General features: G+C 40.8%; 1 protein-coding gene across 1 annotated transcript; it reads left to right on the forward strand.

The window, feature by feature from the left end:
* The first annotated feature begins 32,979 nt into the window (after positions 1 to 32,979).
* Positions 32,980 to 36,470, forward strand: LOC107773887 (putative inactive disease susceptibility protein LOV1). Its single transcript, XM_075229890.1, has 3 exons — positions 32,980 to 33,103; positions 33,268 to 34,332; positions 34,480 to 36,470. Exons 2-3 carry the CDS (start codon positions 33,324 to 33,326, stop codon positions 36,129 to 36,131), a joined length of 2,661 nt encoding a protein of 886 aa, XP_075085991.1. The 5' UTR covers positions 32,980 to 33,103; positions 33,268 to 33,323; the 3' UTR covers positions 36,132 to 36,470.
* The last annotated feature ends 35,619 nt before the right edge of the window (positions 36,471 to 72,089 follow it).

Below are 72,089 nucleotides of genomic sequence, written 5' to 3' on the forward strand. Positions count from 1 at the left end.
GCGTGTTACAATGTGTTTAATGAATTATCAGACCCCCCTTTATATAGTAGAGGAATCCTACTTTAGGTACAATTCTATAAAAGGTAAAAGTCCCTTGATTTGCTGATTGTCGGTTTTTTACTGATACGCGTCGAGATTTCCGCCGCAATATTTATCCGGTTACAGATATTTTGATCTTTTGTTGTTTACGCTAACAATGTTTCTTAGAGCTCGTTCGGGGCTAGGGTCGACTCGCCCAGCGAGAAAGGCCCTGACCCTGCCAACCAAGTATCAAAAAGAAAGAAGAGAAAGAAAGGAGAAGAGAACTTCGTATTTTGGTAACTCTCTAGGAGTCATCTTTAACCTTGACCTTCGATCTCTCTCTCTCCATAATTGATATGGAAGTTGGAAAAAATCAACCACTCAAAGCTGACCTCAAAATGTTCCAAACACGCATAAGTGTGAAGATTGAAGACCTTCTTTTCTATATTTCATATAGTTGATTAGTACAAATGCAATTGCCGGAAAGACTAGGCCTACTAACGGCACAAAAATAGATGGAAGGTTCAAATTTGTCATAGAAGGGGACGAAGTTCCTTACCTTAGCTGGATCTCGCTGGTGCCACCTAAACGGTAGGTAGGCGGCGGATGTGTGACGTTTGGAGTTGTCGTTCGTGCACCTGTCCCCAATGGAAGAATGAGTTATCTGTTCCCCTGCGGATCATGGCCTTACCACTCGGTCCCCGATGGCCAGCGGGGGATTCGGTATAGCAGCTCAGGTTCTGGCACTCCACTCGCCGCCAATGCGGAAGGATGCCGTCGAAAAGAATGGAACACTGTTTCGCTCTGTTGGATGCGTCGGATCCCGTATAACAAGCGAGCTCTTTACCCTCAAATTCAAACATGTGGGCGCAAAATGCTAGTGCCTTTAGCGAATGCGTTCACGAGGCCGGTCCCCGGTGGCTAAGAAGCTTGATCACTTTGTTGAATAAAGCAAGTTGACTCTGGAGTCTCAGACTCAATATTCTCGAAGGCAGGTATCCTGATCCCAGGTTCTAGCCCAGTGTGACTCAGGGCCGATCTTTAGTCTTGCATTGTGATGTTCCGAGCCTGTCCTTTCATGTCGTAGGCAAAATCGATCTCGACCATATACAGATAGTCCCCTCGTTTATCGGAGAGTAGACGACGAGAAATGACATGAGTTTCCGATTCTTTCTTCGACACAACACGACATAAACGACAAAACAGTCGAAACGTCTCGTCAGTCAAGTCTTAATGACATTAAATATTTGTCAGTTGGTGGTCGGCTACTCCTGGATGCGAACCGTCGTTGAAAAATTATAAATACCCCCTCATTTGCTCATTCAAACTTTCAGTCCCCGTACCTTAGCAATCTTAATATTTTCAGGCATTTATATTTCGGTTATTTGAGATCTTTTTATAAGAACTTTTGTTCCGTATTTATCCCAAACCATCTAGTGTACTCTTTTAACTTCTTCTATTTCCTCCTTTTCCCTTCATTTTTAAAGAAATGGCAAAGACTTCAAAAATTATTCCCCAAAAAGAAACTTCTGCTACCTCGCGGCCGACTACCGAAGAGACCGTTTCGCGTACTGCTGTCGAGGAACCAGAACCGGAACCTCATATAAAAATGTTCATCCTGGGGGGGTTCCTGGTCAATGCTGATTTTAAGGTCAAAAATCCATCCTCCCTACCAGGACGGTGCGAGGATGGCTCGAGGTATATATGCTCGATCACCGAGGATATTCTCTCCGAAGTCAAAAAAGATTGTAACTGGGTTGACAAATTTGTGGTGGTTCCCGAACCTGATGAAGCCATCACCATCCACGTCGAGGAATTTTTAAGTGTTTACACTTATCCCTTCACTCAGGGCCCCTTGGACCCGGTTATCATTGACTTTTGCAAAAGATACGAGGTAACCCTCGGTGAAATTTACCCTTCTATCTGGAGGATCGTAATCTTCCTCCGTTTCTTTGTAAGCAAGATCGAAGGGTGCCCTTTCCCTATCGACCACCTCATGCATTTATACAGTCCCCTACTCTACCGGGGGGGACTGATCAAGCTCGCCCATCGAGCCAGTAAAGCCTTATTCTCGAGTATCGATGAAGATAGGGATCAAAGTTGGGTAGGCCATTTTGTCAGAGTGAGGACCTCGGACTTGATCCCGGACGAGCACATGTCGTTCCCTGAGAAGTGGAACATGTCATGTAAGTATAATTTTGCTTCCAAAATTTAATTTATCGTTTTTTTCTTTCCCTCTTATCAATATTCTGTGGTGGTGCAGCTGTTGCTCAAGTCCCGAATACAGTTCCTCGACTTAAGGAGTGGATCGAGGGCATCGTATTACAAAGGTGTTATTCTGAACGTTCGTAGCGCGAGCTTTCAAAGGGCCGATGGGAAGCTCATTCACACGATGAGATCTCTTTCATGAGTAATATTTGGTTTCCTTTTTGCATAATTAAGTCCTCACTTCTTTTATTTTCTTTTGCAGGTTTATCCAAGGATATCAAAATGAGGCTTCCATACGGTAGCGATGATTTTCCCACCGAGTCCCCTGCTCCGAGATAGGGTGAAGAGAAGAAAAGAAATGCTCAGAGAAGAAGAAGCCAAGGGGAAGGCTGGTGCGTAAATCCAAAGAAAGCACCAGCACTCGAGCACCATCTTCGGATTCTCCCTATAGGCTGAGAGATGAATCCGGAGAAGAACAAGAAGAAGAAGTCTTCAATCTGGTGGCCCGAGTGTCGTCACGACTCGAAGGGCAAGGGGCATCCGAACCTGAGAGAGATAAGGTTGATCTGCCTCAAGTTAGGGAGGCCGACGAGGAGGTCGTGGATGAAGGTTCTCAGTATATGGGAGACGCCCTAAAGGAAGCACACGGTGTGATCGACATCACTGAGTCGCCTTCGTTCACTAAGTCCATGTACAACGAGGCTCAGACGGTGAAGGAACGTCCCAACGAGGGGGTCCTTGGAGCGGACGACCCCTTCCGCGGCTTTTTTGATGGCATGGATTCTACCGCCACGGAAGATTTCACCGGGTTGGGTGACTTGGAGGTGCCGAAAAAAAGTCCGTCTTCGGGAACAAGCGGGCCTTCTTCAAGCTTGAAGCTAGTCAACCGGTTTCCAGCTCTGAGTGTGGATCCCTACCGGAAATGGTCGATCTTCATCGCCGTTCCAGAGGATGCCCGTATCCTTTCCGCCCCCGTAGGGGTGGCCAACTATCTTCGATGCTTGGTGACCGAGGAGGAACAAGATAAGATAAATGAGGTAGGCGTGCCCTGCCTGTTCAATGAAACACAACATGCGCTAAACCGGGTAACTTCAAATATCTCTTGATGATTTCAATTAATATTTAGACTAATTTGTAGATAATCTTAATATTTTTCTTTGTGTTTGCAGGCCTCAGTTCTTCATCATGAGACCTTTCTCACATATCGGGATGAGCTAAACCATCTTGAGGCCGAGATCCGAGGGCTCACGGAGAAGAGATATTCATACAAACTTCTCAGCGAGCAGCGTGAGGGGGAGGCTAAGAGCCACCGAGCTGAGCTGGAGGTGGCTCGGAAGGAGCATGCCTATTTGGTCAAGCAAGTAAAAATATTTGAGGTTAGAGACGATGAGCTAGGCTCGATGACTAACGGTCAAAATCCGCAGGTCGAACAAAAAATTGATCGGATCGATCAACTGCGAGCTGAGATGGACGTTGTCAAGGCCGTGACCGATGAATGGAGCGGCAGGATGGACCACCTGGCCTCGGAAAAGGATACTGCTCAGGCGCAACTGGCTTCAGCTCAGGCCCAGCTTTTGTAACGACCCGGCAGGTCATTTTGAGTATTACAGCCCCATTCCCCCATCTGCTCAATTTGTGCTTTATAGTTGTTATGAGACTTACGAGGTTATTGGTTCGGCTTCGGTGAGGTTTTGAAATGAATTGAGTAGGGATGGCAAATGGGGCAGTGTGGGTATAAGGTAATGCGGGGTGGTGCAGGTGCGGGGAGGGTTGAAGCAATTTTTTTTTAAACTGATGTGGGGCGGGACAGGGCGAGGCGCGGGTCTATGCGGGTTTACGCGGGTTTAAACAAATTTTCTTGGTTGATCTATTTGATATTCTGTAAATTATCTGCTAAGTGCTAACCATTTCCATTTTTGCATTACTAGAATCGCCATTAACATTCCAGGAACTTTTTGCGTATAAATAAATACAATCTATTTGTAAAATGTTTATAACATTAATTTGAAAAGTTAGAGCGGAACAAGATAAGAGTCCATGTAATTTTTATTAAACTTGACTTGGCATCGACTAATACCAAATAGTTTTCTACTGATTTTTTATTTATATTACGATTATTTTTTGGGTTTGTATCGAGTGAAACAAAATCGATATGTAAGGGTTAACAAAATGGGAAATAAGGACGAAGGACTTTTTTTTTTTGCATTTTGCACACATTTTCCAGGTATTACCCTTCTTGTTCCTTTGGCTATTAGAACTCTATTTGGTTCTTAGCAAAAAAACAACCCCCCATAAATTTCACAATTTAATATCATAACAAAAAAAAATAACAAATTTAAAAAAACATATAATAAAATATAATCACTGTGCATGCTAAAGAAACTACTTCGTATATAAACAATAATATGTGTGAGTAGCCTAACTGGAAAGTTTTAAATTAGTTGGAGGAATATATTTTATGGTCTCTCTTTTTCATGATTTAGGAATATTATTGGATCGTCAAAGAAAAACATTTAATATCAGAATTTTTACTCATTAAAAATGAAAAAATCCTTTTTGTTAGGCGGGGGCAGGTTGAAAATAATAAATTTTGCTATGTGGTTCAGGGTGGGGTGGGTTAAATATTTGCAGGTTAAGATTTAACCCGCATCGCAACCGCCTCACCTCGCCCCGCCCCGCCCCATTGCTATCCCTAGAATTGAGACATTTAGTCTCCAAAATAAAAAATTTAAGTTAAAAAGGTTGACCAGATGTTGGCTTATGTGTAAACGACCCCGTAATAGAATTTTGATGACTCTAATAGCTTCATATGTTGATTCTGGACTTAGGAGCGTGTCCGAAAAATTATTTGGGAGTCAATAGTTAAATTAGGTATGAAATGGCTAAAATAGAAATTTAAATTTGGATGTTTAACCGGGGAGTTAACTTTTGATATCGGGGTCGGAATCCGATTCTTAATATTGGAATAGGTTTGTTGTGTCATTTGTGACTTGTGCATAAAATTTGGAGTCAATCGAACTTGATTTGATAGGTTTCGGTATCGAATGTAGAAGTTAAAATTTCGTTAGTTTTCGTTAAGCATGAATTGGGGTGTGATTCGTGTATTTAACGTTGTTGGATGTGACTTGAAGGCTCGACTAAGATCGCATGATATTTTAGGACTTGTGGGTGTATTTGATTGTCGTCCCGGTGGCCTCGGGTGAGTTTCGGATGGTTAACGGATCGAAACTTTGGACTTAGAAAAATCTGGAATTTTTGCTTCTAGTGTAACCGCACCTGCGAAGCTTTGATCGCAGGAGTGACACCACAGGTGCGCAAGAACCGTCGTAGAAGCGGCTAGGAGTCAAGGGCAGGCAGGTTGCGCAAGTGCGATGATTTTTCCGCACATGCGAGGTCGCAAATGCGGCTGTTTGACCGCAAAAGCGGAAAGGGAGCAATTTTGACTCGTCGCAGAAGCGGACAACCTCTTCACAGAAGCGAGTTTGTAGAAGCGGACTTCTGTCCGCAGGTGCGAAAGCACTTGGCAGTGTACAAAACAGAGTAGTTCCGACATTTGTGTCATTTTTGACATTTCCATCATGGGGTTAGGCGATTTTTGAGCGAGAATTCACGGGAAATCTTGAGGTAAATCACTTGTCGTCATTGTTAGTCAGTAATATTGAATTATCATCGATTATTCCCACTATATTACGTGTTTTTGAGGTGAAATTAGAGGATTTGGGCCTAGGGATATCAAAATAAGAATTTAAGATTTGGAGGTCGAGTTGATGTCGGAATTTGGTAAATTTGGTATGGTTGGACTCGTGGTTGAATGGTCGTTCATATTTTGTAACTTTTGGTGGGTTTCGAGATGTGGGCCGTATGTGCGATTTTGGGTGCAATTTCGAATTTTTGTTGGAAAATTAGTATTTTCATATGGAATTAATTCCTATAATTTGTATTGACTGAATTGAATTAATTATGACTAGATTCGAGGCATTTGGAGACCGATTTGCGAGGCAAAGGTATAACAGAGTAAAGAATTACACGGTTTGAGGTAAGTAACAGTTCTAAATTTGGTCCTGAGGGTATGAAACTCCGGATTATGTGTTATGTGATTCGTTTTGAGGTGATGCACATGCTAGGTGATGAGGAATTTTTGGCGTGCACCATAGGAATTGTGACTTGGTCAATTCAATAAAACTGTGTAGTTGAATAATCTGTTGAGGTCCGTACATTTCTACGTATTAGAGAAATTGATTTATAAATCATGTTTAAACTATGTATTGACACTATTGGAACCCATAGAGGCCGTGTACATGTTGAATTATCTGCTAAATTGTTATTTCATGCTCAGTCACGATTCTACTTGCATATTACATCTCAATCTCTATTGCTTATTATTGATGCATCATATCATTAATGTTGGGCTGTGTTATCATGATTTCTTAGATCCCAAGAAACTGGAGAGGTTGATGACTGAGTGAGGCCGAGGGCCTAATTGTGAGAATATTCATGGGGTCGAGCTGCACGTCGTTCATTGATTTATGCAATAATTGGCTTGTTATGCGCTTGGGCTGAAGGAGCCCCTCCGGAGTCTGTACACAACCTCAGTGAGCACAGGTACCTACTGACTTCGAGTGCTGAGTGACTAAGAGGAATGAGTAACTGTGAGGAAAGAGTGATTGTGAGGTTGGAGTGAAAGGGAGGAATGAGTGATTGTTGCTCCAAGATGATGCATTGATTTCATTATTACTGCACTTCAGTTGTCATATATCACTGTTTTGGAAATTTGTGAAAGACATTATCTTCTGTTTCAGTCGAATTTGATATGAAATTACTGTTTGAGTTTTAAATGTTGAACTTGAAAGCATGCCTACCTTCTTATGTTGGAAATTACTGTAATTGGACTTAGCTATGAAGCTCGTCGCTATCTTCAGTTCTTTATTTAGTATTGTTACTTACTAATCTGGTTGTACTCACACTACACCTTACACTTCGTGTACAGATCCAGGTGCTCCCGGACAAAGTGGGTGTTGGTTCCTTCACACAGTTAATTTTCCAGAGATTCTGATGTAGTTAGCATGTTTCGCAGACGTTGTCTCTCCTTCTCTATCTTCTTGTTTATTGTATTTGGTTTCAGACTATTATACACCATGTTTTCCAGACTTGTGATGTATAAATGCTCATGTACTCTGTGACCCCGATAGTTGAGAAAATTTGTGTTATGTTTTGGGTTTTCTATCTCGTTTATGAGAACTTTGCTATTAAATCTATTTTTAATTCATTCTTGTTAAAGGTGTTGGAAATTATTTATGAGGAGTTGGCTTTCCTAGTACCGCGTTAGGCGCCATCACGACAAGTTAGGATTTTGGGTCGTGACAAGTTAGTATCAGAGCCTAGGTTACGTAGGTCTCGTGAGTCATCAACAAGTTTAGTATAATCTTGCAGATCGGTACGGAGCTGTCTATACTTATCTTCGAGAGGCCGCTGAACCCTTAGGAAAATTTTACTTTCTTGTATTCTATCGTGCGAATGTGTTGACTTCGGAAACTAAATTTATGTTATTCTATTCTCTCAAAGATGGTGAGGACATGTACTACCGGATCGGATGATCAACCACCAATGCCACCAGTTAGGGCCGCGAGAGGCCGAGGTAGAGATTGAGGTGTATCTCGTACAGCAGATGGAGCAACACCTATAGCACCAAAGTTGCTCCAGTTCAGGAGCAGATTCCACATATAGTTTTGCCTGCGAGACCAGCTCAGGCACTAGCTGTGCCCATTGTGATTCCAGGTCTTCAAGAGGCTTTGGTCCAGATAGTGACAGTTTGCACTGGCCTTGGGCAGGTGGTTTTGGCATAGGCCGTACCAGCTACATCTAAGGCCGGGGGAGGTACTCATACCCCTGTTGCCCATACTCCAGAGTAGGAAGTGCAGGGACTTCAGATACAGGGGCACTACCAGCTCAGCCAGCTGCAGCTGCTAAGGCCCCGGTAGTCCCCATTATGGCAGATGATGAGCAGAGGAGACTTGAGAGATTTGGGATACTTTAACTTCCATCATGTAGCGGTGCTGAGACAGAGGATGCTCATGGTTTTCTGGATAAGTGCCAGTGGATGCTTCGGACAACGGGTATTCTAGAGACCAGTGGGGTCTCGTTCACTACCTTTCAGTTTTCTAGGACTGCCTTCAGATGGTGGGATGCTTATGAGAGGCGCAGGTCGGTCGATGCAGCACCATTTACATGGCAGGAGTTCTCTGTTCTCTTTTTAGAGAAGTTCGTGCCACAGTCTCGCCAGGAGGAGCTACGTAAACAGTTTGAGCAGCTTCGGCAGGATGGCATGTCTGTGACCCAGACGAAATGAGATTTTCTGAGTTGGCTTGTCACGCAGTTTGGTTGGTTCCCATGGATAGGGAGAGGATTAGGAGGTTCATTGATGGCCTCACATACCAACTACGGTTACTTATGACTCGGGAACGGGTATCTGGTGCTACTTTTGACTAGGTGGTTGACATTGCTCGGTAGATAGAGATGGTCCGTAGCCAGGAGCAAGGACAGAGAGAGGCCAAGAGGCCTTGTGGATCGAATGGTTTCAACGGTGTTCCTTCAGGGGGTCAGTATTACCATGGCAGGGGTGGGTCATCCTTACATGCATGCTCAGAGCGGGTCGTCCAGTTCACCATGATGCTTCACCCAGCCATGGTTCATACAGTTTTCATCAGGCTCAGTCATCTCTTTTGTGCCCTTCCATCCCAGAGTTCATCCCGTGCTCCTTCAATTCAGGATTCATTTGCACCGGGTGCTTCTAGCGGTTATTCTGGTTCTCAGGGCCCGATTCAGTCCTTACCACCACTATTACCGGGGAGTTTGGGTATATGTGTAGGCATTGTCCTCGTCGCCCGAGAAATCCAGTGCAGCAGATGAGTCAGACTACGACTTCAACACCAGTTAATTCGCCACTCGCCCAGCTAGCTTGCAGTGGGGCTCAGTTAGCTAGGGGTCGACTAAGAGGGGGATGCCGATCAAGTGGCGGTCAAACCTAATTCTATGATTTTCCTGCCAGACCAGATGTTGTTGCTTCAGATGCAGTGATCACAGGTATTGTCTCAGTGTGCCACAGGGAAGCTTCTATATTATTTGACCCTGGTTCCACTTATTCGTATGTATCATCGTACTTTAATCATTATTTGGATATGCTCCGTGAGTACTTAGTTTCACATGTTCGTGTATCTATGCCGGTGGGAGACACTATTATCATGGACCGTGTGTGGTAACTATTGGGGGATTGGAGACTGGAGTTGATCTTTTATTTCTCAGTGTGGTTGATTTCAATGTAATCTTGGGTATTGATTGGTTGTCTCTATGTCATGCTATTCTGGATTGTCATGCAAAAACGGTGACACTGGCGATGCCGGGGTTGCCGAAGGTCGAATGGAGAGGTTCTCTAGATTATATTCCCAGAAGGGTAATTTCTTATTTGAAGGCCCAGCGTATGGTTGAGAAGGGGTGTTTGTCATATTTGGCCTTTATAAGAGATGTTAATGCAGATACTCCTACTATTGATTCAGTATCGGTAGTGCAAGACTTTTCGGATGTATTTCCTGCAGACTTGTCGGGTTTGTGATCCGTCAGGGATATTAATTTTGATATTAACTTGGTGTCGGGCACTCATCCCATTTCTATTCCTCCATATCGTATGGCACCAACTGAATTGAAAGAGCAACTTCAGGAACTTCTTGATAAGGGGTTTTTTAGGCCTAGTGTGTCACCTTGGGGTGCATCGGTTCTGTTTGTGAAAAATAAAGATGGTACTATGCAGATGTGCATCGGTTACATGCAGTTGAACAAAGTTACAATCAAGAACAAGTATCCTTTGTCGCATATTGATAATTTATTTGACCAGCTTCACGGAGCGAGGGTATTCTCCAAAATTGATTTGAGATCAGGGTATCACTAGTTAAAAATTCGGGATTTGGATATTCTAAAGATGACATTCAGGACTAGTTATGGTCATTATAAATTTCTCGTTATGTCGTTTGGGCTGACCAATACCCCAGCAACATTTATGCACTTGATGAATATCATATTTCAGCCATATCTTGATTCATTTGTCATGGTGTTTATTGATGATACCATGGTGTACTCATGTAGTCAAGAGGAACATGCACAACACTTGGGTATTGTGTTATAGAGGCTGAAAGAGGAGAGACTTTATGCAAAATTCTCTAAGTGTGAGTTATGGCTTAGTTCGGTGGCATTCTTGGGGCACATAGTGTATAGTGAAGGAATTAAGGTGGATTCGAAGAAGATAGAGGCAGTTCAGAGTTGGCCCATAACATCTTCAGCTATTGAGGTTCGGAATTGTTTTGGCTTGGCCGGTTATTATCATCTCTTTGTGGAGGGCTTCTTGTCTGTTGCATCGCCTTTAACTAAATTGACCCAGAAAGGTGCTCCATTCAGGTGGTTGGATGAGTGTAAAGAGAGCTTTTAGAAGCTCAAGACTGCCTTGACCACAACTCTAGTTCTAGTTTTGCCTTCAGCTTCAGGTCTTATACAGTGTATTGTGACGCTTCTCGAATTAGTATTGGGTGTGTCTTAATGCAGGAGGGTAGAGTGGTTGTTTATGCTTCGCATCAGTTGAAGCCACATGAGAAGAACTACCATGTTCATGATTTGGAGTTGGCAGCTATTGTTCATGCATTGAAGATTTGGAGGCATTATCTCTATGGTGTGTATTGTGAGGTGTTTATAGATCATCGGAGTCTCCAACACTTGTTCAAACAGAAGGATCTAAATTTGAGGTAGCGGAGATGGTTGGAGCTGCTAAAGAACTATGATATCACTATTCTGTATCATCTCGGGAAGGCCAATGTGGTGGATGATGCCTTGAGTATGATGGAGGTAAGTATGGGTAGCCTTGCATTCATTCTTGTTAGTGAGAGGCCTTTAACCTTGGATGTGCAGGCCTTGGCCAACCAGTTTGTCAGATTGGATATTTTCGAGTCGAGTCGAGTTTTGGTTTGTGTGATTTCTCAGGCTTCTTTTTATGATCGTATCAGAGAACGTCAGTATGATGACCCTCATCTTCTTGTCCTTAAGGACACGGTTCAGCACGGTGATGCCAAGGAAGTCATTATTGGGGATGACAGTGTATTACGGATGCAGGGCAGGGTGTATGTGCCTAATGTAGATGGTTTGCATGAGTTGATTCTCCAAGAGGCTCAGGGTTCGCAGTACTCCATTCATCCTGTATCAGGATTTGAGGTAGCATTATTGGTAGAGGAGAATGAAGAAAGATGTAGTTGGGTTTGTAGCTCGGTGTTTAAATTGTCAACGGGTGAAGTACGAGCATCAGAGACCGGTCGGACTACTTTAGAGACTTGAAATTCCGGAGTGGAAGTGGGAGCGTATTACCATGGAGTTTGTAGTTGGGCTCCCGTGGACAATAAGGAAGTTTGATGTTGTTTGGGTTATTGTAGATCAGTTAACCATGTCCGCGCATTTTATTCCAGTTGGTACTACTTATTCTTTGGAGCGGTTGGCTGAGATTTATATTCGCGAGATTGTTCGCCTGCATGGGGTGCCAGTGTCTATCATTTTGGATCGGGGAACGCAGTTTACATCACAATTTTGGAGAGTAGAGGAGCGAGAATTAGGTACACGGGTTCAGTTGAGTACAACATTTCACCCAAAGACATACGGACAGTCTGAACGCACTATTCAGATATTGGAGGATATGCTACGCGCTTGTGTCATTGATTTGTGGGTTCTTGGGATCAGTTTCTGCCACTCGCTGAGTTTGCTTACAACAACAGTTACCAATCGAGCATTCAGATGGCTCCGTATGATGCTGTATATGGGATACGGTGTCGGTCTCTGCTGAGTTGATTTGAGCCGAGTGAGGCTATGTTATTGGGTACTGATTTGGTTCAGGATGCTTTTGAGAAGGTTAAATTGATTCAGGAGCGGCTTTGCACGGCGCAGTCTAGACAGAAGAGTTATGCCGACAGGAAGGTCCGTGAGGTTGTATACGTGGTTGGGGAGAAGAGTCTGCTCAATATTTTACCCATGAAGGATGTGTTGAGTTTCGAAAAGAAGGACAAGTTGAGCCCTCGGTATATTGGGTCTATCGGGTGTTCATCTAGTGTTTCATGTATCTATGCTCCGAAAGTATGCCGTAGTTCCGTCTCATATTTTGGAATTCAGTACAGTACCATTGGAAGGTAATTTGACGTATGAGGTGGAGCCGGTGACCATTTTAGACCGGCAGGTTCAAAAGCTGATACCAAAAAACATAGCTTCAGTGAAAGTTCAGTGGAGAGGCTAGCCAGTCGAAGAAGCTACGTGAGAGATTGAGCGGGAGATGCGGAGCAACTATCCACACCTATTTGAGGCTCTAGGTATGATTCTAAACCCGTTCGAGGATAAATGCTTGTTTAAGAGGGGAAAAATATAATGACTCGACTGTTAGTTTTGAGTATTACAGCCTCGTTCTCCTATTTACTGCTCAATTTGTGCTTTACAGTTGTTATGAGATTTTCCAGGGTAATTGGTTCGGGTCCGGTGACGTTTTGAAATGAATTGAGACATTAGTCTCCAAAATAAAAACTTAACTTGAAAAGGTTGACTGGATGTTGGCTTATATGTAAACGACCCCGGAAAAAAATGTTGATGACTCTAATAGCTCCGTATGTTGATTTTGGACTTAGAAGCGTGTCCAGAAAATTATTTGGAAGTCCGTAGTTAAATTAGGCTTGAAATGGATAAAATAAAATGTAAAGTTTGGAAGTTTGACCGGGGAGTTGACTTTTGATATTGGGGTCGGAATCTGATTCTGAAAATTGAAATATGTCTGTTGTGTTATTTGTGACTTGTGCACAAAATTTGAGGTCAATCGGACTTGATTTGATAGGTGTCGGCAGCGAATGTATAAGTTGGAATTCGTTAGTTTTCGTTAAGCTTGAATTGGGGTGTGATTCGTGTTTTTAACATTGTTGGATGTGATTTGAAGGCTTGAATAAGTTTGTATGATGTTTTAGGACTTGTTGGTGTATTTGGTTGCAGTCCTAGGGGCCTTGCGTGAGTTTCGGATGGTTAACGAATCGAAAATTTGGACTTAGGAAAATATGGAAATTTTGCTTCTGGTGTAACCGCACCTGCGAAGCTTTGATCGCAGGTGCGACACCGCAGGTGTGCAAGGACCATCGCAGAAGCGACGAGGAGTGAAGGGTAGGGCATGTTGCGTAGGTGCGAAGATATTGCCGCACCTACGATGTCGCAGATGCGACTGATTGACCGCAGAAGTAGAAAGGGAGCAGTTTGGACTCGTCGCAGAAGCGGATAGCTTCTTCGTAGAAGCGAGTCCGCAGAAGCGGATTTCTTTCCGCAGGTGCGAAAGCACTAGGCAGTGTACAAAACCGAGGAGTTCCGACATTTTTGTCATTTTTGACATTTCTAACACGGGTTGAGGCTATCTTTTAGCACGAATTCACGGGAAATCTTGTGGTAAGTCACTTTTGATCATTGTTATTCAATAATATTGAATTATCATTGATTATTCCAATTAGATTACGTATTTTTGAGGTGAAATTAGAGGATTTGGGCCTAGGAATTTCAAAATAAGAATTTAAGATTTGGAAGTGAAGTTGATGTCGGAAGTTTGTAAATTTGGTATGGTGGTTGGACTCATGTTTGAATGGGAGTTCATATTTTAAAACTTTTGTCGGGTTCTGAGACGTGGGCCCCACAAGCAATTTTGGGTGCAATTTCGAATTTTTGTTGGAAAATTAGTATTTTCATATGGAATTAATTCCTATAATTTGTGTTGACTGAATCGAATTAATTATGACTAGATTCAAGGCGTTTAGAGACCGATTTGCGAGGAAAAGACATAGCAGAGTAAGGAATTACATAGTTTGAGGTAAGTAACAGTTCTAAATTTGGTCCTAAGGGTATGAAACCCCGTATTATGTGTTATGTGATTGGTTTTGAGGTGACGCACATGCTAGGTGATGGGCGTGTGGGCATGCACTGTAGGAATTGTGATTTGGTCAATTCCATAGAACTGTGTAGTTGAATAATCTATTGATATCCGTACATTTTCCACATATTAGAGAAATTGATCTATAAATCATGTTAAACAATGTGTTGACACTGTTGGGACCCACAAAGGTCGTGTACATATTGAATTATCTGCTAAATTGTTTTTTTATACTCAGTCACGATTCTACTTGCATATTACATCTCAGTCTCTATTGCTCATTATTGCTACATCATATCATTGTTGTTGGGTTGTTTATCATGATTTCTGAGAGCCCGAGAGACTGGAGAGGTTAATGACTAAGTGAGGCTGAGGGCCTACTTGTGAGGATATTCATGGGATCGAGCCGCATGCCGCAACATGTTTCATTAATTTATGCCATGATTGGCTTGTTATAGTGCTTCGGATGAAAGAGCCCCTTCGGAGTCTGTACACACCCTCAGTGAGCGTAGGTACCGACTGAGTGCGTGTGCCGAATGCCGAGTGCTGAGTGGCTGATAGGAATGAGTGACTGTAAGGAATGAGTGATTCTGAGGTTGGAGTGAAAGGGAGGAGTGAGTGACTGTTGCTCTAAGAGGATGCATTGATTTCATTATTGTTGCACTTCAGTTGTTATATATCACTGTTTTAGAAATTTTTGAAAGACATTATCTTTTGTTTCAGTCGGATTTGATATGAAATTACTGTTTGAGTTTTAAATGTTGAACTTGAAAGCATGCCTACCTTCTTATGTTGGAAATTACTATAATTGGACTTAGTTGTGAAGCTCGTCACTATCTTCAGTTCTTTATTTAGTATTGCTACTTACTGAGTTAGTTGTACTCATACTACACCCTGCACTTCGTGTGCAGATTTAGGTGCTCCCGGACACAGTGGGTGTTGATTCCTTTGCACAGTAGATTTTCCATAGATCCCGAGGTAGCTACCATGTTTCGCAGACCTTGTCTCTCCTTCCCTATCTTCTTGTTTACTATATTTGGTCTCAGAATCTTATCGACTGTGTTTTCCATACTTGTGATGTATATATGCTCATGTACTCTGTGACACCATGATAGTTGGGAAATTCTGTGTTATGTTTTGGGTTTTCTATCCCATTTATGAGAACTTTTATATTAAATCTGTTTTTAATTCATTCTTGTTAAAGGTGTTGGAAATTATTTGTGAGGAGTTGGCTTTCCTAGTACCACATTAGGCTCCATCATGACATGTTAGGATTTTGGGTCATGACAGCTTCGAGCAGCAAAAGAAAAGTCTTAGGTGGAGGCCAAAAGGGTTTGGGAACTCTAGTCTCAGCTAAGAGTAGCCATTTCCGATCAAGGAAATCTTTCCAAGGAGCTAGAAACGACCAAGTCTATGGTCGTTATTGTTAAAGTCGATGCAGACGAAATGGTGGCCCAATATAAGGTCGATGCTGAGGCGGCCCAGGTCCGAACGAAAGATATTGTCGAGCATGCGAAGGGAGGCTCTATAGGAGATTAATGCTCAGGGTTTCGACTTGTCGGCCGAAATCGAGAGTGCTAAGGGGATTGAAGCCGAGGCCAAGAGGTTGGATTATCCATAGGAAGACTCCGAGGGTTCGAGCGGATCCGAGGGTGGGGGAGACTCCGAAGACCCTGTCGACAAGGCGGGCACCAGTGAAGACCAGGCCGTTTAAGTGTCTTGTACATTTTTTGTATTTGTGTACTTTTATACTTTTTGTCAAGGCCGTTTGGCCTTTGTAAAGACTTTACGTATATATAATATAAAGCTTGTTTTTCCCTTCGGCAATCTCTGAGTTTTGTTGTGTACTTTGCTTTATTATTAATATTTGCAAAGATCGAAATGCCTTAGCATGAGATAGTTAGGTCATGTTCGGAGATTCGAATAGGCTTTGCATTCGACATTATTTTGTTTAAGTCATCATGGGGGTTTGGTATGACTGGAAACTTTTTCCCCAAAGTACTTATAATATATATATATATATATATATATATATATATATATATATATATATATATATTATAGTTTGCCGAGGGTAGCCTTTAGAACCTGTTTTGAAATTTTTCAAGGCCTTGTTTTTTATTACAGGTCATGGACGTCTCCGAGTTGTTTTAATATGCTGTAGCCTTCTTATTTTGAGTATTTCCCAGTGGGCTTGTCAGCTCGAGTTATCCAGGCTTGCCTAAGATAATAGTCCTCGAATGGGGATGGCCGTAGCCTTTAAGGTTCGGGCACTGCCAAATAGGTCTTGTGCCCCCGAGCTCCGATAGCCCGAGTCGTCCAAGTTTGTTTTTGGACGGCAGTCCCCGATTGGGAGTGATTGTTTGAACCTGGATAAGGCAGCCCTTCGGCTCGATACCTTTAGGGGATCGTATGTAGGAAATTCCTTAAGAAAGAAGAGAATTGTTTAAGGGACAAGATATTTATCCGCAAGGTAGAGACTTCTTTTTATTCTTGTGTGTAATAGTTACACATGTGTACAAGCTTTGTGTCAGGGCTCGAGAAATCTATGCGGACATAGTTCATTTGACCGTTTGGCCCTTACAATAAATCATATCGATCGAGCCTAGACAATTCAATCATAAAGTTTCTTTCCTTGCTAAAATCGTTATCCCATGGTAATTCCCCCACAGTTCGGGGCCGAATGTATATAGGCCTCGAATACTGTTATTGTGATCTTCAATTTGTAACTAGCCTTCAATTCTAATTTAGCACGTTTTACTATTGCCTCATTAAAACCCTTGCCAGAAAACCCATTTGGGACAAAACTGGTTCAATGGAAAAAGAGTGCAATGCGTGCTTTCAGTCCTAAAGATTGTATCGTACGTTGATAATTTCCTACAAGTGTTAGTTAGAAATGTAAATAAATAAAAGGAAATGAATAAAGTCGTACCTTAACAGTAGTATCGCTTCAAGTAAGCTATGTTCCAATTGTTCGGTAGTTGCTCACCGTTCATTGTTCCGCGTTTGTATGATCCTTTACCGGTGATGTCGATAATTTGATAAGGGCCTTCCCTGTTTGGTCCCAACTTCTCTTCATTCTGGTTCTGGGTATTTAGCGTGGCCTTTTTTAACACCAAGTCCCCGATATTGAAATGTCGTAGGTTGGCCTTTCGATTGTAATATCTCTCAATCCGCTGTTGTTGGGAGGCCAACTAGACAAGGGTTGCTTCGCGCCTTTCATCTAATAGATCTAGGCTCGTATTCATAGCCTTGTCGTTTGATTCCTTGGTTGCATATCGGAACCTGAGAATGCATTCTCTGACTTCTACCGGTATTAGAGCTTCGGTGCTGTAAACCAGTGAGAATGGGGTGGCCTCGGTACTGGACTTCGATGTCGTACGGTATGCCCATGAGACTTCGGGCAAGATTTTCTTCCATTTTCCTTCGGCGTCGGTCAACCTCTTTTTGAGGTTTTGGAGTATTGTTTTGTTGGTCGATTCTTCTTGTCTGTTCCCACTAGGGTGGTAGGGTGTGAATAGGATCCTTTTGATCTTGTGATCTTCGAGAATCTTGCTTACTTTGCTGCCGATGAATTATTTCCCATTGTCGCATACGATCTCGGCCGGCATCCCAAACCGGCATATGATGTGGTCCCAAATGAAATCGATGACTTCTTTCTCCTTGACCTTTTCGTACGACTGGGCTTCCACCCACTTGAAAAAATAGTCAGCCATAAACAATATAAATTAAGCCTTACCGGGTGCCCACAAAAGTGGGCCAACGTTATCCATTCGCTACTTCATGAACGGCCATGGTGACAAAACCGAATGCAGCAGCTCCCCGGACTGATGAATCATCAGAGCGTGTCTTCGAAATTCATCACATTTTCGTACTAACTCCTTCCTGTCCTTTTCCATATCGGTCCAGTAGTAGACGGATCTGATTATTTTTCGAACCAATGATTCGGTGCCTGAATGATTTACATAGGCGCCTTCGTGGATTTCCCTCAAAACATACTCGGTATCCCTCGGTCCTGGACATATCGTGAGGGGGTCATCAAATGTTTTTCTGAATAGGGTTTCGGCTTCGGTTAGGCTAAACCGGGTTGCCTCCGAATTAAACTCGGTGCCCTCGACCGAATCCTAAGTTAGCCAGGGCATCGGCCTCACTGTTTTGATCCCGAGGTACGTGTTGCAAAGTCCATTCTTTGAACCGATGTAATGTTACCTGCAACTTATCCAAGTACCTTTGCATTCGTTCTTCTCTGACCTCGAACATCCCATTAACTTGGTTTACCACGAGGAGGGAGTCGCACTTGGCTTCGATCACCTCTGCCCCCAAGCTTTTGGCTAGTTTGAGACCTGCAATCATGGCCTCGTATTCGGTCTCGTTGTTAGTCAATTTCACAGTTCTAATAGATTGTCTAACTACATTGCCTGTTGGTGGCTTCAATATGATACCAAGTCTGGACCCTTTTGCATTTGAGGCGCCATCCATAAAGAGGGTCCAGATCCCCGAGGAGGTTCCTGAGTTGATTAATAACTCTCTTTTAACCTCGGGTATTAGGGCCGGTGTAAAGTCGGCCACAAATTATGCCAAAATTTGAGATTTAATGGCGGTCCAGGGTTGATATTCAATATCGTACCAACTAATTTCCACGGCCCATTTGGCCAACCGGCCCGAGAGCTCGGGCTTATGCATAACATTCCTCAACGGGTAAGTAGTCACGACACATATGGGGTAACACTAGAAGTATGGTTTTAGCTTTCTAGAGGCGCTTAGAAAAGCGAGCGGCAGCCTTTCTAAGTGAGGGTACCTAGTTTCGGCCTCACCTAGGGTCCTACTAACATATTAAATTGGAAATTGCGTACCTTGCTCTTCCCGGACCAGGACTCCACTTACTACTATCTCCGATACTACCAAGTACAAGTATAGTTGGTCATCTGTCTTCAACGTGTGAAGCAGCGGTGGGCTCGATATATACCGTTTGAGCTCCTCTAAGGCCCGTTGGAACTCTGGGATCCATGAGAAGTTATTCTTTTTCTTCAATAGTATGAAGAACCGGTGGCTCTTGTCGGAGGACCTCAAAATGAATCACCCCAGGGTGGTTATGCACCCGGTTAATCTTTGCACGGCCTTCACATTGTCCACAACCGTGATATCTTTGATGGCTTTGATCTTGTCGGGGTTGATCTCGATTCCTCAGTTGGATACCATGAACCCGAGGAATTTACCTGATCAAACTCCAAACGCACATTTCTCCGGGTTTAGCTTCATATTGTATTTCTTCAATATGCTGAAGGTTTACTACAAATGTTTTAAATGGTCCTCTGATCTCTAGGACTTTACCAACATATCGCCAATGTAAACCTTCATTGATTTTCCTATTTGTTCCTCGAACATACAGTTTACTAGGTGTTGGTAAGTGGCACCGGCATTTTTTAATCCGAATAGCATCACGTTATAGCAGTATGTGTCGTACTTAATTATGAAGGACATTGTTTCCTGATCATCCGGGTTCATCCGTATTTGGTTGCACCCGAAGTAGGCATCGAAAAAACTAAGGATATCGTGGCTGGCCGTGGGATCAATCATGTAATCGATGCTGGGCAAAGGGAAGGAGTCATTGGGACATTCTATATTCAAATCCTTATAGTCTACACACATTTTTAATTTATTCACTTTATTAGGAACTACCACTACATTTTCTAACCAATCCGGGTATTTGACCTCCCGAATGGACCCTATTTTAAGGAGTTTATATACCTCGTCCTTGATGAAAGCATGTTTGAACTCGGACCGGGGTCTCCTCTTTTGCTTGACCAGATGGAACTTCGGGTGCAGTCTCAGTTTGTAAGTGGTTATCACCGACGGGATCCCTGTCATATTAAGGTGGGACCAAGCGAAACAATCTTCATTAGTTATAATAAATTGAATGAGTTTTTTCCTAAGCACGGGGCTTAACCCTATGCCCAGGTATACTTTCGATCGGGAAAATGTTCACTCAATGCGACTTGTTCCAGTTCCTCGACCGTAGCTTTTATATCGTCGGAGTCATCAGAGGCTATAAAATATTTGGGGACCCTGTAATCATCGTGTTCATCAGTCCCCTATTTCTCCGATTGAGTTGGGGCTGGTGTCGGTAATTGCTATTTAGCTTCTTGATTTGCGACCGAACCTGGCCCCTTTGTCGTTTCAAGCGCGGATATCGAAATTGCCATTTTGATCGCAAACATCTCCTTTGCGGCTGGCTGTTCTCCGTAGATTGTTTTAATCTCGCCTGGTGTTGGGAATTTTAACACTTGGTTCAGGTTCGAGGGAACTGCCCTCGTGTTGTGGATCCATAGCCTCCCGAACAAAGCGTTGTACCTCATGTCTCCTTCGATCACATAAAACTTAGCTTCCTGGATGGTCCCGGCGGTGTTCACCAATAATGTTATCTCCCCCTTAGTACTCGGACTGCATGCACGATTTGATCTTGTAGACCGAGCTGCTCCACAACCCTCAATCGGATGATGTTGGCCGAGCTACTTGGATAAATTAACACACGCTTAACTCAAAATTTATTTACGAGTATAGATATTACCAAAGCAACATTGTGGGATTGCACGATCCCTTCCGCGTCCTCGTCGCTGAAAGACAACGTTCCTTCCGGTATGTAATCTTGAGTTCGTTTTCCCCTCGTGATGGACACTTTGGTGCGCTTCAACATCGGTCCCTGAGGGACATCGACCCCATCGATGTTCATGTTAATGACGTGTTGAGGTTCTTCTTGTTTGGTCTGTTTGTTAGAATCCCTATTCCTGAAATGATTCTTGGCTCGGTCACTCAGGAATTCTCGAATATGGCCGTTATTGAATAGCCGGGCTACTTCCTCTCTCAACTGTCGGCAATCCTCCGTTCTGTGGCCATGAGTGCCGTGATATTTACACATCTGGTTAGGATCCCTTTAGGTTGGATCATATTGTAGAGGTCGAGGCCATTTGGTATCTTTGATGCGTCTTATAGCTGAAACAATGACGGCAGCATCGACATTAAAGTTGTATTCCGATAACCTCGGTGCTTCTTTAAGCCTGATGCGCTTGTCGAAGCTTTTTTTGCTCATGAGTCCCCTGTTGCTCTGACCTCGATCACTTCTCGTTTCACTTGGCATAGATTTTCGCCCAAACCCACTGCTTCTTTGGTCTCCATTATACGGTTGATACCGATCCCTGTTTAATCTCGGTTCATGATCGATGTCTCTCTTGACTCTGTCGATGATTCTGACGGGATAAACAGACACCTAAGGGGCCCCGAGTTTATCATCTTCGACTCTGATTTTCAATTGATACCGTTTATGCACGTCAGTCCAAGTAACGGCCAGATATTCTATCAGGTTTTGTTTCAACTACTATGAAGCCACCGAGCTTTGAACATTAAGCCCTTGGGTGAAAGCCTGAACAGCCCAATCATCAGGGACCGGTGGCAGGTCCATTCGTTCCATTTGAAACCGGTACACGAACTCTCTGAGCATTTCGTTATCCTTCTTTTTTACTTTGAAAACGTCTAATTTACTGGTTTCGACCTTAATGGCCCTGGCGTGTGCTTTCACGAAAGAATCCGCAAGCATAGTAAATAAGTAAATAGAATTAGGAGGTAAGTTGTGATACCATATCATAACTCCTTTTGACAAGGTCTCTCTGAACTTCTTCAACAGGACAGACTCGATCTCATCACCCTCCAAGTAGTTCCCTTTGATGGCACATATGTAAGAGGTTACATGCTCATTTGGGTCGGTCGGTCCTTTATACTTAGTAATCTCGGGCATGCGGAATTTCTTAGGGATCGTCTTTGGAGCCGCGCTCGGAGGAAAAGGTTTTTGCACGAACTTCTTGGAATCGAGGACTTTCAATATCGGCGGTGCTCATGGAATTTGGTCTACCCTCGAATTTTAGGTTTCCACCTTTTTGTCATTACCTTCGATTCTACCCGTTTTGTCAGTTCTTCGAGCATCTTTATGATCTCGGGGTTATCCCCCGATTCATTTTTGTTTGACCTTTCTGTGATCGGTTCATCCTTGCAGGTGACTTCCCGGGGAGGATCGGGTTCAACTATACTCGGTGCACTACTTTGGTTTTGTAACTGAGCTATTGCCGCCTATTGAGCCTGCATTATTTCGAAGATCACCCTTAAACTGATCTCGTCTCCTCCAATATTTTGTGTATTTTGAGCTGCCGATCGGGCTCCACCACAGACGCTATTCTCGGGTCGGTAGGAAGGTTTGTATTGATAGCCATATGTGAATTAGCGTCAATCGGGTCCGCGACTGGAATTCTGATGGGATCAACGGGCGGTACCTGGTCACCGGGCGCTATGTTGTTAATTTAACCATGATAACCGGACTCATTGTCAACATGTAGGGGTGCTGATTGGGAGTTCGACATTTTGAGTTTTAACCTGCAATTAGAGGAACTTCAAAGAACAATTGTAAAGTAGTGTGTGTTATGGAAATTTGTATCAAATAATCACTATTATCCTTAGCCCCACGGCGGGCGCCAAACTGTTTACCCTCAAAATCGGATAACAATTAAATTTGTAAGTGGTTTTAAGGATATGTGGACTAACTTGACACAAAATGATAAATTAGATTGCAACTGAAATAAATAATGGTAAAGTAAGTGCAAACCACACGAATTGAACAGTCTTAGCCTTGGAAGGTTAATCACCTCCGAGCCAGGTACGCTTCGATCGGTGTCAGGACACAGAAGAACAAGAGGTTAAAGAGAAATAATAATGATGTATTGCTTTGGAATGCATGTTACAATGTGTTCAATGAATTATCATACCCCCTTTATATAGTAGAGGAGTCCTACTTTAGGTACAATTGTATAAAAGGTAAAAGTCCCTTGATTTGCTTATTGCCGGTTCCTTACTGATACGCGCCGAGATTCCCGCAGCAACATATGTCCGGTTACGAATATCTCAGTTTTTTGTTGGTTATGCTAACAATATTTCTTAAAGCTCGTTCGGGGCTAGGGTCGACTCCGGGTCTCGGACTAAATATTCTCGAAGGTAGGTGTCCTGACCCCGGGTTCAAGCCTGGTGTGACTCGGGGCCGATCTTTAGTCTTGCATTGTCATGTTCTGAGCCTGTTCTTTCATGTCGTAGGCAAACTCAATCTTGACAGTATGCAATAAATTTTCAGATTTGAGTTTCAAAATTTCAAATCTCTATATTAGTGAGGGGGAAGAGAGAAGCATTAGAGAGGGTAGAGAGAGGCAGGTGGAGAGAGAGAGAGAATTAGGTCTTTTCACATGTGTTAGTGTAAGACTCCGGAACCAAAATGTGGTTCTTTTGGACTCAAAGAACAAAAATATATGGAAAAAATACATAGTGACCAAAATATATATAACGTCTTTTTAAAAGAAGCTATACCTTAACGGCCATTTGGCCAGTTAAGTATAGCGTTTTTTAAAAACATGCTATATTTGAATTAAAAAAAGTAGGAAACTATAGCGTCTTTAGTTAAGACGTTATATATATAACGTCTTAACAAAAGAAGCTATATATATAATTTAGATCGTCTTCTTCCTTCCCCCAAAACAGAATCATCTTAACCCCCTATTTTTAATCCAGCGGTCCCCCCCCCTCCATTTTTAATCAAAAAAAACTTGTGTGGAGCCCACCCGTCCTACAAAAATTAAAGATTCTCGGTCCCACATACTAGCTAAAGCGTTATCTCGGACATTGTTGCTTGTTTCGGTTCCAAATCACAAAATGTTTGACTTTTTAAAAACCATAAATCGAGGTATTCCTACTTAGTTTTTATTAAAACTTGTATAAAATGCATATTAGTTGTTTTTTATGCGCTCTATGTTATTTTGTGATTGTTTTGCGATTTAACTAATTTGTTGTTTTTTATCCGGACTATAGTTTTAGTGTGCTAAAAAAATTCGTAAAATAGAGAAATTGTTATTAGTTGTTAAAAAAATGTTAAATAGTTACTTTTTACTGTGGTATATGTATTTTCGTGTTTGTTTTGTGATTAAATTGATTTGTTATTTTTATCCGATTTAGATTATTTATTTGTTAAAAGACAAGTAAACTAGATAAATTGTTACTTTACTTCCCTGTAGTGGTATCTTGTGGCCTAATGTAGTGCTCGTATTTGTAATGTAGTGACCTTTTAGCGTAGTAAAACGTAGTATCCTTTAGCGTAGTATCTTTGTAGTTATACAAATTAATCATTTAAATATCTCTTATTCCCAAAAATACATTAAAAAGGTGATAGTTCAAACACAAAGTATCTCCAATTATAGTCAACAAACGTAAGAACATAAGAATTCAGGATACATTGGTGCTACTGGGCCTTAAATATTGTGTCCGGAACCAAAATATGAATATTTAATAATTAAATATTGTATAGTTATGAAAATTATTTATTTATTTTTAGTATAGTAAAAAATAAGTTAGTAACAAACAAACAAACATATAAAATAATAAAACTAACATATTAAATAATAAAACTAACATATTAAATAATAAAACTAAGATATTAAATAATAAACTAACTTATAAAATAACAGACCTGTTGAGTCAAAAATTAATATCATCATGAACATAAGAATTCAGGATACACTGGTGCTACTGGACCTCAAATATTGTGTCCGGAACCAAAATGTGAATATTTAATAATTAAATCATGTATTGTAAAAAAAGAGGTGAATAACTAACAAACATATAAAATAATAAAACTAACATATAAAATAATATAACTAGCATATTAAAGTAACATATAAAATATAAAATTATAATATTGAAAATGTATTAACCTAATTAACAATATAGTAAAAATATCGAATAAAATTTAATATTCAAGGTATTGCAATATATTTAAGCAATGGAAAAGAAAAATAATGTAATTAATTTTGTTCAATTTGTCGTCATAGAGGTTCCGCCTTTGCATCCCGAACCTGCCTCCCTAGAGCTACTATTGCTACAGGTCGAGGATAGGTCTTCCTACATATGGGAGGGGCAATTATTGGCCCAGACTTTACGTTCTAGGAGAGTAGACGATATGTGGGACTTTCTTAAGACCCGCCAGCTCCATCCACGTATAGTCAGACACCTGCAGGATACGGGTTTCTATAGGATCATTGAGATCGGCCAACTGCAGCTGGATTGGTCATTGATCACGACTTTGATAGAGCGGTGGCGACCAGAGACGCAGACACTCCATTTGCCCATTGGCGAGGCCACTATCACGCTGCAGGACGTGGAGGTTCTGTATGGGATGCCGGTTGATGGACTTCCTGTTTCTTTACCGCATGCCATGAGAGATTATACGGGAGATCAGTACCTAGATACGTTGCAGCGGCTCACCAGTTTCCGGCCAGGGAATGAGGGTGTATTGGTTGGGGCTAGTCGTCTAGCGTTGACGCCTGTCCGGCTGCATTTGGAGGCCATGCATGATGACATTACTCATGATACACCAGATCTTCATATTAACTGGTATACGAAGTTGCTGCTGCTGCTTATGTTTGGAGGCGTATTATTCCCGAACACTTCGGGAAACCTAGTCAGCTTGAGATTTCTTCATCATATCCAGCGGCTAGATGATTTACATCAGTATAGCTGGGGTGCTGCTGTTCTTGGTTACTTGTACAAGCAAATGTGTCGGGCATGCATGGGCACCCAATGAGATGTTACAGGATTTATGCCGCTGCTGCAGGTGAAAACATAATCAAATACTCTCTTCATTATAACATACATCATAAAAATATACCTTAAATTTTACGTCCAAATTGTATATTAGGTTTGGGCCTCGGAGCGGTTCCTGTAGTTTCAGCCACCTCTACCACCCATAGCTCAGGATGCACCACCTCCACCGTTTCTCCCTTTGTCTAGGAGGTGGGTTGATAGGAGGGTATACAGATGCGAGTATGAGGTTCGACATAAGCTCCCCTATTGCAGGGTTTTGTTGGATTTGCTGGAGAACGCGCAGGTAATTCTATACTTAAGTTTACTTGGACTGGATTTATATATTTTTTGTATACTCACGGTTCCTGTTTTTACGTAATAGTTCATTTGGAGGCCATACAGCGACGAGCTAATAGCTAGTTTGCACGATTAATGCTCGACCGGGCGACTTATCTAGAGCTCTTCCGTCCCATTGACGTGTCTCGATATTGTCGAGCATCATGCCACCGAGCAAGTCCTTCTCCAGTTTGGTCGAACGCAGCTTGTACCTCAACCACTCGTTTTGCTTATGACACATTACCAGTGGGATGATTGTTCGAGGGTTGACCATGCATATGGGGCATGGCTAGAGTTGCAGATCGAGACTTGGGACCAGCAGCTTGACCTGATTCCACCACCCCCTCCACCCGATCTTATGGATGGTGAGCATGCGTATATGGGCTGGTACCGCAGAATTACCCTACTTTTCATCGGGAATCCCGTTCATCGAGTTGGCGGTTGGTTTTTCGTTCCATACGCTAGGAAGCATGAGGCGCTGGTATGTTATTTGGTATACTTAGTTATAACGTTAACATTACCGTTTCGCAATTAATATTTTACATGTTGTGCAAGTTATTGGCCTACATCTGTTCCACCAGTTGGGACTGCAGATGCAGTAGCATACCGGCGAGGGAGTGACCACTTTGCAAGACTATGGCCGGCAGATTATAGATTTGGTTGCCCGAAAACTGCAGCGAGCCCGGGATGATGAGCGCTTAGGATACGAGTCTGATTATATGGCGCCAGAGCAGTACCATCGTGGGCCAGCAGTGCAGTCTGCACATGATCGACGTGGCGGGGGTGTCCCATGAGGTAGATGTGTCCCACGAAATAGGGGTATCCTACGAGGTCGTGGGGGCGTTGAGGCACCTATTGAGGATGTTGGAGTTGATCAGCCAGGTGACCACCCTGAGCCACAGTCAGCTCCTAGTGATATCCTGTCATTTAGCCTTGGGCTTACTCCTGGGACTTTGCAGGTGACCCTGTCAGCTCCATTGTTGATCGCAGGAACGGCCTTTACCTCACATGACTGGGATGCGTATTTTCCTGACCCTTCAGAGGCATCGACTGTTGTTGTTGTTTGTCCGCTACGAGATGTGGATAGTGGACGCCGAATGAGTTATGGCTCATCATCGAGGGATGCTGAGGATCTTTCCCAGGATTTGGTTATCTTGTATTACTATTATTTATATTTGTGTTTATATCATTGATTAGTCATAAATATCTGAAGCCTATTTTTTTAAGCCATCTTCCTTGCCCGTCACAGACAGACCTGAGACGGATGATTATATTGAGGAGGCCGCTGAGACCATGGTAAGATATTTTAATTTTTTTTAGCTAACACGTACATTACTAATATATATTTCATATACTAAAATATATCATTATTCTGTAGGTTACTTCTGGATCGACGGTCCCTTCTACCGAGCCTACCAGCCTTACTGACTATCATGATGTAGCGCATCTTCCGATAAAGAGGCGACATGATGAGGATGATCCTGATAGTGTAGCCGGGCGGGATGGGATGCGCCTCAGGCCAACGGTTGCTTTAAAGCATAAAGATTGCGAGACACGTTGATTTTTTTTATTTTATGTACATATGACAATCAGTAAATAATAGAAACTTTATCTATGGTTTAGCATTATGTGCGCATTATGTTATTATTTCTCGGTTTCTTTGTTATTTTAATACTAAAATTGGGAAAAACAAACATAGCAACTTAACATAATTTAAATTCGATACAATTAATAAAAATACATGACACAGAAAATATAAAGATAAAATATCACACTCAACACATACATGTGTTTGTTTAGTCACTACCGCCCATTACCCTTTGCTCCAACCACTTAAATTTCTCTTCCGTTTTATTTTTTTTTCTTCCGTCTCTTTTAGTTTCTCCTGCAGTGCCACAATTTCTTGTTGCATTTCAGAGATCTGGCATTGGTATTCAGCGTTCATATTCCAAACTTACTGCAAAATTGATTTGGAGTATTCCTGATTAATGGGTTCATCATACCATTCCTCAAACATACAATGATTTTCGTCATTACCTCCAAACCTGTATAGACACGTCCAGTATATGCGCCCAACATTACCATCGGACCAACATGCCTTCATAATCACATGTTTGCCACAATAGCACCTTGGTTGGTCATTGCGTCCAGACATTTGTTAATGCAAGAAAAATGAAAATTTTATGGAAAGTTTTGCTATTTGTTTTGGTTAAGCGTAGATTTTTGCTATTTGTTTTGGTTAAGCGTAGATAATAACTAAAATGCGCTAGTAATTTATAGGCAAGAAAAAACACATAACGTGGTATGTAACCGTGCTATGATTCGCGTGCTAATAATTCTTTACGGTACAATAATGCTTTTCCAGAAGATAGCTTTTCCAAAACGGCAGCTTTATCAGGTTGACAAGACAATACACATAACGTGGTATGTAACCGCGCTATGCTTCGCATGCTAATGATTCTTTACGGTACAATAATGCTTTTCTAGAAGACAACTTTTCCAGAACGGCATCTTTATCAGGTTGACAAGACAATACACATAACGTGGTATGTAACCGCGCTATGCTTCGCGTGCTAATGATTCTTTACGGTACAATAAGAAAGTTTATTAAACTGAACCAAGTCATATGTATTTCAAAGACCTTTTGAATAAACATTACAACATCCATTAAAAAATAGCCACTACGTGTATTAATGTTAAATATCAAAAATATTGTTTTGAAAGTTGTTTTTTTAAAATGGATTTATGTTAGATTGTTGTATGGAAGTATTAATGTTAAATATCAAAAAGATTTAATAGCAATGGAAACATAATTTGATTTCATACATTCTACAAGATAAACAAGTACATACACTTATTATAACCACATGACGGAAAAAGAATACTACGTGTATCCTTGATTGCTGGCACATTATATGAACTTCCACCAGGAGTAGGATTGCCACCGACACCTAAACCAGCTAAAGAACATTTACGACGGTCGTGTCCTGTTTGCGAGCATATGCCACATTTACGCGCATAAACGGTATCACCAACATCAATTTGGTTTCGTATACGCGTTCTTTTTTGCACTTGTAGCCTATGAAACTACTCCTTGTTACACACTATTTTAAATGGTTTCAGTGGCCAATGATGCTCAACACCCACTGGCTGCAACTGCCCACTATAGGTGTTTATGTATGCAGCAACACTATATTGCTTATCAACGTACCGGGTTGCCGCGAAACCTGTAAGTTGAAAGTACTTCATGGCATGTGAGCACGACATGTGGTAGATGGACCATTTCCCACAATAACACAACCTGCTGGCTTCATTTATGGTGTGTGTATTATTCCCCCGATTTTTATGGATACCGGTGCGAACATAAAAAATATTCCGCTCACTACAATATTGTAAAAGTGAATGCCAATGTGATTGCCTCCTATATTTCTCAAATCTTTTCATTCGTATTGGCATAAAATAAACACCCCTCTCCATCAAGTCTGATGCACCTCTATGCCATTCAACAAACCTCTCCACCATCTGTTTGAATGACATCCGCACCATGACAGTGACAGGCAATCCTCGTGCAGACTTCAATAACCCATTGAAAGACTAACACATTTGTAGTCAGGGTTCCCTATCGTCTGCCACCATCCGCATGCAATATCCACTTGTCAAGCTCGTGTCGCATCAACCAATGATAGGCTCTTTCGTCTTCCTGCCTGATAGATTCCATGCGCCTCCTGAATTTGCACTCATGGTGATCAGTTGCAGCCATCCATATTAAATCATGCAAGTCGTTGTTGAGATGTGCCTTCTGTAAATTGGTCTTCAGGTGCCTCACACACTAACAGTGGTATGCATACGGTTCTTGCCATTCAGGCAAATGCTCTATAGAACTTAAAATACCGCCATGCCGATCAGATATTAGACAAATACCTGAACGTTGTTTGACAATTTCAAACGCACGTTTGCGCCCGAGAAATGCCTTTCTTTTGGTAATGGTACACCCATATTTCTGGTGGACAGATGTAATACACTCTTTGATATTTTATCTTATGGAGGCTTCAATGTGTGAAATCAAGACAAGAGAAATCAAGTCAACATCCAAGTTAAAGTGATTCCCGCTGAATGTGTCCATTTCACAATTGTGGGTGCTAATATATTTACCCACAACCCACATATTTGTTTTCTTCTTCCTCGTACGCAGTATCCAATTACAACCCGTAAATCATCTATGGAAAACAAACTTGTATACATCCGGAGATGACTCCCATACCATCATCTCATGGCACTCTTTTACGCTGTACATTTTCACCGCCCTGATTAGGCGCGCCTTATCAGGAAAAAGCATGCCCTTTGACAGCACCGTTGGTCTAAATTTAAACCACATTGCTGTCTGAATTTTGTCAATATCCCTTGTGAGGGTATCCATATCCGGCATACTTGGAAAATGATCAAGGTATAGAATATGCCTTGAATAAAACGGCACGTGGGACTCGTATACTCTTGGTCTAACGGGAGGTGAAGCATGCTCCTTCATCAAATCAAGTTTGGCATTCTCTTCCTCCTCATCATCACCCTCGTCAGGGAAGGGTGTGTTATCTCTAGACTCATCGGTATTGTTGTCATAATCACTATTCTCTTCCTGACTATGCACATCTGCCAGATCCCGATTAAATACGTCATCTTCAGGCAATTGAGTAAGGACAGGACCATCAAGTTGCTCATTTTCACTGAACAACCAAAGAAATAATGAGTTAATCAAATTGGTCGAAACAATACATATAACTTTATATATTCACTTACAAATCATAATGTGTTGATATCCCATGATGCACATTATCTTGTTGATGCTGACTGCCGGATGGACCACCATAATCCAACACACCAAAACTCGGCATATTCCAACTGACTATTGGTTCATAACTTATAAAATTTATATCTGGTCGGTACCCCATGTGAAATATATGAGTGTTAATACAAACACAATACACAAAAATATACATCGTAACACAAAGAAAAATTGAAGTTTACCACTCTGCTTGTGGATTATGTATACTAGGGGAGAAATTATTTCCTCGCTCCTCATTCGCCCATGGAGATAAGTTTAGATCCTGTCAAACTCTTTCAGCCGGAACCTGTTCGGCTAAAACTGCTCCAAAATAACTACCCGATGATTGAGGGATTTCCCTACTTTGCGCAATCACATTATTGCGAACGTCTTCAGCCTTGAAATACATTTCCAATATTTTAATCATAATAAATTCCCTGTATTCATCCAGAGTCCTCAAAAAATCTCTCAAAGTTTCATTGTCTTTGATGTTAAACCCAGCATAACAAGCAACCCCTTGCGGAGTCATAGAATATGAATATCTTCCTGTTATTTTAAGATTCACCGAACGTTTGCTCACACTCATTTTTTTACATAACAACGATACTAATGTATCGTACTCCACTGTAAGTGGCAACTTAACATGAGACTGTGGAGATAAACTATAGCTTACTGAGTTATTCGCCACCACAACCTCATCCCTCCCCCCCTCCCCCAATATAATGAAACCCTAATTCTTCGCTCTTCACACATTATGAAAAAATGCAAAACAACTTAACAAAGAAAAATTTCACAACACTTGAGAGTATTTATGAATGGATTTTTACAAAATCCTTAACGTCCTTATATAAGACAAAAACCAGTCCGGGGGGTGAATTATTTGAGGTATAGCGTCTTAGCTTAAGACGCTATACCCAGTTAAATTATTGTTATGTCAGTTAAGCCCAGAAGAATTATTTGTGGGCTCACATAGTACATATAGAGTTTTAGTGAAAAACGCTATATATATATATATATATATATATATATATATATATATATAGCGTCTTTTAAAAAGACGCTATACTTAACTGGCCACTATGTATTTTTTCACATATTTTTGTTCTTTGAGTCCGAAAGAACCAGATTTTGGTTCCGGATTCTTAAACTAACACATGTGAAAAGACCTAATTCTCTCTCTCTCCACCTGCCTCTCTCTTCCCCTCTCTAATGCTTCTCACTTCCCCCTCTCTAATACAGAGATTTGAAATTTTGAAACTCAAATCTGAAAATTTATTGTATACGGTCAAGATTGAGTTCGCCTACGGCATGAAAGGACAGGCTCAGAAGTTCTAGCCCGGTGTGACTCGGGGCCGATCTTTAGTCTTGCATTGTCATGTTCCGAGCCTGTCCTTTCATGTCGTAGGCGAACTCAATCTCGACCGTATACAATAAATTTTCAGATTTGAGTTTCAAAATTTCAAATCACTGTATTAGAGAGGGGGAAGAGAGAAGCATTAGAGAGGGGCAGAGAGAGGCCGGTGGAGAGAGAGAGAGAGAGAGAATTAGGTCTTTTCACATGTGTTAGTTTAATGAGTGAATTTATTTTTAAATATTATCTACGATAAGGCTATTTCAGGTAAAAATAAAATAAAATATAGGCTTAAATGGATAGGGAAAGCATCCGACGTGTTCTTCTTTGTAATTATTTTAATTTTTTATAAGAAATATTTGGGGTTAAGATTATATATTATCTTGCATGATGAAACTCCATCTTAATAATAATATATTTTAAATGGGTAAAAATAAGAAACTTGGGACCAAATTCAAACTGAGGACAAAAATGTTCTGTATCTCATAGTTAAGGGGTAAATTTGTATCAATTTACTAATAATAAGGGTATATCTGGAGCTTACATTCAAAAGAAGTACAAATGCTCTATTCCTATAATTGAGAGACATTTTTGGCCCTTTACACTAATTTAAATCTCTAAAATGACCTTGATTGCTGTGTAGTAATAATATGTACTCATATTTACCAATCCAGGTTATAACATTTTGTGGAAAACAGAACACCAGGCAGATCAAACAGAGACAGTGCGGTGCATAAATCTATCTTTGGTCAGTTTATAGCAACTAGGCTGAGTACCTCAATCCATTGCTGCAGACAAACCCCCCCCCCCCCCCCCCCAAAAAGTTGGTGTTTCCCATATCTTTCATTTTTCTTTTGAGATATTGTGCGCGCGGTTGACTTGGTTGCAAACTGATCTGAGATTTAATTTCAGGAAGAAGCAGAAGCTGATTTCTTAAGCGGCCGGGAATTATTTTTGAGGACCAGGGAATGGCGAAACTAGCCCTCGTCTTCGTGATCAAAAAGCTTAGACAGTTGACTTTGGCTGAAGAAACAGAACTAATTGGGGCATACACAGCAATCAACAACTCAGTTAAATCAGTGGAGAATTTGCAGTGGATGCTAACAAAAGATGGTCAGATGCCCAGTGACCAAGCGAAGGAAATTGAAGAGCTCGTTTATCGCATCGAAGATGTTGTCCAAACATATGGTGTAATGGCAAGATCCAGGTCCGCAGGTTCATCTGGAATGCTCTTGCCTTTCAAAATTCTCAATAGCGGTGCTGCCCAGAAGAAGGCCATGTCTGAGATCACAAGTTTATGTGCCAAAATCAACCACTTTGCTTCGCCGGAAGTCCTGCAGCGGATCGCTGGTTTTCATTTTGAAAGCAATAATAGCTGGTACAACAACTGTCAACTATGGAGGCAAAACTTTGCATACAAGCAAGACGACGAGACAGTTGGGCTGGAAAAAGAAAAGGAGCCAATTTTACGAGCTCTGCTAGATAGATCAGAGGGTTACGAAAACAGGTTCGAAGTAATTCCCATATGGGGCCTTAGTGGCACAGGCAAGTCGGCTCTTGCTAATGCAATATGTAATGACACCAGCGTTGTCGACGAGTTCAAAGACCACCGCCTCCACATTTGTGTATCTGAAAACTTCAATCTCGAATGCGCACTTCTACATGCTATGGAATCATTTGTGGGTTCTGTAGAAGAGTATGCTCATACGCCACCAGAATATTTGATTGAACTTGTCCGCCAACATCTGGAGAAATCGAGGAGCTTGATTGTTCTGGAAGACGTACGCTCAACTGAGGATTGGCAGACGCTGCGTGGGGCAGTGGGAGCTAAAGGTTGCAGAATATTGGTTACTACTCGAGCAAGACAAGTTGCAAAAACTATAAAACAGACGCCTTATGTGCATGAAAAGAGGCCTTTAACAGAAGAAAACAGCTGGAAGTTGCTTAAAAGGATAGTTTGGTCGGAAAATGAACCAGGTATATTATGTTACAATTGAAAGAATAGATATGCATTTATATTCTTAACGTACTATTAGTTTTATAGAGTAGGGTAACTTTTTATTTAGTTCAATATCAGAGAGTAATTAAATGGTGTGCTAAAACATGTCTTTCTTTATCGATCAGGAGGTGAAATGAAATCAACAATGGAGAAAATGGGTAGGGAAATGGTAAAACAGTGTGAAGGTTTACCAGGGGCGATTATAGCACTTGCAAAATTGTTAGCAGGAAAGAGTGCAAGTGAATGGGAGATGGTACAGAAAAATGCCCGGCCATATCTTTCTCAAGTTATGGCTCCAAGTTATGCTGAGTTGTCAGATGATTTAAAACCATATTTCCTTTACTTGGGCCATTTTAGAGAAGATCCAGAAATAGAACCAGAGAAGTTGTGTCACTTATGGACAATTGAGGGGTTGATTTCAAAAGGGGATTGTGGAAGCAAGAGGACACTATTGGACCTAACACAGGAACATTTGATGGGTCTAGCACAGAAGGGTATGGTCGGTGTGAGACAGACAATAATAGAGCTCAAGTCTTGCCATCTAGTTGGACTGATGGGAGATATGTGTCTCTCAAAAGCGGAAGAGGGAGACATTTTGAAGGTCATGGATTTACAAACTGGAGACAATACCCTGCAGTCTTCTCTTTCTTTTAGCAATACACGTCGGCTTGTTATTTATCTAGGGAAGTTTAATTCCCGTGTCACCCCTGAATTAGCTCGAAACCTTAGGAGTCTTCGAATCATCAAGGCACATGAGCATCAACAACTAGAAGAGTTTGTATGGCCGTCCATAATGTCGGATATCAAGAAATTTAAGGCGTTAAGGATTCTTGATTTCGACAGGATAGATTTTCGTAAGGGAAAAATCCCGGGAGGTATTTTTGCTTTACCATTGTTGAGGTATCTGAGTTTTGAAGGATGCATCCTAAAGGAGTTGTCGCCATATATTAGCAACTTGTCATACTTGGAAGTCCTTGATTTGAGAATCAAAGATACATGCAACATTATCATTCCAGATGTGTTGCGGAGAATGAGAAGGCTACAACATTTGTATCTTCCACGAGCATTCCAAGCGCAAAATGGGAAAAAACTTCGATTGGATGGATTAGCAGAGCTTCAGACACTAAAGAACTTCACCTCCAAATTGTGTGAAATCCAGGATCTCTTCAATTTGACAAAACTCCGGTACCTAGATGTAGAGGTTGAAGAAAATCTTGAGGATCTTGAGTCGATAACCAACCATATGTCAAGTAGTACTGCTCCAGAAAAATGGCTACATTCATCCATTGAAATAAAGAACTTTGACTGTTACACAGAAGCAAGGCACAATGTATTCCGGAAATTATTGACGTGCCGAGGAGGTCCACCAAAATTTTCCTTCGAAGGTTACATTGACCAGCTTCCCCCACACAATATGATCTCACAAAGATTCACAGAGATGGTTCTTAGTAGTACTCAACTAAAGGAAGATCCCATGCCAATATTAGAGAATCTTCGTAATCTAAGGCGTCTAGTACTCCGCGATGATGCTTTCCTTGGGACAAAGATGGTCTGTTCTGCTTCAGGTTTTCCCCAACTCAAACAATTACAACTCTCAAGCTTATTCTTCTTAAATGAATGGATGGCACAAAATTCAGCCATGCCCATGCTCTCTCATCTCATAATCGATAACTGCGAAAAACTGAAAAAGCTCCCAGATCGTTTAAAAGATCTTGCTTTATCTTCAAGAATTCAAGACGAGAAAGATGCCCAAACCATTTGTAGAAAGGCTTCGTGAGAGTCACATGGGCGGAGCTAGAGCGCCGAGAGCGGGTTCGATCGAACCCAATAGCTTTGGTTCGAACCTTGTATTTGTCTTAAAATTTTTATAATATGTATAAATTATTAATTTAGAACCCACTAATTTAAGACGATTAAAATCTCAATTCCATAAGTTTAAAATTCTGGCTCCGCCTTTGGTGGGAGATACTTGAAGATCGATTATGAGCTTTTCTAGGTCATTGCAACTTGTATGTCAATACGTCGTTCTTCATTGTACCCATCTTAGTTCTTTGCGATGAATTGTAACATCAGAATCCTTAACTTCAAATTGAAGAAGTCAAGATTTTATACATTACATCCACTTCTCCCTTTTGCTATCTTTCTAAATTTTGTTTTATTTCTCCTTCTTTGTTTGCACTACTTCCTCAGTTTTAATTTATATGAATTTATTTTATTTTTAATTAGTTTAGCTTCAAAGAGAATGAAGGAAAGGACTTTCGCCAGTTTCTTGAGTGAGAAATCGACGTTGGCGAAGAAGGAAGTTAATTCAAGTTTGGAGCATATGGCATAAACCAAAGATCCCGAGATGACTCTAAAAACCAACAAGATAATTCTCGTTAAACCGGGCATTCCTCAGAGCAAGGAAAGATACTCTTGTTAAATTTGAACACAATTTAATTTAACCTTTTTACTTTAACATTAATGACAAATGTTTAATTATGTGCATAAATGTTTTGAAAATATAAGATTACAAATTTCAAAAGTCTTTTTCCGATACAAATATTGTGATAGACATGTTTAAAATCATAAATAAGTCTTTAATTCTTTCTTAAAAATCGTGTCTAGTCAAATATGATATTTTTATACTTCAATACCACAAAAAGGGGAGGGGGTGATTTGTGTGATGTCCAATTTTTCGTGTGCACAAATTATAGAATTACCTGGTTCTTCTACGAGTTCCTTACACTATAGTTGCGGAATAATAAATGCAGAAGGTAAAGAACACAAGTATATTTACGTGGAAAATACACGGCTCAAAAGATAAAAAAAATCACGACCTGCTTCCCAGTAGCATTTTTTCCAACATTTTACTAAATCACTTCAAGTTAACTCTAACTTGAAAAATACAACTCAAATTACCTAGTGCAAATGATTCTAGAGAAAGCTAAAAGGTACAACTCAAAAGCCTTACTATAATTGAACTAGAATAAAAGACAGACACTTGGAACTGGTTAGTTTATCTGATTCATGTAGTTTCAGGCTCACACACTTGAAACCCACAAGAATTGCGTGCAAAATGCCTAGCCATTTTGCTCTCAATTCTTGCTTAACTTCAATGTTTATCTGTCACCTGTAAAAGAGAACACAAATGATATATATAGAGTTAGTATAATAAGAACTGACTAGAGTTCTAATGCTTTACTCTTCCTTGGTAAAAAGGTTCTAGTTATCTTCAACTTCTAACGCATCCCTTATCTAGGATAGAGTTCTCTTCAAGTAAGGAGTTATGCTCTTTATCAATTATGCAACATTTTCGTTCAGGAGATATCAGATATAGCTACTTATGCTTATCCCCTTCACATGCATGCCTTGTGCTTGAATCTACCTGTGCCGTGTATACAATGTGTATGGACCTGGTTCATGCATGTGTTCCTTTGTCAATCAGCAAAACAAAACTTACTCAAGCCAATAATTTTCTCCTTTTTGATGATAACAAACTCTGTGCTTCTCATAAATATGAAACCTATTTCAACTCAGCTCAACAGCAACACAATGTTAATACTTTCCATTTTAAAGTCACAAATCATCAAGGACCAAGTTCATTAGGTTATAAACATCACAGTCCAAAGCAAAATCACAACCTCAGCTAAGGCCTTTTCAAGGTTAGCCTCACTCTGCTTCCTCTGACTTCTTGTAGCTCTTCCTCTTGGGAGAGGAGTCTCTATAGGAATAGAAGAGGCATCCTTTCTCTTCTTACCTTCCATAACAGTACCAGATATTTAACTCCTGGACTCTTTTTCTTCTTGGATTGTAGCTATCAGACACTTTTTTTAGAAGGTCATGAATGGCTTCCTTCTCATATGGAACAGGTTCTTGGAACCCTTTCCTCAGCCTAACCACCCCCTCCGCTGCACTTGCATCTCCATACCCACTTCCTCCTTCTTCTCTTAAACTTTCTCCTTCCTCAACAGCCTCCTCACTCCATATCACAATTGCCCCTATTTCTTCGGTCAAACCAATATGAGTGGGTGAAGATTCAACCATTCTTTCTCCTCCCTTTCCCCTCACATCTCCTGTTACACCATCACTCACTTTTTTTTTCCTTTTTTTTTATCACCTATTTCAGTAGACTCTGGCTCTACCACAACTATAGTACCAACAAGAACAAATCTTTTCTCCAAATTTTCAGCCACATAAGAAACGTCATCAGAAAAAAAAGATTTAGCCCAGAAGTTACCTGTTCTGTTTCAGATGAAACATGGTCTTCCCCCTAAGTTGTATACTTGAAGGACTCATATGATTTTTGGGGTTCCTCTGCTTGTCTTGCCTTTAATTTCTCATTTAGTTTCTTGATTTGTTCACTGCCAGTGACTAAATTATGAGCAAGCATCTTAACATGCCTTTTCTTGGGAGTAGGGGTGGTTTAAGGTATGGGTGATGGTTCTTTGGGGTGGTGAAGAGGGTTTTCAGTCATCTTGTGATTTTCAGATGGGTTGTCCATTAGATGAGAGTAGAAGAGATAAGAGAAGGTTGAGAGAATTTGGAGTCTTGATTTTTCAAAGATTAGTAGTGAAGAAACGGTTAAGGTATAATCTATTTAAAGAGGGAAGATATGGAGTGTTTAACGACTACTTTAGAAGTCTAATCAACTTAGGAGTGTCAGTTTGAAGAGATGTTGGACTCTTCCCAAAACATTTAGGCAATTATGGCGCGTGGGTTTTGTTTGGTGAAACCGGTTCGTTAGTAACAGATTGGTTCAAAAAGAGGTTGGGATTAAGTAGGACTCTTTCAGATCATGATCCAAATATAATTATTCCAAAATATGCGGGCTGGAGAATACATACTGTATAATTTTGATGAACCAGGTTCTTCACTGAAAGTTCTCTTGTGTAAGAGTGAATTTTCTAAGAAAATAAGGGTAATATCATTAGAGATCAGTGAGACATTTTAGCACATGGAACAAGAGTATACTAATGAAAGTATGAGACTAATCAATATCTACTCTAATTATTTACAAAATTCACAAATTATCTAGCCAATTATTGAGTTAGAACTGGTTTCTTTTAGGTGATCTTAATCATCACTAATTCTAGCATGTTCTTTTCAAAGTGATCTTTACTTAGAGCTTTTGTGAAGATGTCATCTATTTCCTTGTAAGTAGTACAAAATTCCACAGTGATCAAACATTTCTCATAGTTGTCCCTCAAAAAGTGATGCCTAATATCTATGTGCTTAGTTCTTTTGTGATGAACCGAGTTCTTGGTCATACTAATTGCACTAGTGTTATCACAAAAGATAGGGATACAACCTACATCAATTTTAAATTCCATTAATTGTTGTTTAATCCACAACAATTGAGCACAACACGAGGCAGCAGTCACATACTCAGCTTCAGCAGTAGACAATGCCATAACATTTTTGTTTTTTGGTGGCCGAATACACAAGACATGAGCCAAGAAACTGTGCCATACCTGAAGTGCTCATTCTATCCACAAGAAAACCTGCATAATCAGCATCAAACATATCCCACTTAGTTGACAACTGTCAAGTGAGACTCCTTTGGATTTGCCTAGAATCTAGCACAAAGGCATATACTAAAAACAATATCAGGTCTACCAGCAGTGAGATATAACAAAGAGTCAATCATTCCCCTATACATCTTCTGATCAACAGATGAACCAGGTTCATCCAAATTCAATTTTGTGGTTGTTGCTATATGAGTGACAATTTCTTTGGAATCTTCCATTTTAACTTTTTCGGCAACTCTTTCACATACCTTTGCTTATGGATCATAGTTCCATTTGAATTTTACTTAATTTGTAAGCCTAAAAAGAAATCAAGCTCACCCATCATACTCATTTCAAATTCACTCCCTATTAGCTTGGCAAATTCTTTACTTAAACTATCTATAGTTGCTCCAAAAATTATATCATCAACATATATCTGAAATACCAAGAGAACTTTACCTTTTTTCTTTCAAGAACAAGGTATTGTCAATTTTACTTCTCTTGTAGCTATGATCAAGCAAGAATTTAGACAATCTTTCATACCATGCTCTTGCAGCCTGCTTAAGCCCATAAAATGCCTTGTCAAGCTTGTACACATGATCAGGACATTTCTTGCTCTCAAAGCCAGAAGGTTTTTTGACAAACACTTCTTCCTTTAGATAGTCATTGAGGAAGGCACCCTTGACATCCATTTGATGGAGAGTGAATTCCATGTAAGAAACAAAGGCTATAAGGAGGTATAATTTCTTCCAATCTTGCAATTAAAGCAAAGAGTCTCATCATAGTCTATGCCCTCCTCTTGACTATATCCTTGAACCATCAATCTTGCCTTGTTCCTTGTAACTGTTCCATCTTCATCAAGTTTGTTTCTGAAGACCCATTTAGTGCCAACCACTATTCTATCCTTAAGTCTTGGTACCAGATGCCAAACTTAACTTCTCTCAAATTGGTTGAGTGTATCCTGCATTGCATTCACCCAGTATATATCCTACAAAGCCTCAGAAATATTTTTAGGTTCAATAAGAGATAAAAGGCATCAAAAGCACAAAGGTTCTTTCAAGAAGATCTGGTTTTAATTCCAGAGGTTGGATCAGTGATTATGTTCCCAATGGGATGAGAAATTTGATACTTGTAAGGTTTCACCACCAACTGGTTTTCTATAGATGTTCCTTCAATGTTTTGTGGCTAAGGAATAGGTTTATGGATAAGTTACCTCAATATTTGAGGATCAATTCCTCTCTGTTCAGTTCCCCCTCTCAGGTTGCCCTTGGTGGAAGGACTTGTTCCTTCCTCTGGTGTAGCTTCAGGCTGGACTGTTACTTCATTTAAGTTTCTTACCAGCCCAATTTTTTCATCATCTGGTTCCTGCCTCTTAGAAAGAATGTTAGTTTCATAAAAAAACATGTACACTTTCTTCGACACACATAGTTCTTTTGTTTAAATCTTATAAGTTTTACTATGTGAAGAATATCCCAAGAATGATCCTTCATCACTTCTGGGATCAAACTTACCTAGGGAGTTTTTTACATTATTGTGCACAAAGCACTTACATCCAAATGCCCTAAGGTGGGATATTTTTGGCTTTCTCCATTTAAGTAACTCATAGGGAGTTTTCTTAACAAGAGGCTAGTCATGCACCTATTTATTAGCAAGTAGCATAGTCCTAGCCATTTCCTCCAATGTCCTATTCTTTATTTCAACTATTCCATTTTGTTGTGGACTTCTAGGTGCAGATAAATTATGATCTATGCTATGCTTATCACAAAATTTAGAAATATTAGCATTCTCAAATTCAGTACCATGATCAGACCTAATTGATGCAAGTTGATTACCTAGTTGTTTCTGAGTTATTCTAACAAATGAAGTGAACATGTCAAATGCTTCATATTTATATGTTAAAAACAGTGTCCAAGTAAACCTAGAGTAATCATCAACAAGCACCATAACATAATTGTTCATTGTCCTCATTGGTCCATACAGATCCATATGGACAAGTTCCATCATCCCGGTAGTACTTACTAATTTCTTGCTTTTAAAAGAGTATCTTACCTGCTTCCCCATTGCACAAGCTTCACAAACTTTAACTTCATTGAACTTAATGTTAGACAGCCCTATCACCAAGTCCTTGGAGACTAGTTTGTTGAGTTGGCTTAGACTTGCATGTACAAGTCTCTTGTGCCAAAGAGGGGATCATTGTCCAACACACATAAGCAAGTGAGTTCATTATCTGAAAGTGTGAGATACACCACATATATGTTATTCACGTTTTTCCCTGCAAAACTATCTTGTCAGTGGTAATATTCATCACAAAGTATTTTGTAGAGGTGAAGGCTACCATGTTACCTCTATCACATAATTGTGATACACTTATTAGACTGTACTTCAGTCCATCTATCAAGTAGACATTCTCAATAGAGTGAGAATCATACTTACCTGCCTTTCCAACTCTAATGATCTGACATTTCTTTCCATTTCCAAAGGAGACATTACCTCATTTAAGGTCCTCAAGTGAAAGGAACTGGTTCTTGCTTCCTATCATGTGCTTTGATCAGCCACTATCCATGTACCATATTTGGCTTCTCCCCTTCACTTGAACTTGCAAAAGGAAATCAGGGGTTAGTCTTAAGAACCCAGACTAGTTTGGGTCCCTTTATATAGGCAAAAGGATAAATCAAATTCTTTTTGGCCCAACTTTGCAGCCTATTTTTCCCTAGAACAAACTTTTTGTTCTTTTGTTCTTCCTTTTCTTTTGTAGTGCAATCACTCTTATAGTGATGAGTGTTACCACAATGGGTGCAAATTTTATTCTTAGGGAGTGTGAGGTACTTTCTTTTGGGATTCCACTTAGGTGCAGAGTTTCCAAAACCAAGTCCTATCCAATTGCTACTATGATGTTCTTGTAGCCATGAAAGTGCAATAGAGGACCTATTCCATTTACAATTTCTATCTAGCTCATGCTTAACCTTGTTCAGATCCTCTTTTAAGACTCTTACCTGTTCATCCCTTTTATATAACTCATCTTTCATTTTACCTAAATTCTCTTCTACAGTGAGTTGTCTGTCATCAACTATCTTTTTACATGTTCCTAACTTCAATTTTAGATTTTCAAGTCTAAGTTCTAGGACAATAGTATCAAGTGCATGAACCTGGTTCTTTAACACAGTATTTTCACTTTCAGTTTCACAAGCCCTAAGTTCCAGGTTTTTGCATTTAGCCTTCAAAATGACACATTATTTTGACAGATGTTCCTTTTCATTATTCACCTCTTCAGACTCATCAATCAGCTCTAGTAGTAATTCAGATAATATTTTTAGACAAAAATTTGATCTTGTCTTTGAGATGAAAAACACTTACCTTGGTTTCTTCATCAGATTCTCCAATAGCCATTAGTGCTCGTTCATCATCATCGGAGCTTTCATCTGAGCTTTCTCCCCAAGTAGCAATCATTGTTGTCACGACTCTAATGTCCCATCATAAGATATTGTGATGGTACCTAGTCTCTAAGGATAGGTAAGCCTAGCATACATGCAGAATTTAACTGAAATAGTAATAAAACTTTCAATTTAACCAATAGCTATCATAAAAAAAGGACTCCGCAACTCAACTGAACATAACTCCCAAAATCAAGTGATACTGAGTCACAAGCTCTACATGAGTATTCTTAACATCCCTATACAAAAATATCTAATAAAAGGAGAATGAAATAGAACTAGATAGAGGGTGACTCTGAGGCCTGCGGACGTCGACATGTATACCTTGAAGTCTCCGATTCAAGCTCGACTCACTGGTGCCTAGGCCGGTATGAAGTACATGGATCTGCACAAAAGGATGTGCAGAAGCGTAGCATAAGTACACCATAACAATACCCAGTAAGTATCAAGCCTAACATCGGTAGAGTAGTGATGAGGTTGGGTCAAGATACCTACTGGAATAAATAAAGAAACTAAGTAGGTAAAGTATAGTATGATAATGAAAACAAGGGAAGTGATACAAGGAAGAGATATAACAAGAATAGCTACACTGACACCAAGGAAATTAAGACATCACGGAAGAAAAACATAATAAGAATGCCAAGGAAATGATGCAACCAAAATACAAGTGATTAAATAAAAGGTATCAACAAGAATCACTATCGAGGTACCGCCTCGTAGTCTCATTTCACAAATCAAATCACAATCTTTCCTTATATCACTGCAAGAGCCTTACATTTTGTTTTAAAAATCATTTTCCCAAAATAGCTACCCGCGTTTTAGCCCACCTTATCATACCGCGTGACTTCAAGTAGCTCACATATTAGCAACATGCGTATCAATCTCACCTTATCTCGTCGCATGCATATCAACCCTTATCCTTATACCACCACATGCGTATTAATATCACAACATATCACAAATCGTACCTCAAGTGCCCAATACCACAACTTGTAAAAGAAGTCAACAATAGTAGTGTTTTCACAATAAATAGCCCATGGCTCAACCATAACAAGAACAAGAGTCTCTACTATAGCAATCGAAAGTAAATAACTAGATAAGAATGGCATTTCAACAAATTTACAACATTGCCTCGAAGTGAATCACAACCTTTATACTTCAACTCTATAATTCAACAATAAGATATTCCAAGAAATAATAACTTCAATTAAAGAAACTCAATAGTTAAATAACGAATAAAGAATTTCAAGAACAATACTTCAACTAAGCATGTAAAGGCAAGTAGCAAGTAAGATATAAGACAAGTATTAACAATGTCAAGTAAAGCATGTGAAGATAGACTAATGATGATGAATATAATATGTTATGGCAACTCAATTAAAGGCATGAAAAGAATCTACATAGCTAAAATCGGTCAATTATCATATATAGCCTGTGTACACACTCGTCACCTTATATACAAGACTTCCACATACCATAATTAATACAAAACAATACCAATCCTAAGAGGTAATTCCCCCACACAAACTTAAGCAAGAAACTTACCTCAAACACATGCTAACTCAATCAACTAGTAAGCCGTTTCCGCAATTATCCAACTCCAAACAGCCCGAATCTGGCCAAAATAACTTCATTCCATAAATACAAACCATAGAAAGCTATTCCATAAAATAAAGTTGCAATCTTTAAAGAGAAACAAAAAGTCAACTCAAAAAGTCAACCCTAGGCTTGCATCTCGGAACCTAACCAAAATTATAAAATCTAAATATCCATTCGATAACGAGTCGAACCATACTAAAATTACTCAAATCTGACCTCAAATCGCCTTTCAAATCCTCAAACAATAGTTTATGAAGTTTCACATATTTTCCCCAAATTTTTCAACTCAAATCACTAATTAAATGACAAAAATAATGATGGATTCATGTATAATAGCCAAATCCGAGTTAGAATCACTTACCTCGATGATTTCCTTGAAAATCCCTCCAAACATTGCCACAAACCGAGCTCTCTAGGCCAAAAGATGAAAAATGAGATAAAACCCTCGTTTTGGAAATCTAACATTGATGCCCAGTTATCCTCTTTTGCAATCGCTGACAAACACTCGTTATCACGGAGAAAAAATCTCCCCAGCTCATAAAACCTTCGCGATGACAAGCTTCCTCACCTTACGCGATATTATCCAAGGCCATGTGAACGTGAAGAGCACCGTGTGCCTCAGCCCTAGCCTCACTTTCCTTATATGGGAACGCGGTCTATCTCACGCGTTTGCGATTGACAGTCTCCTCAAACACTATGATCGTAACCGTTTGAGTATTATAGCCATGTTCCCCCATTTACTGCTTATTCTATGTTCAATTATTGTTATGTAACTTGCCAGGGTAGTTGGTTTGATTCCGGAAACTTTTTGGAATGAGTTGAGATAGTCTCAAGGTTGTAAGCTTAAGTTGAAAAGGTTGACCGGATGTTGATTTATATGTAAATGACCCCATAAAAAAGTTATGATGATTCCAATAGCTTTGTATGATGATTTTGGACTTACGAGTGTGTCAGAATATTTATTTGGAAGTCCGTAGTTCAATTTGGCTTGAAACGACGAAAGTTAAAAATTTAGAAGTTTAACTGAGAGTTGACTTTGTGGTTATCATGCTAGAATTTTGGTTCCGAAAATTTTAATAGATCTGTTATGTCATTTATGACTTGTGTGCAAAATTTGAGGTCAATCGGACTGGATTTGATAGGTTTCGGCATCGAATGTAGAAGTTGGAATTTCTTAGTTTTTGAATGTTTGAATTGGAGTGTGATTAGTGGTTTTAGCATTGTTTGACATGATTTGAGGCCTCGACTAAGTATGTAGGATGTTTTAGGACTTGTTGGTATATTTGGTTGAGGTCCCGGGGGCCTCAGGTGGATTTCGGATGTTTATCGGATTTAAAATGTGACTTGGATGAATCCTGGAATTTTTCTAGTTCTGGTACGATCGCGCCTGCGATGGAATTGGTCATAGGTACGTGACCGCAGAAGCGAAAATATGGTCGCGGGTGCGGGCCGGGCAGAGTGAGGCAGTGGTCGCAGGTGCAGACAAGTAGTCAGTAGAAGCTGAGTCTCACCTGCGAAGGAACGATCACATAAGCGGAAAATGGTGAGGGGCTAGGGAAACACAGGTGCAGAGGAAATCCCGTAGATGCGGAGTCGCACCTGCACGTGGATCATTGCAGAAGTGAAGGTTGTGTCCCTCATGGTCATCATAGAAACGCACATTGTGTCGCGCCTGCGGAACCGTAGGTGCGAACACCCCTGGACAGAATATATTCGAAGGGGTTGCAGGATTTTGGCATATTTGGACTTTAGAAGCTCGGTTAGGATGATTTTTTAGAGAGGATTCACGAGAATTCTTGAGGTAAGTCACTTGTGACCATTAATAATATTGAATTTTCGTTGAATATTCTGACTAGTTTACGTGATTTTAAGGTGTAAATTAGGAATTTTGGACTAGGGATTTGAAAATAAGATTATACCATTTGGAGGTCGAGTTGATGTCGGAATTTGGTAAATTCTGTATGGTTGGACTTATGGTTGAATGAAAGTTCATATTTTGTAACTTTTTGGGTTCCGAGATGTGGGCCCCACTATTGACCTTTGAGTTGACTTTTCGGATATTAATTAAGAACTTTAGTATTTTCATATGGAGTTGATTCCTATACCTCGTGTTGATTGTATCAAATTATTTGTGACTAGATTCGAGGCATTCAGAGGCCAATTCGTGAGGCAAGGGCTTATTGGAATAGAGAATTGCACGGTTTGAGATAAGTAACACTTTTAAACTTGGTTCTAAGGGTATGAATACCTGATTATACGTATTATGTAATTGGTTTTGAGGTGACGCACATGCTAGGTGACGGACGCGTGGGCGTGCATAGTAGAAATTCTGATTCAACCTATTCCATGGAGCTCTGTATTCAAATAAATTGTTTATTTCCATGTGTATTCCACGTGTTAGCGAAATTCAGCTGTGACTCATGATAGAAATCATGCTTAGGCATATGCTGGCATTATAGGGACCCGCCGAGGTTATTTATGCTATTGAGTTATTTGCTTAAATTGAAATTACATATTCATTCATTTGCATATTATATCTCAGTCTCCGTTATCATTTATTGTCACATCATGTCATCATTGTTTGGACTAATTGGCATGAGATTTGCGAGCCCGAGAGACTAGAGAGATCGATGACTGAGTGAGGACGAAGGCTTGATTGTGATTGATGATTATGGGATCGGGATGCATGTCGCAGAGGCCATATTGGCTTTATATATTATTATTATTATTATTATTATTATTATATAGATCTGGCTGCACGCTGTAGCAGGCCTTATAGGCTTTATTATTATGGGATCGGACTGCATGCCGCAACATGCCAGATTTTCTTTATATTTTAGAGATTGGGCTGGATCTTCCCTTTCGGAGTTTGCACACCCACAGTGAGCGCAGTTGTTATTGATTCATGCCAGGATTTGGCTTATTATTTACATTTGGGCTGGATCTGCCCTGGGATGGATTTCCATGTACAGTGCTTGAGTGATTGAGTGTGATGAATGAGAATTGAGACAGTCAGGTTTAGTACTCCGAGAGTATGAGTATGCGAGGCCTTCATTGTATTGCATCACATAAGACATGCACATTGGCATAAAGATATAGAGATGTCATATCTCTCATATTGTTCAGACTTGGTCTATTTTTCCTGTTTGAGTTTTTATTGTTAAACATGAAAGCATGTCTACATTTCTATACTATTAATTTTATATTGGGACTGTACATGTTAAGCTCGTCCCTACTTTCAGCCCAGAGGTTGGACTGGTTACTTATTGAGTTAGTTGTACTCATACTACACTCTGCACTTCGTGTGCAGATCCAGGTACTTCGGGGCACGGTGGTTGCTAATTTCGGAGTTTTATCAGTTTCGAGATTCTCGAGGTAGTTGCTTTGGTGTCCGCAGACCTTGACTATTTTTAGACAGTGGTTTTATCAGCCAGACTATAATCTCATTTAGATGCTCATGTACTCAATGACACCGAATTTTTGGGAACGTTGTATTTAGTCGCGGTATGTTCTACCAGTAAATATGGTATTTTACTCTTGAATTTATTTATTATGTTTTTCAAAAGTAAAGAATTTTGTGATTTATTGTGGTTTTCGGCTTGCCTAGTATTGAGATAGGTGCCATCACGACATGTGAGATTTTGGGTCGTGATAAGTTGTTATCAGATCTAGGTTACTTAGGTCTCACGAGTCATAAGAAGGGTTAGTAGAGTCTTGCGGATCGGTACGGAAATATCTGTACTTATCTTCGAGAAGATGCCGATTCCTTAGGAAACTTTCACTTTCTTGTATTCTTGTCGTGCGAATTCGTTGATTCCTGAAACTAAAATTTTGTTATTCTATTCTCTCAAAGATGGTGAGGACACGTGCTACCGAATTGGACGGACAACTACCAGTACCTCTAGCTAGGTTCACGAGAGGTTGGGGTCGTTGTAGAGGCCGAGGTGCAGCTAGTGCAATAGCTAGAGGAACACTTGTAGACCCACCAGTTGCTCCAGCTCAGGACCAAATTCCAGATGTAGTTGATCCGGTGGGACAATCTCAGGAACCAACTGTGCTTATCGTGATTCCAGGCCTTCAGGAGGCTTTTGCCCAGATATTGATTAGTTGCACTAGCCTTGCTCAGGCGGTTTCGGCTCAGGCCACACCAACCACTTCTCAGGTCAGGGGAAGTACTCACACTCCCTTCGCCCGGATTCCAGAGGAGGTAGTGCAGAGACTTCATATATCGGGGGTACTACGAGTCCAGCCGGTTGCAGTTATTCAGGCCCAGGTGGGTCCCATTATGAGTGATGAGGAGCAGAAGAGACTAGATAGGTTTGAGAGGCTCAAGCCTCCATCATTAAGTGGGGCTGAGTCGGAGGATGCTCAGGACTTCTTTGATAGATACCAGCGGATTCTTCACACGGTAGGTATTCTGGAGACTAGTGGGGTCTCATTTACTACTTTTCAGCTGACGGGAACATCCTTCAGATAGTGGGAGGCCTATGATAGGAGCAGACCAGTCGGTGCTGCACCACTTTCATGGCATGAATTCTCTGTTCTCTTCTTGGAGATGTTTATGCCACAGACCCGCAGGGAGGAGCTGCGCAGGCAGTTTGAGCAGCTACGTCAGGAGTGCATGTTGTGAATGAGCATGAGATGAGGTTTTTAGAGTTGGATTGTCACGCAGTTTGGTTGGTTCCCACAGAGTGGGAGAGGATTAGGAGGTTCATTGATGGCCTCAACTATCAGTTGCGTTTTGTTATGACTTTGGAGAATGTAGCTGGTGCTAGGTTCGACGAAGTGGCTGATATTGCTTAGCAGCTAAAGATGGCCCGTAGTTAGGAGAGCGAGGAGAGGGAGGCCAAGAGGCCTCGTGGTTTGGGTGGTTCCAGCAGTGTTCCTTCTGGGGGCAGTCCTATAATAGCAGGGGTTGTCCTTATAGCCCCGCGCAGATGGCTCGTCAGGGTCATCGTAAGGCATTAGCTAGCCATGGTCCATATAGTGATCGTCTCCAGTTCAAAGTTCATCTCGTACACCTTCAATTCAGGGTTCATGTGCACCAGGTTCCTCTGGTAGATATTCTGGCTCTCGGGGTCCATCTCAACACTTACCGACATTATTTGAGAGGGATTGTTTTGAGAGTGGAGAGTTGGGTCATACGAGGAAGTATTGTCCCCGCCTTATGCGAGCTCCAGCTCAGCAAGGGAGTCAGGCTACTACTCTCGCACCAGTTACTATGTCACCCGCCCAGCCAGCTCGAGGTAGGGCTCAGGCAGCCAGAGGTCGCACTAGAGGGGGAGGCCGATCAGGTGGCGGTCGGGCTCGATTCTATGTTATTCTTGCCAGGCCAGATGTCGTTACTTCAGACACAGTGATCACAGGTATTGTCTCTGTATGCCACAGGGATTCTTCTATATTATTTGACCCTAGTTCCACATATTCGTATGTCTCGTCATATTTTGCGCGTTGTCTAGATATGCCCCATGAGTCCTTAGTTTCACCTATTCATGTATCTACTCCGGTGGGCGATACTATTATTATAGACCATGTGTATCAGTCGTGTGTGGTAACTATTGGGGTATTGGAGATGAGAGTTGATCTCTTATTGCTTAGTATATTGATTTCGACGTGATTTTGGGTATGGATTGGTTGTCTCCATGTCATGCTATTCTGGATTGTGACACTAAGATCGTGACATTGGCGATGCCGTGGTTGCCGAGGATCAAGTGGAAAGGTTCTCTAGATTATGTTCCCAATAGGGTGATTTCTTAGTTGAAGGCCTAACGGATGGTTGGGAAGGGGTGTCTGTCATATTTGGCCTTTGTGAGAGATGTTGGTACAGATGCTCCTACTATTGATTTTGTTCCGGTGGTGCGAGACTTTCCAGGTGTATTTCCCGCATACTTTCCAGGTATACCACCTAACAGGGATATTAATTTCGGTATTGACTTAGTGCCAAGCACTCAGCCTATTTCTATTCCTCTGTATCATATGGCACCAGCTGAGTTGAAAGAATTGAAAGACCAACTTCAGGAACTTCTTGATAATGGGTTTATTAGGCATAGTGTGTCGTCTTGGGGCGCACCGATTCTATTTGTGATGAAGAAAGATGGTACTATGTGGGTGTGCATCGACTACAGGCAGTTTAACAAAGTTACAATCAAGTACAAGTATCCTTTGCCGCACATTGATGATTTATTTGACCAACTTCAGGGAAAGAGGGTATTCTCTAAGGTTGATTTAAGGTCTGGGTATCACCAGTTGAAGATTCAGGATTCAGATATTCTAAAGACGGCATTCAGGACCCGTTATGGTCATTATGAATTTATCGCGATGTCTTTTGGGATGACCAACGCCCCAACAACATTTATGCATATGATGAACATTGTATTTCAGCCACATCTTGATTTGTTTGTCATAGTATTTACTGATGATATCCTGGTATATTCCTGTAGTCATGAGGAGCATGCTCAACATTTGAGGATTGTATTACAAAGGTTGAGGGAGGAGAAACTTTATGCCAAATTTTCCAAGTATGATTTCTGGCTTAGTTTGGTGGCGTTCTTGGGGCACGTGGTGACCAGCGAGGGAATTAGTGTGGATCCGAGGAAGGTATAGGCAGTTCAGAGTTGGCCCAAGCCATATTTAACTACTGAGATTTGGAGTTTTCTTGGCTTGGCCGGATATTATCGTCGCTTTGTGGAGGGTTTCTCGGCCATTGCAGCGCCTATGACCAAATTGACCCAGAAAAGTGCTCCCTTCCAGTGGTCGGATGAGTGTGAATAGAGCTTTCAGAAGCTTAAGACTGCCTTGACCACAGCTCCAATTCTAGTTTTACCTTCGACGTCGGGTTCTTATATGGTGTATTGTGATGCTTCACGGATTGGTATTGGATGTGTCTTAATGCAAGAAGGTAGAGTGATTGCTTATGCTTCGCGCCAGTTGAAGGTCCATGAGAAGAACTATCTTGTTCACGATTTGGAATTGGCAGCCATCGTTCATGTATTGAATATTTGGAGGCATTACCTCTACGGTATATGTTGTGAGGTATTTACGGATCATCGGATTCTCCAGCACTTATTCAAATAGAAGGATGTAAATTTGAGACAGCGCAAATTGTTCGAGCTCCTAAAGAACTATGATATTACCATTTTGTATCATCCCGGAAAGGCCAATATGGTGGTTGATGCCTTAAGTATAAAGGCGGTGAGTATGGGTAGTCTTGCATTTATTCGTGCTGGTGAAAGACTGCTTGCATCATATGTTCAAGACTTAGACAATCAGTTCGTGAGGTTAGATGTTTTGGAGCCCAGTCAGGTTCTAATTTGTGTGGTTTCTCGGTCTTCCTTATATGATTGCATCAGAGAGCGTCAGTATGATGATCCCCATTTGCTTATCCTTAAGGACACGATTCAACAAAGTGATGCCAAGGAGGTTACTATATGAAATGATGGGGTGTTGAGGATGCAAGGTCGGATCTGTGTACCCAATGTAGATGGGCTGTGTGAGTTGATTCTTGAGGAGGCCCACAGTTCGCGGTATTCCATTCATCCGGGTGACGTAAAGATGTATCAAGACTTGAGGTACTATTATTGGTGGAGGAGGATGAAGAAAACTATAGTGGGGTTTGTAGCTTGGTGCCTAAATTGTCAGCAGGTGAAGTACGAGCGTTAGAGACCGGGCGGATTGCTTCAGAGACTTGAGATTCCAGAGTGGAAATGGGAGCGTATCACTATGGACTTTGTAGTTGGGCGCCCACGGACTTCGAGGAAGTTTGATGCTCTTTGGGTGGTTATAGATTGGTTTACCAAGTCCGCGCATTTTATTCTAGTTAGGACTACTTACTCTTCGGAGCAATTGGCTGAGATTTCTATCCGTGAGATTGTTCGCCTTTATGGTGTGCCAGTGTCCATTATTTCAGATAGGTGCACGCATTTTACATCACAGTTTTGGAGAGTAGTGCAGCGAGAGTTAGGCACACAAGTTCAGTTGAGTACAACTTTTCACCCTCAGGCAGATGAATAGTCCGTGCGCACTATTCAGATATTGAAAGATATGCTATGTGTTTGTGTTATAGATTTCGAGGGTTCTTGGGATCAGTTTCTGCCGCCTGCAGAGTTTGCCTACAACAACAGCTACTAATCGAGCATTCAGATGGTTCCATATGAGGCTTTGTATGGGAGACAGTATCGGTCTCCGATGGTTGGTTTGTGCCAGGTGAGGCTAGACTATTGGGTACTGACTTAGTTCAGGATGCTTTGGACAAGGTCAAGTTAATTCAGGATCGGCCTCGCACGGTGCAGTCTAGACAGAAGTGTTACGCCAATCTGAAGGTTCATGATGTTGCTTACATGGTTAGGGAGAAGGTATTGCTTAGAGGTTTTCCTATGAAGGGTGTTATGAGGTTCAGGAAGAAGGGCAAGTTGAGCCCTCGGTATATTGGGACGTTTGAGGTACTCGAGAGGATTGGAGAGGTGGCTTATAAAATTGCATTGCCGCATAGTCTATCGAGTGTGCATCTAGTGTTTCATGTTTACATGCTCTAGAAGTATGTTGGTGACCCGTCTCATGTTTTGGACTTCAGCACAATTCAGTTAGATGGTGATTTGACTTATGATGTGGAGCCGGTGGCCACTTTGGATCGGCAGGTTCGAAAGTTGAGGTCAAAGAACATATCTTCAGTGAAAGTGCAGTGGAGAGGCCAACCAGTCAGGGAAGCTACCTAGGAGACCGAGAGGGAGATGCGAAGCAAATATCCACACCTATTTAAGACTCCAGGTATGATTCGGAACCCGTTCGAGGATAAACGTTTGTTTAAGAGGAGGAGAATATAACGACCCGGCTAGTCATTTGAGTATTATAGCCTCGTTCCCCCATTTAATGCTTATTTTACATTTAATTATTGTTATGTGACTTGTTGGGATAATTGGTTTGGTTCCTGGAACGTTTCAGAATGAGTTGAGACACTTAGTCTCATGGTTGAAATCTTAATTTGACAAGGTTGATCGGATATTGATTTATATGTAAATGACCCCGGAATAGAGTTTTGATGATTGCAATAGCTCTGTATTATGATTTCAGACTTAGGAGTGTGTCTGGATATTTATTGGGAAGTCAGTAGTTGAATTTGGCTTGAAACAACGAAAGTTGAAAATTTAGAAGTTTGACCGAGTGTTGACTTTGTGGTTATCAGGCTCAGATTTTGGTTCCAGAAGTTTTTATAGATCTGTTATGTCATTTATGATTTGTGTGCGAAATTTGAGGTCAATCGGACTTGATTTGATAGGTTTCGGCATCGAATGTAGAAGTTGGAATTTCTTAGTTTTTGTTAGGCTTGAATTGTAGTACGATTCATGGTTTTAGCGTTGTTTGACGCAATTTAAAGCCTCGACTAATTTTGTAGCATATTTTAGGACTTATTGGTATATTTGGTTGAGGTCCCGGGGGGCAGGGGTAGATTTTGGATGGTTAACGAATTGAAAATTTGAGTTGGAGGAATCCAAGAATTTTTCAAGTTTTGGTGCGATCGCACCTGTGATGGAATTGGTCGCAAGTGCGTGATAGCAGAAGCGACAATAAGGTCGAAGGTGCGGGCTGGGCATAGTGAGGCAGTGGTCACAGGTGTGGACAACTAGTCCACAGAAGCAGAGTCGCCCCTGCGAAGGAATGATCACAGAAGCGGAAAATGGTTAGGGACTAGGAAAACACAGGTGCGGAGGAAATCCCGCAGACTTGGAGTCGCACCTGCGCGTGGCTTATCAAAGAAGCAAAGGTAGTGGCTCTCATGGTCTTCATAGAAGCGCACATCGTGTTGCGCATGCGGAACCGCAGGTGCATTTAAATGGTTCGTAGGTGCGAAGACCCAATGACAGAATAGATTCGAAGGGGTTGCGGGATTTTGGCATTTTTAGACTTTAGAAGCTCGGTTGGGGGCGATATTTGAGAGGGGATTCATGAGAATTCTTGAGGTATGTCACTTGTGACTATTTTTTAGTCAATTATATTAAACTATCATTGAATATTCCGATTAGTTTACGTGATTTTAAGGTGTAAATTAGGAATTTTGGACTAGATATTTGAAAATTAGAATTTAGGATTTGAAGGTCGAGTTGATGTCGGAATTTGGTTAATTCGGTATGGTTGGACTCATGGTTGAATGAACATTCGTATTTTGTAAGCTTTACGGGTTCCGAGATGTGCACTCCACTGTTAACTTGTGAGTTTACTTTTTGGATTTTATTTGGAAACTTAACATTTTTATATGGAATTGATTCCTATACCTCGTGTTGATTGTATCGAATTATTTGTGACAATATTCAAGGCGTTTAGAGGCCAATTCTTGAGGCAAGGTCTTGTTAGAATAGAAACTTTTACGGTTTGAGGTAAGTAACACTTCTAAACTTAGTTCTGAGGGTATGAATCCTTGATTAGGCATATGTCGGTATTATGGGGACCCACCGAGGTCATTTCTGCTGTTGAGTTATTTGCTTAAATTGAAGCTACATACTCGGTCATATGCATTCATTTGCATATCATATCTCAATCTCTGTTATCATTTGTTGTCACATCATATTATCATTGTTTGGGCTGATTGGCATGAGATTTGCGAGCCTGAGAGACTGGAGAGATTGATGACTGAGTGAGATCAGGATCCTGATTGTGACTGATGATTATAGGATCGGTTTGCACGCCGCAGTAGGCCATATTGGCTTTTATATATATATATATATAGATCGGGCTGCACGTCGCAGCAGGCCTTATAGGCTTTCTTATTATAGGATCGGGATGCACTTCACAGCAGGCCAGATTGGCTTTAGATTATAACGCTTGGGTTGGATCTGCCCCTCCGAAGTCTGCACACCCACTGTGAGCGGAGTGGCTATTGATTCATTCCAGGATTTGGCTTATTATTTACATTTAGGTTGGATCTACCCTGGACTGGATTTGCCCTATACAGTGCTTGAGTGATTAATTGTGATGAATGAGAATTGAGACAGATAGGTTGAGTACTCCAAGAGTATGAGTACGCGAGGCCTTCAATGTATTGCATCACATATGACATTCACATTGGAATATAGATATAAAGATGTCATATCCCTCATATTATTCAGACTTGGTCTATTTTTCCCGTTTGAGCATTTATTGTTAATCTTGAAAGCATGTCTACATTATTTTCCTATTAATTCTATATTTGGACTGTACTTGTTAAGCTCGTCCCTACTTTTAGCCCAAAGGTTAGACTTGTTACTTATTGAGTTAGTTGTACTTATACTACACTCTGCACTTTGTGTTCAGATCCGGGTACTTCCAGACACGGTGGTTGCTGATTTCAGAGTTTTATCAGCTCGGAGATTCTCGAGGTAGTTGCTTTGGCGTCCACAAACCTTGACTCTCCTTACTTCAGTTGTTTGTATTGTTCTATATTTCTAGATAATGTTTTTATCAATCAAACTATGATCTCATTTAGATGGTCATGTACTCAGTGACACCAGATTTTTGGGAACGTTGTATTTAGTCGTGGTATTTTGTACTAGTAATTATGAAATTTTGTACCAGTAATCAAGAATATTTTGTCTGAACTCAATCCGAAACAAACTCGGGGGCCCGGAACCCCGTCCGAACATACCAAAAGGTACTAAAATATTATACGAACTCGCTTGGACCCTCAAATCACATCAAAGAACACTAAAACTATGAATCGCGCATTGATTCAAGGCTAAGGATCTTATGAACTTCTAACTTCTAAAACTAATGCCGAAACATGCCAAACCACCTCTGATTGACCTCAAATTGCGCACACAATTCACAATTGACACAATGGACCTATTCCAACTTCCAAAATCAAAATTCATACCTGATATCAATAAAGTCAACCCCCACTCAAACTTCTCAATCTTCCAAACCTTCAACTTTCTAATTTTCGCCAATTCAAGCCAAAACGACCTACGGAACTCCAAATCAATATCCGGACATGTTCCTAAGTCAAACATCACCATACAAAGCTATTGGAACAGTCAAAACTTCATTCAGGGGTCATCTACATAAAAGTCAAACTGCAGTCAACTCTTTCAACTTAAGTTTCCAACTTTAGGACTAAGTGTCCCTCACCTGAACCAACACTAAACACTCTGATAAGTCACATACACATAATATAACATAGAAGAGGTAATAAATAAGGAAACAGGGCTAAAATACTCAAAACGACTGACCAGGTCATTACATCAGCCTTTGTTGATCATTTATTGTTGCCTTTCTTGAGATGAACATGTTCCTTCATTCAACTCTTTCCTTCTTCCATTCAATTTCCCACAAGTGATAGTTCTTGATCATGTGATCTGCTTTACACACTTGTAGCAACCATCATTTGTTTGCTTCTCTACAACTCTTGCTTTGCTGTAGTTTTCACTTCTTGAGGAACCCTTTCCTCTCCTTAGGTACTTCTTGAAGTCTTTGGTGATCATTGTCATTTCATCATCTTCCATGTTATAACTTTCAGTGATTTTGAGTTCTTAACTTCCTTCCTTCTTAGGTATATCTATTTTCATGGTTAGTCTTCTAAATTCATATGTAGTGAAATTTCCAATCAATTCATCCAAAGAGAGTGTAGCAATATTCTTTGATTCTTGAATAACAGTGATATTGCTTTCCAAGTAATTGGCAAGACCCTGGTAAGTATCTTCTCAACCCTCTCATCTTCAGGGATAATCCTGCCAAAAGATTTTATTTCATTTGTCAATGTAGTGAACCTTGTGTATATCTCCTGAATGCTTTCTCCATCCTTCATAACAAAGATTTCATACTTAGAGTATTGTAGAGTTCCTCTTGATCTCTTCACCTAAGTTTTTCGTTCATGGGGCACTTGTAGTGTGTCCAAAATCTGCTTGGCAATAGAATAGCCTTGGATTCTGCTCTACTCAACGGTAGCAAGTCCACAAATAAGCCATTTCTTGGCTTTAGCATTCTTTTCTCACTTCTTCAAATCCTCAGCATTGCAATCAGCATTTGTGTTTGGCACATCTACTCCTTCAGAATTTTTCTTCAATGTAGCTAGTGGACCGTCAATAACAATGTACCATAGCTTATAGTCCTCTCCATGTATGTTATCTCTCATCCTTGAATTCCACCAAGAGTAGTACTAGCCATTAAAGAGTGGTGGCCTAGCAGTGGATTGCCCTTCCCAATTTTCAGGTAGTACACTTATCTTGATCTTTTCATAAGGTGTTAGCCGTTACAAGGATAATCGCTCTGATATCAATTGATATTTTATACTTCAATACCATACAAGAGAGGAGTGATTTATGTGGTGTCCAATTTTTCGCGTGCATAGATTATAGAAGGGCCTTGTTCTTCCACGAGTTTCTTACACTAGAGTTGCGGAATAATAAATGCATAATGTAAAGAACACAAGTATTTTTATGTGAAAAATACCCGGCTCAAAAGGTAAAAAAAATCACGACATACTTCCTAGTAGGATTTCTTCTAACAATTCACTAAATCATTGAGCCAAACAACAGCGTTTACAAAATTATTGTAAACCTAAGGATTACCTCTAACCCTTTGTGACAACCAGCCTCAGGCTGTTAGCGACAACTTCAAGTTAACTCTAGATTGAGCAATACAACTCAAAGTACCTAGTACAAATGCTTCTAGAGAAAGCTGAAAGGTACAACTCAAAATTCCTACTACAATTGAACTAGAATAAAAGACATACACTTCGAATTGGTTTTTCTATCTTGTTTATGTAGCTTCAGATTCGCACACTTGAAACACACAAGAATTGCTTGCAAAATGCCTTGTTATTTTGCTCTTAATTCTTGCTTAACTTTAGCGTTTGTGCGTCACCTATAAAAGAGAACACAACTATTTAACTTCAGCGTTGTGCATCACCTGTAAAAGAGAACACAACTGCTATATATAAAGTGAGTAGAACTATTAATTTCTAGATTTAATTTGCAGCTATATGATTGTTTATATCACACTTATGGTATTATTTCTACCACATTCTATGTGAGATAACAATTCTAAAGTTGTTACTCTTGGGATAAAATAATAAAAAGACACACTTGCCATTTATTGATCACCAAACACTTGTTTGAATTTATACCCTATATATTCCACTTAGTCCTATAAACAAAACACTACCAACAAAAGTAGATTTCTTAAATAATTTTATCGCTATTTAATTCATATATTGTGATCTCAATATAACTTGTTTGCAAATCAAATGATCTTTTAGAGTCTTAAGATTGAGAAATAATATCAATTATCAAAGGTTTTCCTTTTTAACTAGTTGCTCCATTAAAACGATATATTATCTTCTCAAGGACTTTAGGTTAAAAAATATGTTGTTTACCCTTAAAACGGATAACAATTGAATTTATACGCGGTTTTAAGGATATGTGGATTAATTTAATATAAGTGATTAAGGATGTTAGATTAAGCAAATGAAAGACGTAATAAATGGCCAAACCAATGATAAGGGTGATCACGGGCTCGGTTAATGGCTCAACGAGGAAGCTGCCTTCTGTTCCAAGCTTGCACTTATGAAGAACTTATGAAAAAAAATGAGAACTTTGAATAACTTTTAGAAACAGAGAGAATAGAAGTAAATTGCCTTGGTATGCATGTTACAATGTGTCTTATGAATAATAAACTTCACCCTTTATATAGTATGAGAGTTTTACCCTAAGTACAATTCTAAGAAAGGTAAAAATCACTTGTTACGCTAATCACTGATTTTCTGTCGATAAAGGTCGTGATTCATGCTGTGATATCTGATTGGGCATGGACATCACGGTCCTTTGTTAGTCTTGTATTGTTGTTTGGTAATGTTCTTCGAAGTATCGAGGCTCGAACCGGACCAGGAGGATGTGGTTCCGATGCCCTAGAGCCAGGTGCTTCGATCGATATCAAGACATGAGAGACGAAAGCTTAAAGAAAATAATAATAACTTAAATTGAATAACAATATATTGCTTTGGATTGCGTGTTACAGTGTGTTCAATGAATTATAAAACCCCCTTTATATAGTTGAGGAGTCCTACTTTAGGTACAATTCTATAAAAGATAAAAACTCTCTTCATTTGCTAATTGCTGGTTCCTTATTGATATGTGCCGAGATTTCCGCCGCAATATCCGACCGGTCACGTATATTTCGGTCTTCTGTTAGTAATTTCAACAATGTTTCTCCGAGCTCGTTCGAGGCTAAGGTCGAAACCGGACTCACCGCTTCTCGAAGGCAGCCGTTCCGACCTCGGGTCTTAGCTCGGTGGGACTCGACGTCGATCTTCAGTCCTAGGTTGCCACGTTCCAAGCCTAATCTACCAAGTTGTAGGCGAGCTCGATTACGATCGTATACACTACTAATTATTAGGAGGTGGTTTGTGGTATGCTAGTATTGCGTAAACCATCTGGGCCACCGAAACTATCAGTCCGATTAATGAGAGTGAGAAAACAATAGTGAAGTATTCCGAAACCCACGGGGGGCGATTATAGCTGTTAACGTCGATTTTGACATGGCTGAGATTGCTCTCAGTTATTTTGACATCGGAAGCAAGTTTTCTAAGAATAGTTGGTAACCTCTCTGTATATTTGCGGTTTCCTTTAATGATCCCATTCGATTCAAGGAGTTTAGCATCTCGAACTGTGAGAATAAGATCACACATAAATTGCAAATACGAGCTCACCTCACGTTCACTAGGATCGTGTTTTTCCTCGTATTGTTTGAGACATCCCAAAAGGAACTGAGTATGAGATCCGACAAACAGTGGAGGCAAAGAAAGATAAGGGTAAATTAAGAAGCGTTTGCGCCTAGTGATCCCTCTGATCCCTCCTTTTGTGGTGGTAAAGTAAATCCCTGCTTGTTTTAACTCTGCAACATTCTTAACCTTCGTGTCATCATCGTCATTTTTTTTCTTCCTTGTATTTTTTCCAGCCTCAACATCAGTACTAGTACCTCCAGCTTCTGTATTACTTTTAATTCCATCTTTATCTTCTGCTCCTTCACTTTCTTCTTCTGGATCTACATCATCATCATCAACATATTTGTCTTTTTCCGGATAATTTTCTGGTCCAAGAAGGAGTAAATGGAGCCCGTGTAGCACATCACAACATCCTTTCAGCTGGTTTGTCCAAATCTTCAATCTTCGTGCATGTTTACTGACAGAAGGAAATTGTACGGAGATGCAACAACGAAGGCGCTCAAGGGCTGGTGAAATTAGAACCCTAAACAAGGTCATCTTAGCCAGATTATTTGAAGATGGCTCCTTCCACTTGCCATTTTGAATCAGTACTTCTCGGAAGTACCTCTGGTTTAGTAGTTCCCTTAGAACCACTAAAGGAATCTGGTTTCCTACATGAAACATAGACTCCACCCATTTGTGTCTGTTTGATAAGCTGATATTTCTCAGATGAGGGAAATCATCCAATTTGTTGTCACCCCGCAGGAGAGAGAAGGAAAGTTGGAGGAATAAGCAACTATCTTTTAGCATCATGTCCCGAAAATCTTTTCCCGACATAGCAATCACTTCGGACTCAGGGTGATAGGATGCTCTTGCTTCTTTCTCAATTCGTCTAATCGCAGAAATGTAGATTTCTGTGATAGTTGCTTCCCTGGATTTAGAGGAGCTGATCACATACAGCCAAGCTTCTTCCTTGGCTTTTTTTATCGGGTCCTCATCTTGCCCAAATAGTGGACCAAATTTAATGAAAGGAACGGATTTCCCAACCCTTCGTATCATGCGTCGTGAAGAATTTGCAGCTGCGCCTGTGCATGCTCGGGCTGCTGCTGTTCTGGCTGCTGCTGCGGCTGCGGCTGCGCCTGTGCATGCTCGGGCTGCTGCGGTTCTGGCTGCGGCGCGCTTGACGACATAATCTGAACTAAGAGCTATTACGCAACAGAGTATGATTTAGGGTTGAGACAGGCTGAAAAGGCTGTTGAGGACCAGAAACTTTTGTTTATTATTGATGAATAATGATTTAGGAAAAGGAAAGGCAAATGCTGTTTGCCATAACTATAGGGAGCGCGCTTGATTTGTTAAACAATGTGTAGTTTAATATTTATCAAAATCTATTGCAGAATTAACCTCTCTCAATAGTTTTGTAACATTAACCTGGTTTACAATTACGTTTATCTTCTTCCTTATTTTGCTTCTTTTAACAATTTCTAAACCTATTTGTTAATATTAATTTAAAAACATTATGAAGTACGTAATTAATTTATCCCTTTTAAATTACTCGTTTGTTTAATTAGTTCCATAAACATTTTTACTATTCAAATTTCCTTTAAAATAAGAAGGCAGAAGGGCTTCCTCGCCACTTAAACTTTAGAAGTTTTAGGATTTTTAAAAGCCGATACATGAACTTTCAACTTTCTCATTTGAACACTCGAACTCATTTTTTCAGTAACTAATAAACACATTTAACTATTTACCATGCCCGCGTAACATCAGTTGGTCCTAATCAGCAGGCCGCGTGAGGAACACGATACACATGAGAGTAAAAGTCCGAACGCCCAACAGTGCAAAATGGGTTGTATTTTAAGTGTCTTCTTCTAAAATATCCTATTCCTCCTTTTTTTTAAATCTGAAGCTCCATTCCTCCATTTTGTAAAATCTAATGTTGAATTTTTTAAAAAAAATTCTTTTTTCAAACCGTAAAAATGATTGAATCGAAAAGAGACAAACGAACCTTCAGATTATATAATGTCATTGGAATCGAAAGCACGAATCAAACGAAGCTCGATCAGAACAAGATTAACATATAATAAACGAAAACAAAAAAAATGGGTGAGTGATTATGATCTATTTTGAAAGAGGGGTGAGTGATTGTTAGCCTATTGGTAACCTAGGTTTAACATGGAAGGGTCTGGTTAGAGAGAAGTTAAAATGAGGGGAGGAGGTCGGTCTATGGAATAAAAGAAGGGACCCCGATCTGTTGGGTTAGGGTTTTCGCAGCCTTGACGTGTAAGACATCAATTGGTCATTTGCTGACTCGATGGATACGTATGTGTATGTGTAATACACGTGCGCATGGTCAATGGTCAAATGTATTTATTAGTTACCAGAAAAATGAGTTCGATTGTTCAAATGAGAAAGTTGAAAGTTCATATATGAGCTTTTAAAAACCCTACAAGTTTAAGTGGCCAGGAAGCTTATAATTACTTGAAGTTTTCTACCTTCTCTCTCGTGTCTTTATCTTTTGCGAGAGATATTTTGAAACAAAAATTTACCTGGTTTAGCGAGATAGCCTCATTTTCAAAAAGTAGTAGAGTTTTTGTAAACAAAAATTATACAATTCAATTAAAAAAAAAGTATAATTTGTATACAATTTGAATACAATTATGTTGTTGTATACAATAGTGAAAACATACAACTTAAATATTTGTATACAATTTGCATATAATTATATTGTATACAATCCGGTAAAAATATATAACTAATATACAATTTGCTATAACTTGCATACATTTTAATTATATTCTTATACGTATTTTATATTGCCGTGTGTATGCCATTGTTTGTCTAATAATATATTGAACATACAAATAACATACATCCGACATACATCCAACGAACGTTTTCATATGATTGTTGCTTGAGATAATAAGATATTCAAGGATCAATTTATCGATTTTGAAGATTTAAGCCGTTATTTCTTATCAAATTTTATGAAAAAAGAAATGCATTGGCGTTGAAGTTGGGGTCATCTTTTATTGATGCAAAACTTTTTTGCTCTCCTAAACAGAAATCTTATTTCTACAAGGTGAGCTTCTAATGATGCTGTGTACGGGTAAAATGGGGATAACATTATCCCCGACTTCCTGATAAAAAAATGAGAGGGAAGCATGATCTGACACAACTTCGAATAAGGCCGAAAGGTTCCTCATTTCTGAAATCGGAGAAGACGGATTGCGCACCCAAGATCGGGCATGGCTGAACATTGTATCCGGATAGAGTGAAGTTCCAAGACAAAGGAAAGAGAGAAACGGTTTAGCACAATGAGCAGGGAGCCGTAATATCTGCCCAACCGGATATTAAGGCACAAATCACGTCCGATAACAACGGCAGATCGACAGTTACCGAAAAAACAAAATTACCTTGTTTAGACTTGTACTATGATTGAAATTCCCCTACTATACAAATGAGAGAACTTTTATATTTTAAATCACTATTGGCACGCATATCAAAGAATAAAGGTTCACTTTTGTCTACTAGCTTCTATTCAAATTGTTCTTCAATTATTCTTTCCTTTAGTTGCAACCAAACCCGTATCGAGGGCTCAATCGGAGCCAGTTTTCAATGTTCAACTCAAAGCCATGCTTGATTGTTCGATCGCGTTTAGTTTGATCGTTTGTTCTCTCTTTAACTTAATTATTTGTTGTTCTTATATCATTCGTGTTAAATTAAATCACGTGTCCTTTAAATCGGGAACAAATTTAATTGTTACTCATTTTTAAGGGTAAACAGTTTGGCGTCCACTGTGGGATAAAGGATAATAGTGGTGATATAATACGAATCTCCATAATACAACCTATTTTACACTTGTTCTTTGAAGTTTGATTTCAAGTTAACCTAAGAATGTCAAATTTGTAGTCTGCTCACTTGAACGTTGACGCCGAGTCAGGCCACCACGGTAAAAATTATAACGGGGGTACCTAACAATGACGTGTCCCCTGTTGATCCCAATGGTGTCCCAGGCTGACTCGATCAACACTAACTCATAAGTTGCCATCAACATCAACCTACCAACTGACCTAAAAATAGCTTTCGCGGGCACTCGGCCTTCGGCTCGAGAAGCACTCGAAGGGAAAGGTGATAGGGTTAGCTTGCGGTTGATTTTTGAAATGTTGCAAGATTAGCAAGCGGAAATAGCATAGTTACAGACCCAAAATGATGTCCTTAACAGGATCGAGCCCGAGCGGGTTAGGGAAAACACTCAAAGGGTCGTGGAATCGGATGAATTTGGGCTCGGAGAAACTTCTGAGGTGATGAATATGCTCGAAGCACTGACAAGGCGGGTGGAGTCTGGTGAGAAAGAGATAGAGGCCAACGAAGGTGGAAACTTACAATTCCAGGGTTGATCAGATCCCAAGAGCGCCTCCAATGTTGAAAGGGCTGGACTCCAAAAACTTGGAAGACGACGAGATCGAATGGGTGTTGTTGAAGAAATTTGGGGAAACCTTGTCCAAAGGAGCGATGATATGGTATCATAACTTGCCTCCGAACTCTATTTATTCATTTGCTATGCTTGTGGATGCTTTCATAAATGCCCATGCCGACGCCATTAAGGTCGAGACGAGGAAATCAGACCTTTTCAAAGTCAAGTAAAGAGATAACGAGATGCTTAGGGAGTTCGTGTCGAGGCTCCAGATGGAGCGAATGGACTTGTCCCTGGTCACAGATGATTGGGTAGTTCAGGCGTTTGCTCAAGGGCTCAACCCCCGAAGCTGAAGCAAAATTTGGTGGAGTACCCGGCGGTCATTTGGGCCGACATCCATAATAGGTATCAGTCGAAGATCAGAATCGAGGATGACCAGATGGGCCCCTCGGGGTCTGTTTACCCCAACAGAGCAAATGACATATCTAATACAATCATCGACCAAGAGCCAAGGCCAGTCCGAGATCAGTATTAGCCGTCGGCTCGGATCGAAGGGGAAATGGATTCGGCGCCACCCGACTAGGAACAACAGTTTAAATGATCAAGGACCGAGCAACCGAGGCCTAATAAGAAAAAATGGGTTTGACAGGTCGCTTAGGGGGTAGGGAAGCACTGATATTACTAGAGTACAATTCCAATGTGGATGTTGCAAGTATAGTGTCGGCCATAGGTTGCATCAAAGAGACCAAGTGGCCTAGGCCACTGCAGTTCCATCCTGCATAGATGGGTCATAGCTTGGTGTGTAAGTACCACGGTACTCATGGTCATAGGATCGAAGATTTTCGACAGCTAAGGGAAGAAGTAGCTCGATTATTCAACAATAGGCATCTTCGAGAATTTCTAAGCGATCGGGCCAAAAATCATTTCAAAAATAGGGATGCCAACAAATAGGTCGAAAAAGAGGAGCCCCAACATGTGATAAACATAATCAATGGAGGAGTGGATGTCCCCCAAGGGCCAATGATAAAACACACCAAAGTTTCTATCATAAAGGGAAAAATGCACCCAGGATTACGACTTGGAAAGGGCTATTTGTTCAGCGATGAAGATGCCGAGGGCATCATCCAGCTTCACAACGATACTCTAGTAATATCCTTGCTTATCAATAAATCTTGAGTTAAGTGTGTGTTTATTGATCCAGGTAGCTCGGCCAACATCATCCGATGGAGGGTTGTGGAACAACTTGGATTATTCGACCAAATCATACGGGTGGTCCGGGTGTTGAATGGATTCAACATCGCATGCGAGACAACGAAGGGTAAAATAACTTTACTGGTAAACACTGTCGGGACCACCCAGGAAACAAAATTCTACGTGATCGAGGGGGTTTGAGGTACAACGCCTTGTTCGGAAGGCCATGGGTTCACAACATGAGGGCGGTGCCTTCAACCTTACATCAGGCATTGAAAGTTTCCACTCCGGGAGGAATCAAAATAGTCTACGGGGAATAGCCGACCACAAAGAAGATATTCTATGTTGATGAAGTAATCCCGATGCCCGCGATTTCAACATCAAAAGTCAAGGGATTGGCCAAAGAAAAGAAACCAAATAACAATCAATGATCCCGAACTCGACCAGGCCGGGAAAACATGTGGAGCACACAGCGGACGAGGAGTATGATTATGGTGTCCCGAGATCTTTTATAGCGCCTGATGACATCGATGCCACTAAATTGACAATTGAGGAATTGGAGTAGGTTATACTTATCAAGCACTTACCAGATCGGAAGGTATACCTGGGCCCGGGTATAACTCTCGAGCTCAGGAAAAAACTTATTGATTGTCTTAAAGCTAATGCCGACATATGACAGGGATCTCATTGGAGGTGACATCTCACAAAGTGAGCCTGGATCCAAAGTTTTACCCGGTCAAACAAAAGAAAAGTCGTTGTCCGAGATGAAACAAGATTTCATCAAAGACGAGGTATCTAAACTTTTAAGAATAGGTTATATCGGGGAATTTAATTACCCATATTGGTTATCTAATGTAGTAGTCGTACCTAAAAAGGAAACAAACTTAGAATCTATGTAGATTATAAGGAAATAAATAAGGCATGTCCGAGGGATTCATTTCCTCTGCCTAACATCGATCAAATGATCGATGCGATGGCCGGACACGAGATACTGAGTTTTCTCGATACCTGTTACGAGTACAACCAAATTCAGATGGACCCGGGTGATCAAGAAAAGACTTCTTTCATAACCAAATTTGGCACCTACTATTATAACATGATGTCGTTTGGGCTAAAAAAATCTTGGTGCCACGTATCAACGCCTAGTTAACTATATGTTCGAAGAACAAATACGGAAATCAATGTAGGTTTATATTGATGAAATGTTGGTTAAGTCCCTGTGAGCAGAGGACCATTTGAAAAATTTGCAGGAAACGTTCGACATATTGAGAAAATATAACATCAAGCTAAACCCGGAGAAACGTGCTTTTGGGGTCAGATCGGGCAAGTTCCTTCGGTTCATGGTATCCAATCGAGGAATAGAGAACAACCCAGACAAAATAAAAGTTATAGAAGATATCGATGTGGTTGACAACGTTAATGCGGTACAAAGACTGACCGATCGGATAGCCGCGTTAGGCCGGTATATTTCAAGATTGTCGGACAAGGCCACTGGTTTTTCTCATAATTAAAAAAAAAAAAAGAACGACTTCTCTTGGACTCCAGAATGCCAACGAGCTTTAGAAGAACTCAAATGATACCTATCGAGCCCTACCTTGCTGCACACTCCGAAGATGGACAAACAACTATACCTCTACTTGGCAGTCTCCGAGGTGGCGGTAAGTGGTGTCCTGGTCTGGGAAGAAGAGGGTACGGAATTTCCTAGTTATTATGTTAGTAGAACCCTAGGCGATGCCGAAACAAGGCATCCACACTTAGAAAAATTAGCGCTGACCTTGCTCTAGGAAGTTAAAACTGTTCTTTCAGTGTTACTTCATATGTGTCGTGACTTCGTACCCACTGAGGAATGTTATGCATAAACCCGAGCTCTCGGGACGGCTGGACAAATGGGCCGTAAAAATTAGTGTGTACGATATCGAGTACAAATCTCAGACTGCCATAAGATCTTAGATCTTGGCAGATTTTATGGCTGACTTTACGCTGGCCTTAATCCCCGAGGTTGAGAGGGAATTACTATTCGACTCGGGGACTAGCTCAGGGATCAAGAACCTATTGACGGATGGTGCTTCCAACGCAAAGGGGTCGAAGTTGGGCATCGTATTAAAACCACCTACGAGTAATGCAATAAAGCAGTCTATTAGAACTGTAAAATTGCTTTAAAACAAGGAAGTCGAATACGAGGCTATGATTGCAGGACTAGAATTGGCTAAGAGCCTGGGAGCCAAGGTGATCGAGGCTAAATATGACTCCCTCCTTGTTGTCAACTAAGTCAACAAGACGTTTGAAGTAACAGAGGAATAGATGCGGAGATACTTGGATAAGTTGCAGGTGACATTACACCAATTCAAGGAATGGACTCTACAGCACGTACCTCGGAATAAAAATAATGAGGCAGATGCGTTGGCCAATTTGGGGTCATCAGTCGACTCCGGAGCAGTAGTACAATTGATGAACTCGGTGGTAGAAGAAGGTCACACGGAGGTAAACTCAACAAGTTTGACTTGGGACTGGAGGAACAAATACATAGACTACCTTGAGAAAGGGAAATTGCCATCGGATCCCAAGAAATTAAGGTCCTTACGTACTAAAGCTTCCAGGTTTAGCTTGGTTGAGGGAAATTATGCAGGAGATCCTTTTTCTAGCCACTGGCTAGGTGCTTGGGTTTTGGGGAGACCGACTACACCATGAGGGAAGTGCACGAGGTTACTTGTGGAAACCATTCTGGAATGGAGTCCTTGGTTCGAAAATTGATCAGAGTCGGTTATTACTGGAACGAGATGGAGAAGGATGTGAAAGACTTCATTCAAAAATGTAAGGAATGCGAAAGGCACACCCCGATGTTTTATCAACCAAGGAAAATGCTTCGCTCGGTCCTATCACCATGGTCGTTTATGAAATGGGGATGGACATCGTTGGTCCCTTGCCATAACTACACGGTAAAGACCAATACATACTACTTATGACCGATTATTTCTCCAAGTGGGTCGAAGCATAGGCATTCGAGAACGTTCAGGAGAAAGAGGTCATCGACTTCATCTGGGATCACAAAATATGCCGGTTCGGGATACCAGCCGAGATTGCTTGCGACAACGGGAAGTTGTTCATCGGAGGAAAGGTAAGTAAGTTTCTCGAAGACCATAAAACTAAAAAGATCTTATCAACACCTTACCACCCTAGTAGGAATGGTCAAGTAGAGTCAATAAACAAAACTATACTCCAGAACATGAAGAAGAGGTTGACCGATTCAAAGGGAAAGTGAAAAGAGATTCTGCCCAAGGTCTTGTGGGCATATCGAACGACTTCGAAGTCAAGCACTGGTGCGACCCTATTCTCTTTGGTCTAAGGCGAGAAAGCTTTGATCCCGATCGAAGTAGGGGAACCAAGCCTAAGGTTCCAATACACTACCGAGACGTCAAATAACAAGGCCATGGCCATGAGCTTGGACTTATCGCACGAAAGGCACGAAGCCGACCTGGTCCATTTAGCAGCCCAAATATAGTGAATGGGGAGATACTACAACCGAAGAGCTAACCTTCGACATTTCCAAGTCGGGGACTTGGTATTAAGGAACGTTACTCTATACACCAAGGACCCCAATGACGGGAAACTAGGCCTGAACTTGGAAGGTCCGTATAGAGTTACCGGTACAACTGGGAAAGGTTCATATAAGCTCGAGTCAGGGAGCGGTGTACAGCTAACGAACAACTGGAATGTGGCACACTTGAAGCGATACTACTTCTAAGGTACGAACACAATTTCCTTTAAAATTTGTTATTCTTTGGACAAACTTATTCATGTATTTGGTCGAGGATAAATTTGACAATTAGGTCTGAAAGCACGTGTTATACCCTTTTTTCTTGGACCGGTTTTTTCCAAAGTGGATTTTACGACAAGGTTTTTAACAAGGCAACGGTAAAACGTGCTACCTTTGTTTTGAAGACCGACCTGAGGCCGGAAATGCTGACCACCAATACTAGACCGATAATATTCGAGCCTTCACGAGCTCAGTCTTGAATACTGGGGGACCCATTATTTGATGTTAAAAGCCAAGGGTTGAGTATTATAATTCATTATAAGGGTCAAACGCTCAAACGAACCGTACTCGTGTAGCTCATTCTTGCCATTTCAGAAAGCTTTTGTGCCTTTGATCATGTACTCTACATACAAAGTAACAAAAGAAATTTCCCCTCTATATTTCATCACTTCGCATTTGCACAATCGATATATTCGTTAAGTTAATTAGAACAAATAATGAGTCCAAAATCCTAGATCACACGGGCCACCCCGAGTTGGGGACTGTTGTTCGATAATAACATTCAAGTAAAAACTTCATTTTTTATCAGATATTCTGAAGCCTAAGCAACTCATAGTTGTTATCGAAACCAGACCTCATTCAGGCTCTAGGGGAACGAGCACTCTAAATTATGTCCAATTTTATGCTTAGACATTAATGACATTCTTCAAATAAAGAGTTGCAAACGAATACTGAAAAGTAAAAGACACAGTAAAGCCGAAGGGAAATTTTTTTATATATTCCAAAAGTATTTACAAAGGGATGAAAAAACGGCCTCAGAATAAAAAAACAATGTATAAAAGAAAACAAAAAAACTAAGGTATCTCCGCCTAGTCTTCACCAGAGCTCGATTCACTACTGGAGCCCTCGAGCTCGTATATATCTTTGGCCTCGGCCTCGAGCCTCTTAGACTCTTCAATCTCGGCCAATAGATCGAACTCCCAGGCGTGAATCTCCTCGGGAGTCTCCCTCCGGGATAGCCACTGGATTTATTCGGCCTTTGTTATTAAATGGGCCTCGGCTATCTCCATATCATTCTTGTATTGGGCCAGAATATCCTGAACCTCGAAGGAATCGATTGAAGCTGCCTCCAACTTGGACTTCAATGCGGTGTACTCCTGGCTGAGGGCATCCCGTTCCGAGACGGCCGTGCCCAGTTGTGCTCGGAGCTCATTATTCAGCTGAGACCACTTGTTGTCTTTATCCTTCACCACCCTGAGCTGGTCCTTGGCCGATGCCAACTCTTCTTTAGTGGCCTCCTTTTCCTATGCTATAAGATCAATCTTGCTCCTTAATGCCTCGGCCGAAGCTTTGAGCTTGTTCATCTTGCCCCGAAGCTGGTTGATCAAGTCTACCTTCTCTTGAATATACGAGGTTGAGCCGTTAGCTACTACACTTAACCTCTCGTTATTAATCTCTTGATCAGGCTTCCTTCTGAGCTTTTTTCAGCTCAGCTTGGAGAATGATGAGGTCCTTGAGGGCCTCGTATCTGTGCTCACTGGGAGCTTTGTACATGTCTTTCTGTCGAATCTATTCCTTGTGCTCTAACTCGAGCTGGAAGCACCGAGATCGATGGAAGCTCTCATGATGAAGCACAGAGTCCTGAAAGACAAAACTGATGATATCATAAGAATACGCTGATGTTAAATGAACCCTTCAAAGGATACAAAGAAAGAGAAGCATACCCGGTTCAGCGCCTGTTGTGCCTCGTTGAATAGGATCTGTGCATCCACATCTTTTATCTTCGCCTGATCCTCTTCGATAAAAAAGCAGCGGAGATAGCTGGCAACACCAACCAATCTAAACAGTACTCGGGTATCCGCCGGGATTGTAAACATGATTGTTCTTTTGCGGACGGGATCCACGCTCGGGGCAGGGAATTGCTTCACCAGCTTCGGGCTCGAGCTCGACCCGCTTGACTTGGGCAGCACATCTTTTTTTGCGATCTATAGGTTACCGAACCCGGAGTAGTCCTTCAATAAACTGATTTCCACGCCCTCAAAGAATAGGTTGAGGACATCGCCTGTGGCCCGTGATGTATTAGTTGGTTTCTCTTAGATGGCATAAGCCTCGTCAAATAAAGACTCTATGTAAAACGATGACTCAGTGATGTCAATGACACCGGCGGCTTCTCTCGGAGCAGGAGTAGTT

This window comes from Nicotiana tabacum, chromosome 14 (genome assembly GCF_000715075.1).
Source record: "Nicotiana tabacum cultivar K326 chromosome 14, ASM71507v2, whole genome shotgun sequence".
Classification (NCBI taxonomy): Eukaryota; Viridiplantae; Streptophyta; class Magnoliopsida; order Solanales; family Solanaceae; genus Nicotiana; species Nicotiana tabacum.

Coding starts and splice junctions, on each gene's coding strand:
- LOC107773887 (XM_075229890.1), top strand. CDS start 33,324: ATGGCGAAACTAGCCCTCGTCTTCGTGATCAAAAAGCTTAGACAGTTG. Junction 34,333..34,479: donor TTGGTCGGAAAATGAACCAG/GTATATTATGTT, acceptor TTTATCGATCAG/GAGGTGAAATGAAATCAACA.